Raw genomic sequence first — 71628 nt, forward strand, 5'->3', positions numbered from 1 at the left:
CTTCTTAAATATAGAATTGGTGTGCTTCATTCCACTTCTCAAGAGGGAGTTCCCAAATCTGTTACGATTTGCAATGTCTTGCTCATATGGTGTGCTTCTGATTCTTTCTTGTTGTAGAACTTCTACATATGCCTCAATATTTTGCTCGAGGGTTTGCATATCAACTGAACTAAGATTGGGGACATTGCGTCCAGTAGGTTGTATTGGCTAGAAAAATTACTTATCGGTGGTGTCTTCCTCCTCATGACCTATACAATTCTAATATTAGTACAAAGCAAATATGTAATCTGTAGTTGATCTATCAAGTGACAAAATATACTAAGATCAAAGATAATAGCACAGCCGGCTGCTGGCTATATAGCAATGCCACGTCATCATAAAGCCTTCTCTCATATAGTAGTCTGGCGTTTTGACTGGCTATTAGCATGGCTCCATTTAATATGAAGTATTTATTGCTTGCAGGTGCATATGATCTGCTGTGATCTACAGTAAACAACATCTTTGTGGCATCATATACATGCCATCCATGCAACCAGGAAATAGGAAGACTGACTGGCATTTAGGCAACAAACATATGTCATACAGCATCATAGTACTCCAAACATGTCACACAGCATCATACTACTCCATAGCATCATGAGTAATTACTTAAGATTACATAAGTCTTTAAGAAAGCATTCAGCAAACATAATAGATAACATCTCCGGCAAACAAGCCGTTCACGACCACAAGCAACAATCATAGTTTTGATCTGGACGATGACAAAAGTCACAAAGCATGGAGGGTACTATAAGTAACAGCTGCCGCAATCACCACATCACAGCTCACTCCTGAAATAAAAATGCATGTAAGATATCAAGGTTACAGTAAAAAAAAGGAATATGAACATGCAGATATCAATATCCCACCATGATTAATTATGATGTCTGTTTTGAAACTTATGCCAGATATGCTCGACTAAATCACTTTTAAGTTGGGCATGCTGTGGACGAGCACGAATAGTAGCTTTTCTACGCAACACATCTGCGAAACATAGATTACCACCAACATTCACTTCGGGAGGTAGAGCAAATGAAGCCCCCGGAATCTCATTCAAGTCAATATGAATTTTTGCCTGCTCTCTCTCATCTTCGATTATCATATTGTGGAGAATCACACAAGCCCTCATGATCCTTCCAACACTCTTTCTCTTCCATAGACGTGCAGGCCGACGGACAATGGTAAAACGGGACTGTAATACCCCAAAAGCGCGCTCGACATCTTTCCTTGCCCCTTCTTGCTTCTGGGCAAACAACTTGTGCTTCTCTATTTGGGGAAGTGGTATAGTCTTTATGAAGGCAGCCCATTCTGGGTATATACCATCAGCAAGGTAGTAACCTGCGGTATACTCATTCCCATTGACAAAAAATTGGACTTGAGGGGCTTCTCCTTTCAGTGCATCAAAAACAGTGGGGATTGATTGAGCACATTCAGATCATTATTTGACCCAGCAACTCCAAAAAAAGCATGCCAAATACGAAGGTCCTGGGAAGCAACGGCTTCTAGGATCATCGTTGGTACTCCATAATCGCCGCGGGTGAATTGCCCCCTCCATGCAAGAGGACACTTCTCCCATCGCCAATGCATGCAATCAATGCCGTGTTCTGAAAGTAACTAAGGTAACCACCAGGTGGGTGAGAATCCACTCCCCTGCTCAACGACATAAAGAAGCGAAGAGCGATCAGCACCGAACTACATGCAAGTATATACTCAAATTTGTAAAATCTGAATACAATACATTTGAGATGCATACTAGTTGATCACAGCAACTATTTAAAGGAAAAATAATCTGAAATGATCACAACAACTATTTAAAGGAGAAATCTGAATTGATCACAGCAACTATTTAAAGGAAAAAAATCTGAATTGATCACAGCAACTATTTAAAGGAAAAATAGTTTATATATATATATATATATATATATATATATATATATATATATATATATATATATATATATATATATATATATATATATATATATATATATATATATATATATCATACACACTATCATGTGGAAACTGAAAAGTTACACTACACTGCAATCCAAGATTCAGCAAACGAGAAGTCACGTGCTCCTGTACATCAAAGAAAGATCATCTAGCAGAAGGAACTTTTCTTTTACTATCATTACTAAGCTACTAAAAATGAACTCTGAAAATAGACAGTAGAGTAGTAGATAGATTTCTGATGTTGTATCATCTAACTAGCATATCATACAAGTGTGTCAGCAGCTCTAAGAAATGACACCACGATTCAGAGTTGAGATAAGCAATGGAGAAAATTCATACCATACTTGTGGATCAGAGTAGTCCATATTGCCAGCCATGTACCAAGGTGATGTAGAGTCACCGATGCAAGCAGGCGGTGCCCAGCAAGGACCTTGAGCCGTAGGACCCGATTCACTTGGTTGCTGCAGACTAGCCGCCAGAGACTCTTGTGGTCTTGGGGGATCCAAGTGCTTGTTCTCTGCTTTGAAGGGAAGGCCGACGGGATCCCCGGCGGCGGGGCGGACTTAGGCGCCGTCGAGACCAGCAGATGCGCCGGCGGCGGGACCAGGAGATGCGCCGGCGGCGGGGTGAGCAGAGGCGCTGGTGGAGGGGCTTCACGAGGTGCCAGCGCGCGCGTCCGTTTGGACTGCTGACCCATCTCCTTGATGTGCGCCGGCGACAGTTCTAGGGTTCGGGAGAGGTGGCGATTTGGGGAAATTTGGAAGGCTTGATTTGGCGCGAGGAAGCTATTTGGGGCGACGGCACGGGCTGATTTTCGCGCGCGAAGGAGGAAGGAGAAGCGCGGGAGGCGGGAGAGGCGCAGGGGATCGAGAGCGCCGGCTCTAGCGCTCGCCACGGGCTGCAAGCGGGCGCAAAGCTCTCGTATCTTGTGCCGCAGCCCGGCGCTTGACGAAGCGCCCGTTCGCTTCTCTCTCCCTCTTTCTCTCCTTTCCAGATGTGATTTGGCTGACGTGGAAGGGCTTATAGCCAGCTGAGTCAGCCTTATTATACTTGCTCTAATGGAACGTATAAACACCGCTGCACTACCCGCCATTCTGGAGGCTTTGCGGGCGCTGAGCTTCGTCATCCGTTGGATTTTTTTACTTTCACTGATTTTTACCTGCTGGCGTTTGGTCAGCCGTTGGTCCTTCTGTACATCAGCAGCAGCTTCACAGGTCAATGCCAGGTGGGGCTCGTTACCTGTGGGGTCGAGAGAATCATGTGAGGTTGCTTTGGTTTTGCGTGAGTGAATTGGGGGATCGATTTCACCGCGGTGGTCCCCGTCCTCCTCGATCCCCACATCCCTCCTCCCCACCAATCCCCCGTCTCCTAAAGCCCCGCACCCCTCCTCCCCTGCTCTCGCACCCCGCGTCGGGCCGCCGCCGTTTCTCTCGGTCTGCTCGGAGGGACGGAGAGGGTGAGTCCATGGTCAGATGAGGGAGGAAGACAGATGACGGGGTGGATCGGGTACTCGAGGAGGACGCCAAGGCCCAGCAGTCTCCCCCAAATCTCGTCGCCTCGGGCGTGGAGGCGAGCTTCCCGGCGACGTAGGCGTAGCGCCGCCAAGAGGTCAGCAACGAGGAGGTTCACCAGTCCGTTTCGTCGTCCTCGTCCCTAGGCGTCTGTTGCTGGAGAGAAGGACGCCAAGGCCCAGCAGTTTGTGACGGCCCCACCGGACGACGGACCCGGCGGGACAGCGGGCTCTAGCTTTCTCTCCCTTCTTCTTCATCTGGACAGAGAATGGTGAGATCTTACGTACTACATCATGTTGATTTTGTCTTCTTGTTCATGGCTAGGATTTGCAGTGTAATTTGGTGGTTATTCTTTTGCTGGGACTCTCCTGCAAAGACTCTGCTCAGATGCATAGTCAGGCAACTCACCGGAGAGAGCTGGGATGGAGGCGACTCTGAGGAAGATGAAGGCCAAGAGCGGTGCCGCTGCCGGGGAGAGGAGGCCGGTGCTGTCGAGGACAATACTGCTCCTCTGCGCCTGCAGCTTCATCCTTGGCGTGCTCTTCACCGACCGGTGAGCCCTCTCCTCTCCCCCCAGATTCGTTTTCGCTTGACCCTCTTCCTAGCGGAGTCCTTGCTCTCCCCGCTTTCTTTTTCTTGGATTCGTTTGAAAGCTCGCCGATGGAGTGCTCTGCTCGCCGTAGGCCTGCAACTGATACGTGTTCTATGGCGATGGTTTGGTCAGGTTCAGAGCGATGCCGGATTTAAAGAGCCAGGTGGTGGCGCAGCTGCGGTGACAGGAAGAGGAGCTGCAGATCGTTTCTGAAGATTTTGTTGCGATCGACAGCATCCATTTTTTGGCTCCTGGTTTATTTCAGAAAAAGAACAAACGAGGTTTTTGAAGATAATATAAAATCATGTTATTTTTTAAAGAGCGAGTTATGGAGTGAAAATGGATATTTTAATAAGAAGATAATCCTGATGTTCTTCAGTTTCCTCTTTGGTTTGTAATTCTGTGAACATCCTTTCTTGATTTCAGAAACCATCCTACGACAGGGACGTGATGGGGAAGTGGCAAAGACTCATGAGGCCATACAGTACGTCGACTTGATTTTTTTTTTCGCGAATACGCTAAGGATACGTATCTTTCCATTGATAGAACGGGAGTGTTTACAGCATGGGATTAGGACGACACACTATGCCATGTACACAAAAGGGAGGCATGGAAGTGGACGTTGAGCAAACAGACGGGGTTCCTCATCCCCAAGAAAACCCTAGCCTAGCGCTCTGGGATGATGTTGGTGATCGCGCCGGCGCCGGCCTGGGCCCAAAGGCGCGCTTCGTCCTTGATGGTGGAGCACAGGTGGGAGACAGAGGGTCGGTCCCCGTCGAAGGTGCAGCTGTTTCTATGCTTCCAAATCCACCAAGCGGTGAGGATGATGAGGGAGGATAGGCCTTTACGCATGGCAGCGGGCGCGAGAGCACAAGAAGAGGCCCAACGATGCAACACCTGCTGGCTGGCTGCTCCTTCTCCCGCCAGGTGTGGTACGATGTTCTTGCTTGGGCTCGCTTCCCCACCGATCTGCCGACCGGAGACACCGACTAGAATATTGAAAAATGATCTGAATTGTTTGCACTTCTGCGTTATATATCTATTGGGGGACTAATTGGTATATATCATAATTGTATCTAGATATTTAGACAAGTTGATCGCCACGCTGCAGATGGAGTTGGCAGCGCGGTTCAGCAAGCATGAGCTGCTTGAGAGTGCGGATGGCAAGGCAGGAAAGGAAAAAGGCTTTTATGGTGATCAGGATCAATACCGCGTTCAGTAGCAAGAAGCGCCGTGATTCTGTCAGGGAGAGATGGATGCCTCAAGGTTCATTACTTTGCAATGTTGTCTCCCTTGTTTTGGCTGTTTTGGCCTAGCTGTTGCTTTCTGCATTTCTTGTTCTTAGTTAGATCGATGCAGAGGGATGTGTTTTTAATCAACTAGGATTATGACGTGCAAATAGCAAGGAAATAACAGAGAAATGTGCAAGTACGAAATCAAGGGATCAGATAGGATCATCTATCGTCCCAGCAAATAGAATCAACTAAATGTGATTTTTTATCATCATAACAACTAGAATAATCAGGTAGGTTTATTTAACATCATAGCTGCCTTGGGTCATACAGTTTGTTTGTTGCCTGCATACTTTCTTCTAAGAGTTGAGCTATTTAGATTGGGGTGGATCATTTAGTTGTCTGGCATTTATTTTTATTTCACCACATATATCTCATCGTTGTTTATCAGATGAGAAACTCAAGAAACTGGAAGAGGAAAAGGGAGTCGTCATTCGATTTATGATTGGGCATAGGTAAGGTTACTGGCACTAAGGTTCAATATATAATAACTTGTTTGCTGAAAAAAAATCATAAGATGAGGTCCCGTAAAAGACAAATCGTAACATAGAACACATATATTGTAAATATCTCCATGGAAAGCTTACATATTTTAGACAATAAAAGGAACCCGTAAAGCCTCAATGTTATAAACAGGTGCAGATGGGGTTTCCCTAATTCCCTATCTTTAAACAGGACACCACTTGTCTAATTGCTACAGAGTTAGAAGTAATGGAAGTAGATAAGGACATAAATCTGCTATTCGTTGTGCAGCTATGAGTCAACTGTGCATGAACTGAAAAGGGAAGATTGAACAAGTTCTGAGCTGCTATCTGGAACCATAAGTATGCAAGTTTTACAAAATAGTTTGGATGAAAAAGCAAAACAATACAAGGAGCCTGCGTAGATGCACATATTTTTGATGAATAACACTCATTTTAGTGTTATATCTCAGCTTGTATGTCAGTAAGTGTGTAAGTTTAGTCTAATACTCGCTTTTCTTTTTCCTCAGATCAAAAGCCAAGGATTTGTTGGGTGATAGCTTGATTCTAAGGCATTAATAGATTTACAACACTTCCAAAAATTTACTGGCATTTTGTATTATATTTATTCAAGTCGCTGATTGATTCTTGACCATCACTTGATCAACTATATTCATTTTCTAATACAAAGCCACTTCGCTAATTATCTTATGACTATTGAAGGGTTTAAAATATTCAGGTATTTCAAGTGACCAACAAGTGTTATTTCAGTAATTTGAAATCTCCTGTATTCAGAGTTTAGTCAACTCTTAGTCATGTTCTTTAATAATCATTAGGTCTAATAAAAGTTTAGAACGATGCACTATTTTCCTGAATTTTGACTAGGCAAGTGCATCTTTGGTTGCGCCGATCGGATCGGATTCAATGCGTACATCGTATTGATGGACTGCTGACCGCTTCATCTGGTGTTTCCTCTGTCGTGTGAGTTGCATGTTGTTTTGAGAGCTTGAAGCAAGCAGAAAGCCGATGGAGGGGCTTAGGGATGATGAAAGCATTAGTGACGACATCAGGCGAGAGAGTATCGAGACTGCAAATCGCTTTCCTGTTTCTGCATTTCTTACTGTATATGTAACTTTGGCAGTATTCAGATCGTATAGCCTACGGGGAGCAGTGGAAAACATAATTTGTTGATGCTTAAAATTTGGAGTGGTATGTTTGATACATCTGCACTGTTGACACGGTCTTCTTTAATGAATAACAAGGTAGTACAGTAGAATTGTAACTTTAGAGCCCTGCAAACTGTCTGTGCAAATTATGATGCTGGTTTATAGAACTAAATTTGTGGTGTGCCTGTATTTTATCTTTAGTTGTAGGTTTCTCGGAAGCTTTACTGTGGGCTGTGTTACTTGCCAAACAAGTTCTAAGCACAAGTCAGATCCTTTCATGGCTTCCCTTATAAGATGATATACAAGGAAGTTTATTGCTTAGTGTAATTAGACAAGTGCTTGGATTATTCTGTAGTGAAAATAATGTGATTTTCCATCTTCTTTCTGTTCTTAGATCAGCTCACCTTAGGCCTTAGCCATACAAAGTAATTTGTGAAGATATATGTTCCTTAGTTTGATCCCACCTTCCCTGATTAAACATATGTCGTTACTCGATTTGATTATTGTATTAGTGTCTCTTAAGTTCGCTGGAATCGCTTGATGTTTCCTTTGAATTTAGAAGAAGGGACTCCAGCCATAAGATTCTTAAGTTCGTTGGCTTTGCGGCCGCATCATGGCAAGACGGCCACAAGGCAGCTGTTGCTTCCAGGCACAGAAAGGCCACCGATCGGATCAGCACGCAGGAAACCCGTTCGGATCGCCGCCGCAAGCCTCACTTTAGCAACAGATCAACCTCTGCACCTACATCCACTTCGATAGGCCGTTAGTCAAAGTTTATTTCAAATTTCAATCTAGAGTAGTTACACTTTTTCGCCTCTGCCTGCCTGCTTCTTCTAGCAGAGTTGCATTTCTCCTATTTTCAAAGCTTCAAATAACTCGATTTGATTAAAAATCATTCCTAGGGGAACCCAGCCGGAAGTTTTGATGATCATTGCACATGGGGTAACAAAGTAAAGCTTTACAAAGATCAAGTCAGAAAATTGAAGCGTCTCATCTCTGCGAAAAAGTCACACATCAATTGTTACATTTGCCACATGAGCCTTCAAGTACCTATGGAAGTATACCATGCAAGCATTACGCGACAATGACACTCTCTTTATTCCTACGTTCACACCTTCTGAAAACCAGTCAGACTAAGATGACTAAATAAGCTCTACAACTGCCTATGTATGTGTTTCTGTAAAACGATCAACCTCACTCTACTATATGTGATAAATTCACATTGCATTATGTTTGTAGCTACATCCCCTACCTATTCACTACTAACATCGCTACTAACTGGCTTCTTGCGCCATTGGCGCAACCGGGTCATCTAGTAACTACTAACAATTAATTAATTGGTTTCTGTAATTAAATTGACAGCTGTAGCAGTATAAATCTGTTATCTGTAGACAATGATACCTTAATCTCTGATTCACGGGATCAAGTTAAGAATTTGTGGCGGTGTCGTTCGGCTGGCCATAGTCCATAGACTCGTAGAATTGTACTCCATTGATGTGCGGCAAGCAACAGCTTCGCTAATCACCGAGCGACGACTATGTCACGCCCGGCGGCCGGCGACAATGAAGCCCTAGCGTGTCGGGCACATCCTCACCACGGAAAGAGTCTAAGAAGTCGGCTCAACGTGTGAGTTTTTGTGTGTGCATTGATCGATTACGTGATGTATAGCCAATGGCGGATGGTGCAATTTGTTGTCTTTCTGCTTCATTCTATAATAGAATGAGGCGGGGGAAACCCCTTTCAAAGAAGAAAAAATGGTGGATGGTTTGGACAAGAGGTCAATGTTTTTCTCTCTAGGGCATCTCCAACCTCGACCTGCACACATCTCGTATCAGTCCGGACTGAGTTGTTCAGACCGCGAAAGCCACATCCAATACGGTCATGTGACAGTCCACGGCGCGGTTCGGACGCGTTTTTTCCCGCAAACCGAACACAACGTGGAGGAGGTTTGCGGGAGTTCAGACCGCTGTCACGCCCGCTTCTGACCGCGCTGGCCCACCAAAAATCACTCCCCTCGCCCCCGCGCGCTTCCCACCCGTCGCTCAGCTGCTTGCATTCATGCCGCTGTAGAGCGCGCTGCTCCACATTGAAGGCGGCTCGGGGCGGACGCGACCTCTCAGTGCCTCCGCCATTGAAGCGGCGCGCCGGTCGAGGGCGCCGCCCGCTGCATGCTCAGCTGAACACGCCTCCTCGCCGCATTCAAACGCCTCCATTAAACCCCGTGAAAGCCGAGAAACTTACTGCGGCTACACGTCCGTTCACGAGTGGACTGGCATTAAATGCAAGCCCGAGCAAGCTCCTCCCGTCCGTCTTCTATTTAAACAAGGTCAGACGCCGGGCAAGAATCGCATCACTCCACCGCTCCCCATCTCCTTCTTTCACCATTTTCTTTAATCTTTCGATGACATCGACGAGCTAGAAGAGCAGTTCTCCGGCATAAAAGCCGACTGGGTGGCCCGCCGAACCCGGCGAATACGAGCGAGGCAGCTCGCTGCTCCACCTTCCTCGCCTAACCCGACGGAGCAAGTTGTTGCCCCAAGCCGATGCGTGGTTCAGCAACTCGCCGCTCGAAGCTAGCTCGCAGAGGAGTGGCGAGTTGCTCCAGGCTGGCACAGCAGGGAGCATGGCGGCACGGGCGTCAACGATGCCGCGTCGTACTGGTCCTCCAGTGCCCACGACCGCACCGCATCGACAACGCAGAGAAAGACGCCGGTTGTGCGGATGTTGACGAGGTGGTGGCCCACACGTCCGCGCCCCCCGCCATTATCGAGAAGAAGTAGAACATGGAAGACCACCACCACTTGGGTCCTAGGAAAGCCACCGACGAGGCACCGCCGGTGTACACAGTCGGCGTCTTGCCCTCTCACCAGCCACTGTCGTCCCCTTACCCAAGAACCAACTATGGCTGCGTAGGGACCCTTCCCCTCCGGCTGAAGCATCTGGCGGCGGTTCCACTCTGATGGGCGATAGGGTAGCGAGCCGTCCTTGGCGTTGAAGCGTATACCTTCGGTGCTCACCGATGCCGGTCATGGGGGCGAGTTGGAAACCCGCCGAGCCTGCCGTAGACAAGTCCGGTTTCGGTTTTAATTGAAAATATGTCCAAAATATAACCGTTTTCGTTCGATTTATATGATATCCATCATGTTTATATGAAATCCGAATGAGTTTGCATGAATTTTATCCGATTTATTAAAAAAGAGTTTGCAATGTATGCGGTTAGTGTTGGATGACGGCCTCCCGCATCCGTATCCGCGGACTGGTCCCTCCTGTCCACGGACGGATGCGGATGCGGGAGGAAATTTGCGGGTCGCAAGATGCCCTTAGTCTTCTTGATGCCTATAGGATTCCTTTCGACACCCTGCTTGCGAGATTTATACACTAGAAAGATCTGGATTCTTGTTTGTTTCTACGTCGCCTGTAAACAAATTTCGCAGCATGGAACATGACACTTGGACAGATGGAGACGAAACCATCTGTGCAACGTGCTCACGGCGAGGGCACACGTCAGGACGGGGGCCAAGTCCATGTGTGCTGCAGTTCATGGCACACGTGTGGCCATGCACACCGCCGCACAAACATCCTCGTGTCCGCTCGGTCTGGCAGAAAGAAGCTTGCAATTCTTGGATCCGGTGACGGCTGTCGCACGGCCTATACCTGGCAAACCCTGCATGCACCTGGTGGCAGCAGAACATCAGAAAATAAGCAGGGAAATTGTCTCCATCTACATGGGACCTGGGACTTGGCCACAGCAAAGCCTGGTAACCTTGGTACTGTGCATTGCTCCGCTTCTAGTTCTAAGAAGAAAAGAGCAAGCCAAACAAGGGGGGTTCAGTTGATGATGGAACATTTCCGGAGCTGAAGACAGTGCATCTCTCCCCTGATCACACAATGATGATCTGAATTCTGAATCCAAGAGTTGCCCAACTGAAGAAACAGCATTTGATTCTCACCTAAAGAAAGAAGAATTCAGAAGGTGGGATCAGGACGTGTAGACGATTATCGCATTGCCAAATTGAGCTCGATCTGCAAAGGAGATTGAAGCCAGTGGCTTCAGAGAGATTTTCTTTGTTTCTTGAAGAGGGATGGCCTGGCATGGTGGATGAGAGCCACTCTGGCTAGCCAAGAAGACCCACCCATGCAGCCACACTCACTGCATCCATCACAGGGGCTTCCCAGCCGATGGTGAGATGGATCAGTTAGCAGAGGCATTGCATAGGCAAGTCATTCTTGGCTACCAGATGAAGGGAGGCTCTCCATCTCCATGCAAGGCTTCACCTCTTCCTTCTTTTTCTTCTTCACACTTGATATACAATTCCTTCTCTGATGTATGTATGATGATGGGTCTCCTTGGGGCTCTCTGTGGCATACATCCCTGCTGGCTCACACCAGATGGTATTTATAGTGTGGACATGGGAGGGGGTCAGGACAGGTGGTGCTAGTCACATTTAAGCTGAGTCACACAATTGACATCATTCCAAATTTTATTTGTAGCCAAGTGAGATTAATTTTATTTAAGTGATGATTTTGGATTACTGGAACTCCACGCGAGGCCTTTATTTTCACGCGAGTGATGGATGTCCATCATATATTATTATAAAAGTTCACCAGATGTTCAAAACATACCAAACATACATTGAGGTGTCTGGACCATCGAACGACCACTACCATCGCAAAAACGAGTCACCGACGCGCCTCTGCCGCTGCTCTCCTATTAGAGTAGGCTCTGACCTAATCGATGGCAGTCAAGAAATTTTCGTGCACATGCCCCTAAGGACCAACGTCCTTGAGCCGCCATTGTTGTTGTCGAACCCTTTAACCCATCAGAAATAATCCATCAGAAGCGCCTGACACCAGATCTCGTCGTCGCGTACATACAACGAGAAACCCTAATCTCGCTACCACAAGGAGACGACATGAATCTACATCGGAGCTTCAGCGTGCCCGTCCTCCCGAACAGACTCGAGGAGGATTAGATTTGGAAGACCAACACGAAGATGAAGCGTCCTCATCAGTTCAAATGTCATCCCTACGAGGATTAAAAAACCCTTACCTAATCTAATACCCGAAGCCGTGGAACCGGGATTTCCCTTGCCGCGAGGGGAGGCGAATGCACGAGCTGGCTGACGGAGCCTGGAGGGGATGAGGTCTTCAACCTAGTTGTTGTTGAGGGGAAGGAGTTCCGATGGTTAAGTTCCTTCATGTTTAGTTGTTTGCATTTTTCAAGATTTATTATAGGCAATGTTCGTTCGATGAAAAATGACGTTCTCATCGACTCTAATGTATTTGTGGTGACTTCATCAATCTCAATCTTTATCCGTCTCTTGGGTGTGCTCATATGGATAGGATGTGCATGGATGCGTCCATAGGTATGCTCGTAAAGAAACCATATATTTTACTGCACTTTTCAATATGTCCTGTATCGCAATACTATTCCATTGAAAAGTAGATTTTATTCTGTAGATCTTGAAAGTTGACCCCCAAAATTCTTTTTAGATCTCATCCTAAGGGATTGAGACGCCCAATGCTAAGATCGACCAAAGCATCTAAAAGGTACCTCTCGAACAGGAAAAGTCTAGCGAATGTCAATGAGCATCCAAGAGTAACAATCACAGCTAGCATATGCTTGACACTGCATGGTACCTACGATCGTTTCCCAACACAGGTGAAACGGTTAGATCACCTCAGCCATGATAAAGGAATATTGCAATTTTAGGCATCAACTTGTATGTATAGTGCAAATGTAAGGGCCATCAGATGCAACAATTCTACTTCTTTTAGCAAGTTGGAAGAATACATCACAAATTCAACGACAAATAAAACACGAAACATCCATCAAAAGCACAGACCACTCCAGACTCCACAAGCCTTTCCAAACGTCAAATATATGGCTACAAGAGATAGTAACGCACATCAATAATAAGTCTGATGTGAATGCAGGCAACAAGACAAAATAAAGTAGTTCAGCTGTTTATTTTACAGGTGGAAATTTCTACATTTCAAGTAGAGGAACTAATGCCTTGTTCTTAAGTGAAGCTACTTCTCATCAGGTCCTTACTGCCTACCCTGCACGACACCAAAATGAAGAATCATCAGTGATTAGCCACAGATTAACGGTATAAGCAAAACTGCAGACACAATTTATCATAGGCATATTCCTCAGGGTTGATGTATGCGCCAGGATTTCCTAATACAAAATTTAATAGTACCCCGTATATGCTTGCATTTACATTTAAGGACCTAGCAGGTTCATTGCTCTAGTGTTTTACCAAACAGATGGGCATGAGAATTTAAGGCCAAAAATTTAGTCCACTTCCGAGACATGTTGAAACTACAAATCTACTCCCTCCGTTCCAAAATAGATGACCCAACTTTGAACAAACTTTGTACTAAAGTTAATACAAAGTTGAGTCATCTATTTTGGAACAGGGGGAGTAACAGTCAACATACAAACTTCAAACCATCAGTAGGCAAGCGCTACAGGCATGATAAAGTAATATTCATAGGTTGCTTCAATGTACAGCTTTATGGACAAATTGTGCAAATTTAAGCTTTATGGACAGAAGAAATCAATATTGGTCATCTTCAATCAAATATTCCCTCCGTAAAGAAATATAAGAGTGTTTGAATTGCTACTTTAATGATCTAAACGCTCTTATATTTCTTTACAGAGGGAGTACTTGTCTATAGTGCCAGTAAAAGCCATATGACAAAGGCTTTCATACCTGCCAGTTCCCTTGTTGTCCTTCACCTGGGCTAGGATACTGACCAGAAACCCCTTGCAAGTTATCCCCTCCATATGCAGGCGCTGCACCCTGTCTGTTGTCTCCACCATAACCAGGACCCCCTTGGTTACCTCCAGGATATCTCGACCCAGACGGTTGTCCATAAGCTGGAGGTCCAGATGGCTTCCCATAGGATCCAGGAGCAGGTGGTTGACCATAATTTCCAGGTGCAGGCGGTTGACCGTAATTTCCAGGTGCAGGTGGTTGACCATAATTTCCAGGTGCAGGCGGTTGACCATAATTTCCAGGTGCTGAAGGGCCACCAGGCCTGAGATCTCCTTCCTGTCCTTGCGAGAAACTCCTGCGCTCTTGTGGATCTTGGAAACCTTGACCGGCTTCATTTACACGCCCTTGGTACCCACCAGGCGCATTGTAACCTGGATGGTCGGCAGAATCATTCCTCCCATAACCTCTACCATCTTGCCCAGCTTGTGCGTAATTCTGCTGTGGAGCGTAGCCTCTTACGTCTTGCTGTGGGCGGGACCCTTGGAAGTTTCCTTGTGGTGGCGACCTGTTCTGGTAATTACCTTGCGGTGGAGGACTGTTTTCGTAATTTCCACGACAGTTGCGGTTTCTATCATTCCTTGACGGTTTGCTATACTGAACAGGTGGTGGTCTTGGAGTTATGACACCATTCTCGTATTTGTCTCCTGATGAAACCAATTCACACATACAGATAAGATCGGGGGCATATGAACTTACTAAACAGTAATTGATGAACAAGAATACAACAAACCTCCATACTCCTTTGTCTCTGGGTATAAATATGAATCAGGCAAGATAAAAACAACTCCAGGCAATCCTGATCAAAATGCAAAAAAAGAAGGTACTTAAATTTATAGAATAACAAACATTTCAAACAGAATATAAGTCTAGATATCACATCATCTCACCGCGAAACTTTTCTGACATTTCCTCAGTCATTACAGCTTGAAACCCAACATATGTTGTTGTACTAAGAGCATACATCCTCTTCTTAGCCTCCTCATAACTACAAGAAGCTAAGAGCTCAGCTAAATGTTGCAAATGATATTACATTGCTTACACATCAGTCAGAAGAAACATTAGCATCATAAATAAGGGCATGCCTTCACTAGATAATTTCAGAGCCATCAATTTGATAAGCAACAGCTTTACAAATTCTAGGCAAGAGCAACGACTTAACCTTTTAAGAGCGGAAACAGAACCATCAAATATAGGGAACCATTCGCTAGCAGTATTCATTGGTGTAGAAACAGACCATTCGCTAACAGTGACCATCAAATTCAATGAATAAGAACATACTGCAGTAACTATGACAGATAAGGGATCCTTGAACTGAAAAGTACATTCAAAATACTAGATGTAGATCTCATAATGACTTAAGTTATATATTACCATAACGTTATGAAAAATATTACCATTGCAATTCTCCAAAATCAAATTATTCTATATATCCCTTTATAACCAGTTAACTACTATTCTAATTTCATACAGAAGAAAGCAACAAAGCTGACAGCGCAAAACGACAAAGTACATATTAGTTTTGAGGTCAATCTCGAGATGCTACTTCTGATATTTCTGCCTAGTGGCACACGTCTAGTTTAGCGGAGAGCCCTAACTAAAAAAGGCAGGATTAAATGTATGGTTGGATTATGGAAAATGCATGTCTTTACGGTCAGGAAATAATAAATAGCAGTGGATTTAGAATATCTTGAATACTTCAAATCACCACACACACAAAAATGCTCCAAACAGAATAATGTTACTTGACATAAGTGTATCAAACTGCTCCCTCCGTTCCATAATTCTTGTTTATTCAAGTCAAAAAATGTTGATGAAACACAAAAAAATTGCATCATTCACGACTAAACCACTGGAGCTATCGAGCATAGAAAATTTTCAAACGTTATTAGTTGTCATAAGTAGAACAAGGCACATTATCGCAAGAATCAAACTTTGTTGACATAATTCAGATCCATAGCCACCAAAATAAACATGACAGCCACCCTCAAAGTTATCACCCACTCACTTGAAAAAGCAACAATCAGCTCAATGATTCCAGCAATTGCAACTACAGATTAGTATCATAAACCTTTGTTGATAAAAAATTAATATGGAACGACAATCAAACTAACAGCACGCCATATATCAGAACCACATGAATACCACACATACGCAGCCTTCAATCACTCCAACCATACACAAGACACAAGAAAGGAAAGCAATCAGACTCATCCTCTGAGACTACTTCGACACGAGATGAGTCCGATTCCTGACCGATTCACACATTTCTAAACAAGAAACGAAATAAGACTAATTCGACACGAAGACAAGTCCAATACCTGACCGATTCACAGATTTCTGACGAGAAACGAAATAAGGGGGATTTCGTTATACCTTCCGACGACCTTGGCGAGGGTCTGCAGGTAGGTCTCGATCATCTCCTCGCGGGAGGGCTTGGGGTCGGGGAACTCCATGGTGATGAGCCAGTGGTTGTAGTCGCACCCCTCGAAGAGGATCTCGTCGGGGTCGATTTTGGCGTCGTCCGCCCCACCGCCGTAGTTTCCCCGTGCCGCTGCCGCCGCCGTCGACCGGAAGCCGGCGGCGCCCCCGGGGAGGAACGGGCGCGGCAGCGGCGCGACGAAAGGGGCGAGGAGGGGAGCCCGATGGGGGGATGCCGCGGCGGAGGCAGTCGGACGGAGGAGGGATGCGGAGGTGGAGGCGGCGGCGAGGGCCCGACGGAGGCGGAGCGCGAGGGCCATGGCGGGCTAGGGTTTTCGTTGGGGGCGCCGCGGATGGAGGCTTCTGGGGTTTAAGGGGGTTGTGTGAGATGGGAGCGGTATACGGAAAGAGCGCTGCTATAGGTACGATCAAACTTCATACGATTTTGCGCACGAGCAGACTGTTCTGGTGTAGTGGGCTCAAACATTGAGAACGATCTGTGTCTTATAGTACAAAATCGTATAGAGAAAACATCGTACACAAAGCAGTTTCGATACGGAAATGAGCAGCAGGGAAGCGGCATACGGGTGAACACGATCAACAAGGCCGCGTAGAAGGGCCTAGACGAATAAGAGAGAGCATCACAAAGTTGGGCCAAACAAATGTCTAACCAGTTTCGTTAAACGCTATGAATTTTATAGTGACCCGTATAATCAGCTCAACTTCCCCTCTCACCGTGGGAAAGCTGGTCTCTTTTCGTAAACCTTTCTATAGAAATGTCACATCAGTATTGCCATCAGCGGAGTCTTCCGCCACAAATGAAGACGACGACGACGACCATCATCGTCACGTCGCCCACCTACCCGCTTGTCGTCGTCGCCAATTGTTCGCCGTCGTCGCGCCACTGCTAAAAAAACACTTTCAAAGAAATTTTTTACGGGACTTGCTAAAGCACCTCACGGAAACCTCCCATGAATTATATAGACACCTAGTAAAAGCAATTTTAGGAGAAGTTTTTTATTGAGCTTGTTTTTTTACCCCCGAAACTAAACTATAGTTCTACGGTAATTTTCATTAATAAAAGTGAATGTGTACAATCAAAGAAAAGGTAAAAAAACATGTTCTCAAAGATCTATCCAACACTAGTTTTCTCTAACATGAGGATTATGTTAACTGGAAAGGTCTAAGGCGGGTTGGAATTCATCCATTGCTCCAGGCAGGCAATGTTCTTCCTTTTGGTTCGATGCTTGACAAGCGATAGATCGTGATGTAAGCCTTGCTTCCAAGAATCTAGACTTGGAGAAATATTATTGAAGATCTTTCCATTTCTCTGCATTCATATGTTCCAGCATCCCATTATAATAATATCCATGGCAATCTGTGAGGGGAAGGCTTGCTCAAGGAAGTTAATTCCATCAAAAACAGGCATTCCTCTATGTCTATTTGGGGCAATGAGATCCCAACATGAGAGTGCAAACTAGCAGCCCCAAAGGAGGTGGAGTGTTGTTTCTTCAACATGCTCATGACAAAGAGCACACTCATAGCTCTAAAGCAACAAGTTTTTCCTTTTGAGTAGGCTTCTAGTGCTGATTCTGTCATAGAGTAGCAGCCAAAAGAATATTTTATGCCCGAGTCTGCTTGCTGCTTTCCACAATTCTCTGAACAACTGATTTTCCTAAGGAAGACCCATCATTTGTTTATACATTCTATTAACTGAGAATTTATCAGATCTCCACACATAGGTCCATCTATTAGCAGAGCTCCCAAGTTGTTGTAATACTGGAATTAGCTCATTCAGTTGATGGAAGGCAATGGCAGAAATGGGAGTGTGGAACTGCTCCATCAGATCAATAGATTGCTTCACATGGGCCACGGGGCATTGATCATTGATTGCAAAAGAGTGTAATTCAGGGTATTGCTCAGCAAGGATTCTATCTTGCCATTTGTCTGTCCAAAATAGTGTGGTGTCTCTAGTGCCAAGTGCACAACGCGTTGATTCTTTGAACAGTGGTATCAGCTTCAGATGGGCTTTCCACCAAAAGGATCCCTCCAATATATCCTTTGGTGGAGCATTAGAATAATATGTTTCCCATAGCAATTTGACCCAAGGCAGATCCTATTTGTTGAAAAACTTGTGCAAGTTCTTTGTTAACAGAGCTTTATTGTGCATTTGGATGTCCATCACTCTCAGTCCTCCATGGGATTTTGGCCTGCAGACTGTCTCCCAAGAGATCATGGCTTTACCAGCCTCTTCAGATCCATATTTTCTCCAAAAATAGTGCCTAAGGTATTTGTTGATCCTTATTTTATTGAACTTGTTGAAGAGGCTCTAAGTGCTTACTCCCTTCGGTTTACTGGACCCCTCATGTTTGGGATCAAATTCGGATGATCCATACAACAAACAAAATATAAAATACATGCTACAAAAAGATACTACTAGATTTGTATTCGAAACAGGCTCCCTGCAGTATATTTTTGTGATATATATTTCTTATTTTATTAATTAAATTTATGGTCAAAGTTTTGCCTAAAATAAGAGGGCTAATACAGGCGTACGGAGGGACTATTTCTCATGGTGTGTATAGTAGTGTGCATCATCTCACATATTTCTTTTTCAACCCTTGTTCAGTTGTTTGGTAGGGTGGATGTGCTCCCTCATCCCTCTTGCTAAGTCCTTGGTGGTTTCCTCCGGAAAACCGTCATGGTACCCGGATCCGGGCAACCGGCAGATGACAGCACCCCAGCAATCTGACAATATGTCGCCCCTTGAACCCAATTGAATGCAGAAGTATCTACGCCACACGCCGAAGTGCAGCGAGCATCCGAGGAAGGCCTCATATAGAGTGATGAAATACGCTGTGTGAAGGATTGAATTGGGGATAAATGACGCAATTGGAGGCTGCAAAAATGCAAGAGTCCCCGCAAGAAGGGACGAATTGGAGATCCCAAACCCCTAATAAGAAAGGGGACAATGCATACCCGCTCCTTCTCCTGGGGGTTGGGGTGGGTTCTGCTACTTGTAAGCTGCGTTGGGATTTCCCCCAAAGAGGAGGGGTGAAGCAGTATAGTAGAGATAAGTATTTCCCTCAGTGAGAACCAAGGTTATCAAACCAATAGGAGAACCACGCAAATTCTCGTCTTCAGCATCTACACACACAAAAGCAAATACTTTCACCCAGCGCAGGCAAGAGGGTTTAACTAAAGAACTAAACACTCTTAATCATGCTAATCAAGATAAAATGAATGATGATGATAAGAAGGAGATTGAGCGTCTAACTAAAGAACTAAACACTCTTAAGTTAGCTCATGAAACTACCTTGGAAGATCATCGAAAACTTTTAAAGACTAATGAGAAGCTACACTTTAAAAAGCTCAACCTTGAGCAAGAGCATGGGTTCTTAAAAGCAATCAATGATGAACTTCGCAAGAAAAGTTCTTCGTACATTGCCAAGCGTTTACTCTTGTCTACTTACATGCCACAAGTAAAATCTAGCAACAAGAGTAAGAAAGATTCTTCTTCTAGCAATAAAAATAATCATGCTAAATCCAATATTGTTGCTTCTAGTAGTTCTCTTGATTCCACTAATGATTCTCTTAGCCAAGTTACACTTGAGCAAGAAAATAGCTTATTGAAGGGAATCATAGAGAAAGGTGTTTACAAGAGCCTTGCCGGAAGTAAACAATTTGAGGAAATTGTACGCAAGCAAGGAAGGCACCGGAAGAATCAAGGTATTGGTTTTGAACAAAAGTTCAATGCCAATGGAGTTGAGTGGGAAGAAGATCAATACCCCAAGACGAAGTTTGTTCCTCAACAAGAGAAGTATGATCCTACTTCTTTCCAAGGGACACAAGCTCAAGATGATCTTCCACCACAAGACCACAAGCAAAAAGGCAAGGACAAGCTTCAAGAAGAGATTGATGCATTTGAAGAAGCTCCCAAGGCCTTGGTCAAGTGGGTTCCCAAGACTACATCAAGTTCTACTTCATCAAGTACGACTACAACTCCAAGGATTCCCATCAAGTTGATGTGGATCCCGAAGAAGAAGAACTAGAGAGTTCTTGAGGGTGACTTCGCCAACATACTTCGCTCATATCATCTTGGCAAGGACAAGTGCAAACAACTTCCACATCTTGCACTAGTTCAAGGAGTCATAAACCCTCTGAAAGATCGTGGATGTCGCCTAGAGGGGGGTGAATAGGCGCTTTAAAATAATTACGGTTTAGGCTTGAACAAATGCGGAATAAACCTAGCGGTTAATTTGACAAGCACAAAACCTACAACAACTAGGCTCACCTATGTGCACCAACAACTTATGCTAAGCAAGATAAACAACTAAGTGATAGCAAGATATATGACAAGAAACAATATGGCTATCACAAAGTAAAGTGCATAAGTAAAGGGTTCGGGTAAGAGATAACCGAGACACGCGGAGACGACGATGTATCCCGAAGTTCACACCCTTGCGGATGCTAATCTCCGTTTGGAGCGGTGTGGAGGCACAATGCTCCCCAAGAAGCCACTAGGGCCACCGTAATCTCCTCACGCCCTCGCACAATGCAAGATGCCGTGATTCCACTAAGGGGCCCTTGAGGGCGGTCACCGAACCCGTACAAATGGCAACCCTTGGGGGCGGTCACCGAACCCGTACACTTTGGCAACCCTTGGGGGCGGTCACCGGAACTCGTCAAATTGCTCGGGGCGATCTCCACAACCTAATTGGAGACCCCGACGCTTGCCCGGAGCTTTACACCACAATGATTAAGCTCCGAACACCACCAACCGTCTAGGGTGCCCAAGCACCCAAGAGGAACAAGCTCAAGGGCACCAAGCACCCAAGAGTAATAAGCTTCTCAACTTGTAACTTCCACGTATCACCGTGGAGAACTCAAACCGATGCACCAAATGCAATGGCAAGGGCACACGGAGTGCCCAAGTCCTTCTCTCTCAAATCCCACCGAAGCAACTAATGCTAGGGAGGAAAATGAGAGGAAGAACAAGAAGGAGAGCACCAAGAACTCCAAGATCTGGATCCAATGGGTTCCCCTCACATAGAGGAGAAAGTGATTGGTGGAAATGTGGATCTAGATCTCCTCTCTCTTTTCCCTCAAAAACTAGCAAGAATCCATGGAGGGATTGAGAGTTAGCAAGCTCGAAGAAAGTCAACAATGGGGGAAGAACACGAGCTCAAGAGTTAAAGTAGAATGGGGAAGAAGACCCCCTTATATAGTGGGGGGAACAATCCAACCGTTACCCCCACTTCAGCCCCGCAGAGAGCGGTACTACCGCTTGGCCAGCGGTACTACCGCTTGCCCCTATAAGCGGTACTACCGCTCCCCCTCGCGGTACTGCCGCTGGGCCCAGAGCGGTACTACCGCGGTGGCAGGGCGGTACTACCGCATACGAGCGGTACAACGGCCCCCACTGCCGTGGCCAGTACCGTAAAACCCGACATGAAAAAAGACCCATCGAATCGAGGCGGTACTAGCACGAGACTGCAGCGGTACTACGGCTGGGGGCTACCAGCGGTACTACTGCTCTAGAGCGGTACTACCGCTTGTAGCACCCAAGCGGTACTACCGCTCCGGCCCGCGGTACTACCGCTAGGAAACCAAAACTGCCATAACTTCTGCATATGAGCTCCGAATTGAGCAAACTCAAGCTTGTTGGTAGAGGAAGACGAGTAGCATCAAAACAACGACTGGTTATAGTAAGAAGAGGCAGGGGAGGTATGCCAACAAATAGAGGAGTGTAACCTCCAACCGAGAAGGATCAGCATAACCTCCAACATCGAAAACATCATAGAAGATGCGAGTGAACTCCGTTTTCGATGAACTCGAGACCATAAGCTCCAAAACATCACAAAGAGAAGAACCAAACAAGAACCAATAAAGATGATGCAAGGATGCAATGGTTTGAGCTCTCTATGAACGATACGATCAAGCTACTCATCGAGAGCCCCCCCTTGATAGTACGGCAATCGATCCTATAACCCGGTCTCCCAACTACCATCATGAGACCGGTAAAATGGAAAACCTATCAAGAGCAAACCTTTGCCTTGCACATGGTCCACTTGAGCTAGATGATGACGATCTTGACTCCCTCAAGTTGGACCACCTTTCTTGGTTGCGTTGGCTCGATGAAGACTAGTTGATTGCTCCCCCATGCTCCACTATGGGTGAGCCACTCTTCCGCACATCTTCACAAGTCCATTGTCACCACAATGGACGGCAAGCTTCAAGCATTTGATCTCTTCATGATGCTTCACTTGAACTTGCACACCGCAACCTAACCCCACAAAGAACTCTCACGAAGATCATGGGTTAGTACACAAAGAGTAATTGACAATGCTTACCACACCATGGGATCGCTTGATCCCTCTCGGTGCATCTTCTACGCTTTGTGAGTTGATCAAGTTGATTCACTCTTGACTTAGTCTTGATCAACCATGAATCTTTTCAACTCTCTTCATTTGGATGATGTCTTGAAGATATACATGAATGATCACACAATCTTCTTCTCCAAGAAATGCTTGCAATAAGCTCAACTCTCACATGACCAATCTTTGGATAATTCCTTAATAACACCTTGGTCACCACATAAACTCCTTGAAACCAACACATGAACTTCAAGAAATGCCTATGGACAAATCCTTCAAATATAACTCAAGGCAACCATTAGTCCATAAAGATTGTCATCAATTACCAAAACCAAACATGGGGGCACCGCATGTTCTTTCACCCTCTTGTTGGTAATACAAGGGATAAGGTAACCCAATGCTTCCATGGACATCATCATGTATGAACTTCATTCTATGTCCATGGATATCTTTGTGTTGTTCCTTGTGGGACTAACCCATGTGGGTACTGAAAGTGTAACTCACTCCAATGGATTGCTCCGAATGATCTACATCAACATTGAGCGTCCACATCTTCAACATCTACATGAAGTCATCATCGACAAAACCCAAGGTTAGATCATCCCTCTTAGGGGGGATATCACATCTAGGGGGAAATTTACTCTAAGAATTGAGCTAAAGCAACTCTAATGGTGTGAACTGAAGGAAATATGCCCTAGAGGCAATAATAAATTTGTTATTTATATTTCCTTATATCATGATAAATGTTTATTATTCATGCTAGAATTGTATTAACCGGAAACTTAGTACATGTGTGAATACATAGACAAACAAAGTGTCACTAGTATGCCTCTACTTGACTAGCTCGTTGAATCAAAGATGGTTAAGTTTCCTAGCCATAGACATGAGTTGTCATTTGATTAACGGGATCACATCATTAGAGAATGATGTTGACCCATTCCGTTAGCTTAGCATTTGATCGTTTAGTATATTGCTATTGCTTTCTTCATGACTTATACATGTTCCTATGACTATGAGATTATGCAACTCCCGAATACCGGAGGAACACTTTGTGTGCTACCAAACGTCACAACGTAACAAGGTCATTATAAAGGTGCTCTACAGGTGTCTCCAATGGTACTTGTTGAGTTGGCATAGATCAAGATTGGGATTTGTCACTCCGATTGTCGGAGAGGTATCTCTGGGCCCTCTCGGTAATGCACGTCACTATAAGCCTTGCAAGCAATGTGACTAATGAGTTAGTGACGAGATGATGCACTACAGAACGAGTAAAGAGACTTGCCGGTAACGAGATTGAGCTAGGTATTGAGATACCGACGATCGAATCTCGGGCAAGTAACATACCGATGACAAAGGGAACAACGTATGTTGTTATGCGGTTTGACCAATAAAGATCTTCGTAGAATATGTAGGAACCAATATGAGCATCCAGGTTCTGCTATTGGTTATTGACGGGAGACGTGTCTCGGTCATGTCTACATAGTTCTCGAACCCGTAGGGTCCGCACGCTTAAAGTTCTGTGACGATCGGTATTATGAGTTTTGTGTTTTGATGTACCGAAGGTAGTTCGGAGTCCCGGATATGATCACGGACATGACGAGGAGTCTCGAAATGGTTGAGACGTAAAGACCGATATATTGGACGACTATGTTCGGACATCGGAAATGTTTCGGGAGGTTTCGGACATATACCGGAGTACCGGGGGGTTACCGGAACCCCCCCGGGGAGTTTATTGGGCCTATTGCGCCTTAGTGGGAGAAGAGGAGGGGCGGCCAGGGCAGCCGCGCGCCTCCTCCCCCTCTAGTCCAAATTGGACAAGGAGGGGGGGGGGGCAGCGCACCCCTTTCCTTGTCTTCCTCTCTCCCTTCCTTCTCCTCTCCTACTCCTACTTGGAAGGGGGGAGTCCTACTCCCGGTGGGAGTAGGACTCCTCATGGGGCGCGTCATAGGGGGGCGGCCCCTCCCCCTCGTCCACTCCTTTATATACGGGGAGGGAGGCACCCCTTGAGAGACAACAATTGATCATTGATCTCTTAGCCGTGTACGGTGCCTCCCTCCACCATAATCCACCTCGGTCATATCGTAGTGGTGCTTAGGCGAAGCCCTGCGTCGGTAACTTCATCAACACCGTCACCACGCCGTCGTGCTGACAAAGCTCTTCCCGGAAGCTCTACTGGATCGTGAGTTCGTGGGACGTCACCGAGCTGAACGTGTGCTGAACGCGGAGGTGTCGTACGTTCGGTACTGAGGATCGGTCGATCGTGAAGACGTACGACTACTTCAACCGCGTTGTCATAACGCTTCCGCTAAACGGTCTACGAGGGTACGTGGATGACACTCTCCCCTCTCGTTGCTATGCATCACCATGATCTTGCGTGTGCGTAGGATTTTTTTTGAAATTACTACGTTTCCCAACAGTGGCATCAGAGCCAGGTTTATGCGTAGATGTTATATGCACGAGTAGAACACAAGTGAGTTGTGGACGATACAAGTCATACTGCTTACCAGCATGTCATACTTTGGTTCGGCGGTATTGTTGGATGAAGCGGTCCGGACCGACATTACGCGTACGCTTACGCGAGACTGGTTCTACCGACATGCTTCGCACACAGGTGGCTAGCGGGTGTCAGTTTCTCCAACTTTAGTTGAACCGAGTGTCACTACGCCCGGTCCTTGTTGAAGGTTAAAACATCACTAACTTGACGAAATATCGTTGTGGTTTTGATGCGTAGGTAAGAACGGTTCTTGCTCAGCCCGTAGCAGCCACGTAAAACTTGCAACAACAAAGTAGATGACGTCTAACTTGTTTTTGCAGGGCATGTTGTGATGTGATATGGTCAAGGCATGATGCTATATTTTATTGTATGAGATGATCATGTTTTGTAACGGAGTTATCGGCAACTGGCAGGAGGCATATGGTTGTCGCTTTATTGTATGCAATGCAATCGCCCTGTAATTGCTTTACTTTATCACTAAGCGGTAGCGATAGTCGTAGAAGCAATAGTTGGCGAAACGACAACGATGCTATGATGGAGATCAAGGTGTCGCGCCGGTGACGATGGTGATCATGACAGTGCTTTGGAGATGAAGATCAAAGGCACAAGATGATGATGGCCATATCATATCACTTATATTGATTGCATGTGATGTTTATCCTTTATGCATCTTATTCTGCTTGATTGACGGTAGCATTATAAGATGATCTCTCACTAAATTTCAAGGTACAAGTGTTCTCCCTGAGTATGCACCGTTGCCAAAGTTCGTCGTGCCGAGACACCACGTGATGATCGGGTGTGATAAGCTCGACGTTCACATACAACGGGTGCAGGCCAGTTTTGCACACGCAGAAATACTCGGGTTAAACTTGACGAGCCTAGCATATGCAGATATGGCCTCGGAACACTGAGACCGAAAGGTCGAGTGTGAATCATATAGTAGATATGATCAACATAGTGATGTTCATCATTGAAAACTACTCCATCTCACGTGATGATCGGACATGGTTTAGTTGATATGGATCACGTGATCACTTGATGATTAGAGGGATGTCTATCTAAGTGGGAGTTCTTAAGTAATATGATTAATTGAACTTTAATTTATCATGAACTTAGTCCTGGTAGTATTAGCATATCTATGTTGTAGATCAATAGCTCGTGTTTAGCTTCCCTGTTTAATTTTTTGATATGATCCTAGAGAAAACTAAGTCGAAAGATGTTAGTAGCAATGATGCGGATGGATCCGTGATCTGAGGATTATCCTCATTGCTGCACGGAAGAATTATGTCCTTGATGCACCGCTAGGTGATAGATCGATTGCAGGAGCAAATGCAGACGTTATGAACGTTTGGCAAGCTCGATATGATGACTACTTGATATTTAGTGCACCATACTTTACGGCTTAGAATCGGGGCTTCAAAGACGTTTTTGAAACACCACAGAGCATATGAGATGTTCTAAGAGTTGAAATTAGTATTTCAGACTCATGCCCATGTCGAAAGGTATGAGACCTTTGACAAGTACTTTGCCTACAAGATGGAGGAGAATAGCTCAGCTAGTGAGCATGTGCTCAGAATGTCTGAGTACTACAATCACTTGAATCAAGTGGGATTTAATCTTCCAGATAAGATAGTGATTGACAGAGTTCTCTAGTCACTATCACCAAGTTACTAGAACTTTGTGATGAACTATAATATGCAAGGGATAACGGAAACGATTCCCAAGCTCTTCGTGATGCTGAAATCGGCGAAGGTAGAAATCAAGAAAAGCATCAAGTGTTTGTCACGACCGGTTTTTCAATAAAATAATTATTGAGAGACCAATCCCTTTTACGGACCAGTAAGGAAGAATTCCTTCTCACTGATAGACAATTTCTTGGTCACAGAAGAAAAATACCAGGAGTACTGAATATAATACAAGGTTGAGCGGAGACTGCCCAACAATTTATTACATGCACGCCGATAAAACAAGACGGCGGATAGGGTGGCATACTACTAACTCACGATAATGACGGTGGTGGAAATATCACCGCGAAGCGAGTGATATGACTCCTGAAGACTACAGCTCTTCGAGCGTCGGAGTGAAGCTCGAGGAGACTTATTGCGGGTGGCGGAAGCGTATATAAAACAAGTGACCAATATCCGGGATCGCGCAGGACTGACTGGGACTCCTCTAGGCGTCGGACGCGCTATCAAACTCTTCATCCAAGAGATCGCCTTCGTCAACATCTGGCCAAATCAACAAGCCAGGTGAGTACTATGAAAGTACTCGCAAGACAGTCCGGACATAAGATATAACAAATGTAAACATGAAGCATATGAACAAATAACCAGTGCGTTCAGACATAGAGATAATAAATACGGGGTGCCAAACGAGGGTCTGAATGACGCCTCGAGCGGAAACTGCAGAATAGCAATACTGGTACCAAACGAGTGTCTGAAAGACTCCTCGAGCGGAAACTGCAAGAATAATAATACTGGTGCCAAACAAGTGTCTGAAAGACTCCTCGAGAGGAAAATGCAGAATAGTAATACTGGTGCCAAACGAGGGTCTGAATGACTCCTCGAGCGGAAACTGCAGAATAATAATGCCACAGTCGGGCGTCGGGGCGACACCACATAAAGGGCTTATAACAGAAAATAAAGGCAGTGCGTGCCATAGTCGGACGTCGGAGCGACATCACATAAAGGGCTTATATTTAAAGTAAGAAACAAGAACACGCCACAGTCGGACGTCTGCGCGACGTCGCATAAAGGGCTGATATTGTAGTTTAGTAATTCAATAGTTCGGGAACATAAATTATCACAAGCACGAGACAAAAATAAAGTTAGTCCATCCACAGGAATAAAAATCAAACTGGATTTACCACTTGAGCTTGTTCACCGGGGACAAGTCCTCCACGCGGATAGACATGGATATACTGATTACACTACTTGATCATGGATACGATGACTTGGAAGGAATTGACTCTGCAGAGTTTGTACTTAACCACAGCCAACGGATTTCAGTAGTCACGGGGACTAGTTCCGTCTACGGTGTTTTGGAAGAAACACGTCTAACCAGTACACACCCAATTCAACCTTCCGAAGCCAGGGATCACCCTCGGCAACGTTCAAGAAAAACCTTGAGACGGGGAGGCTACAACCTCGCGTAGCATGGGATCAAATTTCTATACGCGCGCTCTAAGGGGGTGCCCCCCCTCTCGGTCCCAACCGGAAACACCCATGCCCCCTGACCGGATGACTGGCTTTAATCCTGGGCCAAGGTACCATCATCCCGGCCTCTCTGTTTGGTGTGTACACGGAAAGAGGTTACCAACTTACTAAACCGCATCCTGGCAAATGAAACATGTGGTAGCACGGAAGGGGGAAAGAACGATAACGTGACTCCGTCCACGTTAACGTCGGAGAAAGTCGGATGACGCAAGGCTGGTATGCTACAACAGTACCACCTTGCTGCCCTTCATGTCACCACATGATTAGGCCATCTCTCATCAGAGATCATCGCAACTTTGGAACAAGCGGGTAGTTGCCTTACAAGCAACGAGGTATTTACCGACTCTCATATGCCACGCACAAACTTTCAAGCAAACATGCAAAACACTTATCATATCAAATGTTCAAACATGCTTGCCTGGTTCGGAGAAGTCGGAGTCTAGCTCGGCGAAGTTCGCGGCTCCGTCACCTCTTCCGGAACCTACGGCAATAACGAAAACGGGCACTAACGTGAAAACCAACGCGTGCACAGAAACTTCTCCAAAAAATTTCCAAATAAATCTCATAAAAAACTAGACAAAATTTTAAGACTGTCAGAAAAAGAATCACTCAAAAATTCCTTTTTATTAAAAAGTTATAAAGGTTTCTGTCCAGGGACTTATCTGTAATGAAACAGAAAAGTTCCAGGGTTTAAACTGAGAAACCAGAAAACGCTTCGGTAAGAAATGCGCTAGCTAAAGAGAGAAAACGTATTTTGCCCGAAGGCGCCAACAGAAAACGGTTCGCGAAGAATAGAACAGAGGCTGACATGCGGGGTCCACATGTCAGGTTTGAAAAGCTCGCCGGCACCCGAAGACTGCGGTGGACGCCGGCGTCGAACCACGGCGAGTCAGGAGGATCGGAGGGTACCAAGAGCTTCAGCTTGTTCTTCCGCGTCGGTGGGTGGTGGACTCGACCAACGGGGAGCACCACGTCGACGGCGACACTTTCTCCGGCGGACGGCGGCTCGGGTGAGGTGGAGAACTCCGGTGGAGGGCTGCAAACTTCGAATTGAAGCGCGGGTCAGAAGGAGGGATGCATAGTGAAGCTACTGGCAAGAGAAGGGAGGCGGAGGTGCACGCACGGGGGCGAATCGAGCTGGATCCCGTGGCGGGTCGCGGCGGCCGGAGTCGAGGAAGGAGACCTCCTCGGGGCTCTTCCAGTGGCTAGGCGTGCTCTAGGTGGAGTGCAGGGATGGTGTGTGCTCGAGTTGAAGCTCGGGGCCTCTATTTATAGGCGGATCGACGGGGTGGCCGTGAACGGAGAATCTCCGGCGAGCGATTACGGCGATGCAGTGGATTGGCAGGAGGTTTGAGTGGCCAGGCAGCATCAGTGGAGGTTACTGGTGTCATTCCACAGCTAAACGGAGTTGGTCTTGGCGTAATGGCGTCGGTCCACGGTGAGATGACCGCACGGGCTCGACGGCGGCAGAGAGCGCGCTCCGCGCCCTGCGGTTCACGACGAGGGTGGCAGCGCGTTCGGGGGAGTGGAAGGCCACGCGGCGAGCTCCGGTGGTTTGGGCGGCGCTGGGTGGCGCCGTCAGCGCCGTGCCTCCCGCTGGCGGCCGCAAAGCCGCCGCTGGCGTCGGTCACGGGGCGGCGCACCTTCTGCTGCTCGTCGCCGACGTCCGCAAGGTGCCAGGCGTTCGTGCGGTGCAGGAACAAGAGGGAGGGGACGGGGAGCAAGGCGACACAGTGGCACTGGTGAGATCGACGTCGGGTTCTGAAGAAAACGACAGTGCACTGCAATGTTCTCTGAACTTAACTGAAACTTGACATTGACAATGCACTGCAGGTGTTCGACAGAAAGATTTGGCTATGAGATAAATTTTTCTGGGGCTGTAACTTGGTGAGGTGACCACTCAATGCACCCAGAGGCTGCCTGATTTTACTTGGAATTTTTGGAGAAAGGATTTGAATGAATTTCACCAAATTTGACAAATCTGGTCCAAACTTGCAGCAAGTGTAGTTTGAAAAATTTGAACTGAAGACCAGTGGATCTTCATGGATCTTGGTTGAGGGTTCAAAGGACTAGGAGGGGAAAAAGGTTTGGGGGCAAAAATCAAAACAGAAAATGGAGTTCCTTTGTAAAACACCAATGGCTAGAATAGGAGACAGAAATTTGTTTGAATAAGATTTAAATGGAAAATAAACATAGGGGAGGTTCAACTTGCTGGATTAGATGCCAAACATGATCCAAAGGATGAGGGGAGGTTTAGGAGAGAGTATTTGCACTAAGGCCATGGCAAGAGAGAAAAGTTGAAAGTGGCAAAGGATTATTCCAAAAGCCATAGTGCAAATTTCAAAGAGATTTTCAAAAGGCATTTTCCCAAGTGAAAAGCATTTTGTCTTGAGTCCAAATAAAAAGCAAGAACCTCCAAGACCAAAGACAGATCTTGGGTGAATCCAAATAAAACTTTGCCATAAAAAAATATTTGAAAGGGAGAGTTCTTTTGAAGAAAAAATTTAAATCACCTCCCTCAAGTCAAATAAAATCTTTTGAAAAAAATCCAAATAAAAATTTGGGTGTCACAACACCTACCCCCTTAGGAAAAATCTCGTCCTCGAGATTTCTGCTGATCCTCAAATAGATATGGGTACTCTGCCTGGAGAAAATCTTCCCTTTCCCATGTAGCTTCATCCTCAGTGTGGTTGCTCCACTGAACCCTGAAAAATCTTGTCGTTTTCTGACGGGTCCTCCTTTCAGACTCTTCCAATATCTTTACTGGCCTCTCTCTGTAGGTGAGATCTGGTTGCATATCAATGTTCTCATGAGGTACATGCTTCTCCGGGTTACTCACACATTTCCTCAACTGTGAGACGTGGAATACGTCATGGACGTCTGACAGCTCCTTGGGTAGGTCTAGTTGGTAGGCTACCGTGCCTCTTCGTGCCTTTACACAAAATGGTCCAATAAATCTTGGGGCTAGCTTCCCCTTAATTTTGAACCGTTGCAGACCCCTCATAGGAGATACTCGGAGGTATACGGAATCACCGGGTTCAAAGCTGACCTCACGATGCTTCTGATCATAGTAGCTCTTTTGTCGGCTCTGTGCTGTCTTGAGTCTGTCCCTGATCTGTTTAACTTTCTCCTCGGCCTCTTTAAGCATGTCTGGGCCGAAGATACGGCTGTCACCTGTTTCTGACCAATTCAGTGGGGTACGACACCTTCGTCCGTACAATGCTTCAAAGGGTGCCATTTGCAAGCTGGCTTGGTAACTGTTGTTGTAAGCAAATTCGGCATACGGCAAACTCTCTTCCCAACTGGATCCATAGGTGAGCACACAGGCTCTTAGCATATCCTCTAGGATTTGGTTTACACGTTCCGTTTGTCCATCAGTCTGAGGGTGGTACGCTGTACTGAAAGCTAGTTGCGTGCCCAGAGCTTGTTGTAGGTGATCCCAAAATTTGGAGACGAATTGTGTGCCTCGGTCTGATATTATAGTCTTTGGGACTCCATGCAAGCAAACTATACGGGAGAGATAAAGTTTGGCCAGTCTTTGTGTGGAGTAGGTAGTCTTCACGGGAATGAAATGAGCAACCTTGGTTAGTCGGTCTGTGATGACCCATATGGCGTCATTCCCGCGTTGTGATCGGGGTAATCCGACAATGAAGTCCATTCCTATTTCATCCCATTTCCACTCCGGTATCCTGTTTGGCTGGAGTAGCCCTGCTGGCTTTTGATGCTCGGCCTTGATGCGCTGACATGAATCGCAACAAGCAATGAATGTGGCTATATCTCTTTTCATACCGTGCCACCAAAATCTTTCCTGAATGTCCTTGTACATTTTGGTTCCTCCAGGATGGATCGAGTATGGAGCGGTGTGGCTTTCCGTTAAGATTTGTTGCTTGAGTTCCTCAATGTTAGGTACGCAAAGTCTGTCTCCGTACCATAATGTTCCTTCACTGTCTGTGACGAACTCTGAAGCCTTACCAAGGTTCATTTTCTTCTTTATACCTTCGATGCTGGGATGTCCCTGTTGAGCCTTCTTAATTTGTTCCACCAGGGTGGGTTGTATCTCCAGATTTGATACGGTGCCCTCAGAGACTAACATCATGTTGAGCCTAGCGAACTCTTGCTGAAACTCAGGCCTCAAGTTTTGCGGACCGTCATTGTCCGGGCTGGGGTTTCGACTAAGGGCATCGGCCACTACATTTGCTTTCCCTGGATGGTAGTGAATACCGACATCATAGTCCTTGACCAGTTCCAACCAGCGTCGTTGGCGTAAATTTAGCTCTGGCTGTGTGAAAATATATTTGAGGCTCTTATGGTCCGTATATATTTCACAGCGATTTCCCAACAGAAAGTGCCTCCACTCCTTGAGTGCATGTATAACTGCTGCTAGCTCCAAGTCATGTGTTGGGTAATTTTCCTCATGTTTTCGCAGCTGCCTGGAGGCATATGCGACAACTTTGCCATCCTGCATTAGTACACATCCGAGACCTTTTCGGGACGCGTCACAATAAACTTCAAAACTCTTGTGTATGTCTGGCACAGTTAAGACCGGTGCGGTTGTCAGCTTCTTCTTGAGTTCTTGGAAGCTTTTCTCGCATGCTTCCGTCCATACAAATTTCTTGTCCTTCTTGAGCAACTGTGTTATAGGTTTTGCCACAGTGGAGAATCCTTCAATAAATCTTCTGTAATATCCGGCCATTCCTAGGAAACTCCGCACATCAGTAACGTTGGCGGGTGGCTTCCAGTCAAGTATGGCCTTGACTTTTTCTGGGTCTACGGCCACGCCTTCTTGGTTCAATATATGGCCTAAGAAACCAACTTGTCTTAGCCAAAATTCGCACTTGCTAAATTTGGCGTACAACTGATGTTTCCTCAATTCTCCCAAAACAATTCTGAGGTGCTCAGCATGCTCTTCTGGTGTCCTTGAGTAAACCAGAATATCGTCAATGAATACCACAACAAATTTGTCCATGAATTTCATGAACACTTTGTTCATGAGGTGGACGAAATATGCGGGGGCGTTCGTTAGTCCAAAAGGCATCACTGTAAACTCGTATAACCCATATCTGGAAGTGAATGCTGTCTTGGGGATATCTTCTGTCCGTACTTTCAATTGGTGATATCCCGATCTCAAATCAATCTTTGAGAATACCTTGGCTTGTGCGAGCTGGTCAAACAAATCATTTATCCGTGGCATCGGATATTTGTTTTTGATGGTGACCATATTGAGGGCTCGATAGTCTATACACAGTCTCAGTGTCCCATCCTTTTTCTTGGCGAACAACACAGGCGAACCCCATGGTGAGGAGCTGGCTCGAATAAATCCTTTGTCCAATAATTCCTTTATCTGCTTCTTCAACTCCACCAATTCTGAGGGTGCCATTCTATAAGGCTTCTTATAGATGGGAGCGGTGCCAGGTGCTAGTTCGATGCTGAATTCTATCTCTCGGTCTGGTGGCATGCCTGGTAGTTCTTCAGGGAACACATCAGGAAACTCGCATACCACTGGAACTTTTCTCAGTTCTGCAATGTCCATTTTGTTCAGTTTTGGTTGCTGTGATCGTGGCCTTTCTTGAGCGGAAACCCTTATTGTCTTGCCGTGATGGTGAGTGAGAATCACTGTCCGATTGAAACAGTCAATGAATCCTTTGTTGGTGGTCAACCAGTCCATCCCTAAAATGACATCCAGTCCTTTACTCTCCAACACGATGAGATTCGCGTGGAATTGTAGTCCTTCGAACTCAATGACCACTCCTTGGCAGTAACCCTGAGCGATTTGCTTATTTCCGGGGGACTTGATGATCATAGATTTTTCCAAGGGAAGTATCGGAAAACCATGTTGCAAAACAAAACTCTTCGAAACGAACGAATGGGAAGCTCCAGAATCAAACAAAACCGTGGCAGGTACTGTGTTGACAGGGAACGTACCGAGCACGATGTCTGGGGCATTCTGCGCTTCTTCCCTGGTCACATGGTTCAGGTGACCCTTCCTGTGGTTGTTGTTGGGGTTGAAATTGTTGCGCTTGGGGGCTGGATTGTTTCCACCATTGTTTGGCTTGGGTGCCGAGTTCCTTGGCTTTGGGCACTGTTTAGCATAGTGCCCTTCTTGACCACAAGCATAGCAGGTGACCCCTGGACGGTATGTGTACTCCTTGTCCCTGGCATGAAACTGTCCGACGGGCCTTGGATCAGTAGTCGTGGATCTCCTTGCGTCTGTCCTTGGGACCTCAGTCTTGCCTCGGTTGTTGCGAGCAAGAGTCGTCTTGTCCCTCTTTCGCTTACAGATATCTTCCAGACTACGGCGCTCATTCTCCAAGGTAATGGCCTTGTCCACCAGAGTCTTAAAATCCGGAAAGGTGTGTACAATCAGTTGGCATCTTAGTGCTGGTGCCAGGCCGTCCAGGAATTTTTCCATCTTCTTGCTTTCTGTCATGTGCTCGTCGTAGGCATAACGAGACAGCTGGGTAAACTGACCATTGTATTCTGTTACTGACATGCCTCTCTGCTTCAGGTCATCAAACTCTCTCTTCTTGATTTTTATGATGCTCCTGGGGATGTGTGCCCCACGGAAGCCTTCCTTGAACTCTTCCCAGGTGATGTTGTGTTCACTGGGATGCATGTGTAGGAAGTTTTCCCACCATGCTGCAGCTGCTCCAGTAAGGTAGTGTGGTGCATAAAGCACCTTCTCATGATCTGAACACTGAGCAATAATCAGTTTCCTTTCAATGTCACGAAGCCAATCATCGGCTTCCAGCGGCCTATCGGTGTGAGCAAAAGTTGAGGGGCGAGTCTTCTGTAACTCAGATAACTTGGAATGTGGTTGATAGGGCTCACGGTGGTTTCCCATATTGATGACATGATTCATCATCTCTTGGTGCTGTTGCTGGCTTTGCTCGAAGAGACGGCATACTTGAGACAGGGCTGCTTCGCTGTCTTGTTGACTGGACTGACCCTGAGTGAAATTGTTGCTAGTCTGCGTCCCATAAACCTCTTCTGGCTGATTGGGCATGGAGCGAGTCCACGGGCGAGACATTTTTCCAGTCTGGGGTATTATTTTGCAAAACCCATGAGAAAAACTGTGTAGCACAAGGAAAATCTTGCAAAGGCAACAATTTAAAAGGCTTCAAGGTTTTTCAAGAAAACATAAACGATTTTGCACGGAGAAGAACTGCTTAGCATATATCTTACACGCGAAAAGCAAACACACGATACAGCACTCAGGATGCGCGTACACATTCCTGACATGTTATTTAGACTAGCGTACTACTCCGGAAGGCAGCAGACACACCAATACAAACTAGCGTACAGATAAAGCAACACATCATACAAGCAGACATAACGCGCGGCTACTCGGTGCTCTCAGTCGGAGATGGTGAAGATTTCCTTTCCCTTGCCGATGGCAAGACTCAGCGGTCCAGGAGAATCAACCTCCACCTCCTCTCTAGCTGGCTCCTGGCGCGTAACGCTGCGCTGCGGTGATGGTGCGGGGGCGACTGGTGGTAGAGCGGGTGCGGCAGGCGGTGCGGCTCTGACTGGAGTAGGAGCGATGACTCGGTCGAACTCCTCAGTGGTAGGCAGACGGCGAGCAGTGGCCAAAACGGCCGGTGCATAAGAGGCTGAAGACGAGACGAATGTCAGAGGCGGCGCCGTGTTGAGAAGCTCCTTCCTGCTGGCAGGACCGCCCCGGACTAAGTCCATGCGGGCAGCCACAAGATCGTCCACGAGGTTGTCGAAAGACTCCTCCAGAGCCTTGAGATACTCCACAACCATCTCGATGGCTTCATCTCGTTCTCCCCGATGGCAGGCGAATGCATAGTGGCTGGTGTATGGCACATGGCATGGGAGGTAGCGGTAGCGACGAGTCTTCATCGTAGGAAGGATGTCCCGAAGACGAGCTATCGCCTCACGGGCAGCCATCTGCATGGCATGCCTCTCCGTAGGCATGGCCCTTCCCACAAAACGGAAGTGGCGAGCTGCAGAACGTCCTCCCTTGAATTGCACCACAGCTTGGTGCATAGACACGTCGTCGCTGAGCTTGTGCTGGTAGAGCGTGAACTCCGGGCGAGCTGCTGGCCCGATCGCGAGCTTGGTGATGGAGACGAGGAGCTTGACAAACCCCTCGGGCACGTTCGTGAACACTCGATTCTCACAGCTGCTGCCAGCCATCTACAAAAGTAGGCAAAAATTCTGAGTAGTCATGTCATAAATTTATGATGACCAACAGAAAATAGCTACAATTGCAAAATGCTGAAAAAGCACAAAAGACGCTAATAACCGATTAGCGATCGCACCTAGTGGCTTCCTACAGTCAGCCTGGCTCTGATACCAAGCTTGTCACGACCGGTTTTTCAATAAAATAATTATTGAGAGACCAATCCCTTTTACGGACCAGTAAGGAAGAATTCCTTCTCACTGGTAGACAATATCTTGGTCACAGAAGAAAAATACCAGGAGTACTGAATATAATACAAGGTTGAGCGGAGACTGCCCAACAATTTATTACATGCACGCCGATAAAACAAGACGGCGGATAGGGTGGCATACTACTAACTCACGATAATAACGGTGGTGGAAATATCACCGCGAAGCGAGTGATATGACTCCTGAAGACTACAGCTCTTCGAGCGTCGGAGTGAGGCTCGAGGAGACTTATTGCGGGTGGCGGAAGCGTATATAATACAAGTGACCAATATCCGGGATCGCGCAGGACTGACTGGGACTCCTCTAGGCGTCGGACGCGCTATCAAACTCTTCATCCAAGAGATCGCCTTCGTCAACATCTGGCCAAATCAACAAGCCAGGTGAGTACTATGAAAGTACTCGCAAGACAGTTCGGACATAAGATATAACAAATGTAAACATGAAGCATATGAACAATTAACCAGTGCGTTCAGACATAGAGATAATAAATACTGGGTGCCAAACGAGGGTCTGAATGACGCCTCGAGCGGAAACTGCAGAATAGTAATACTGGTGCCAAACGAGTGTCTGAATGACTCCTCGAGCGGAAACTGCAAGAATAATAATACTGGTGCCAAACGAGTGTCTGAAAGACTCCTCGAGAGGAAAATGCAGAATAGTAATACTGGTGCCAAACGAGGGTCTGAATGACTCCTCGAGAGGAAACTGCAGAATAATAATGCCACAGTCGGGCGTCGGGGCGACACCACATAAAGGGCTTATAACAGAAAATAAAGGCAGTGCGTGCCACAGTCGGACGTCTGAGCGACATCACATAAAGGGCTTATATTTAAAGTAAGAAACAAGAACACGCCACAGTCGGACGTCTGCGCGACGTCGCATAAAGGGCTTATATTGTAGCTTAATAATTCAATAGTTCGGGAACATAAATTATCACAAGTACGAGACAAATATAAAGTTAGTCCATCCACAGGAATAATAATAAAACTGGATTTACCACTTGAGCTTGTTCACCGGGGACAAGTTTTCCACGCGGATAGATATAGATATACTGATTACACTACTTGATCATGGATACGATGACTTGGAAGGAATTGACTCTGCAGAGTTTGTACTTAACCACAGCCAACGGATTTCAGTAGTCACGGGGACTAGTTCCGTTTACGGTGTTTTGGAAGAAACACGTCTAACCAGTACACACCCAATTCAACATTCCGAAGCCAGGGATCACCCTCGGCAACGTTCAAGAAAAACCTTGAGACGGGGAGGCTACAACCTCGCGTAGCATGGGATCAAATTTGTATACGCGCGCTCTAAGGGGGTGCCCCCCCTCTCGGTCCCAACCGGAAACACCCATGCCCCCTGACCGGATGACTGGCTTTAATCCTGGGCCAAGGTACCATCATCCCGGCCTCTCTGTTTGGTGTGTACACGGAAAGAGGTTACCAACTTACTAAACCGCATCCTGGCAAATGAAACATGTGGTAGCACGGAAGGGGGAAAGAACGATAACGTGACTCCGTCCACGTTAACGTCGGAGAAAGTCGGATGACGCAAGGCTGGTATGCTACAACAGTACCACCTTGCTGCCCTTCATGTCACCACATGATTAGGCCATCTCTCATCAGAGATCATCGCAACTTTGGAACATGCGGGTAGTTGCCTTACAAGCAACGAGGTATTTACCGACACTCATATGCCACGCACAAACTTTCAAGCAAACATGCAAAACACTTATCATATCAAATGTTCAAACATGCTTGCCTGGTTCGGAGAAGTCGGAGTCTAGCTCGGCGAAGTTCGCGGCTCCGTCACCTCTTCCGGAACCTACGGCAATAACGAAAACGGGTACTAACGTGAAAACCAATGGGTGCACAGAAACTTCTCCAAAAATTTTCCAAATAAATCTCATAAAAAACTAGACAAAATTTTAAGACTGTCAGAAAAAGAATCACTCAAAAATCCCTTTTTATTAAAAAGTTATAAAGGTTTCTGTCCAGGGACTTATCTGTAATGAAACAGAAAAGTTCCAGGGTTTAAACTGAGAAACCAGAAAACGCTTCGGAAAGAAATGCGCTAGCTAAAGAGGAAAACGTATTTTGCCCGAAGGCGCCAACAGAAAACGGTTCGCGAAGAATAGAACAGAGGCTGACATGCGGGGTCCACATGTCAGGTTTGAAAAGCTCGCCGGCGCCCGAAGACTGCGGTGGACGCCGGCGTCGAACCACGGCGAGTCAGGAGGATCGGAGGGTACCAAGAGCTTCAGCTTGTTCTTCCGCGTCGGTGGGTGGTGGACTCGACCAACGGGGAGCACCACGTCGACGGCGACACTTTCTCCGGCGGACGGCGGCTCGGGTGAGGGTGGAGAACTCCGGTGGAGGGCTGCAAACTTCGAATTGAAGCGCGGGTCAGAAGGAGGGATGCATAGTGAAGCTACTGGCAAGAGAAGGGAGGCGGAGGTGCACACACGGGGGCGAATCGAGCTGGATCCCGTGGCGGGTCGCGGCGGCCGGAGTCGAGGAAGGAGACCTCCTCGGGGCTCTTCCAGTGGCTAGGCGTGCTCTAGGTGGAGTGCAGGGGTGGTGGGTGCTCGAGTTGAAGCTCGGGGCCTCTATTTATAGGCGGATCGACGGGGTGGCCGTGAACGGAGAATCTCCGGCGAACGATTACGGCGATGCAGTGGATTGGCAGGAGGTTTGAGTGGCCAGGCAGCATCAGAGGAGGTTACTGGTGTCATTCCACAGCTAAACGGAGTTGGTCTTGGCGTAATGGTGTCGGTCCACGGTGAGATGACCGCACGGGCTCGACGGCGGCAGAGAGCGTGCTCCGCGCCCTGCGGTTCACGACGAGGGTGGCAGCGCGTTCGGGGGAGTGGAAGGCCACGCGGCGAGCTCCGGTGGTTTGGGCGGCGCTGGGTGGCGCCGTCAGCGTTGTGCCTCCCGCTGGCGGCCGCAAAGCCGTCGTTGGCGTCGGTCACGGGGCGGTGCACCTTCTGCTGCTCGTCGCCGACGTCCGCAAGGTGCCAGGCATTCGTGCGGTGCAGGAACAAGAGGGAAGGGACGGGGAGCAAGGCGACACAGTGGCACTGGTGAGATCGACGTCGGGTTCTGAAGAAAACGAGAGTGCACTGCAATGTTCTCTGAACTTAACTGAAACTTGACATTGACAATGCACTGCAGGTGTTCGACAGAAAGATTTGGCTATGAGATAAATTTTTCTGGGGCTGTAACTTGGTGAGGTGACCACTCAATGCATCCAGAGGCTGCCTGATTTTACCTGGAATTTTTGGAGAAAGTTTTGAATGAATTTCACCAAATTTGACAAATCTGGTCCAAACTTGCAGCAAGTGTAGTTTGAAAAATTTGAACTGAAGACCAGTGGATCTTCATGGGTCTTGGTTGAGGTTTCAAAGGACTAGGAGGGGAAAAAGGTTTGGGGGCAAAAATCAAAACAGAAAATGGAGTTCCTTTGTAAATCACCAATGGCTAGAATAGAAGGCAGAAATTTGTTTGAATAAGATTTAAATAGAAAATAAACATAGGGGAGGTTCAACTTGCTGGATTAGATGCCAAATATGATCCAAGGATGAGGGGAGGTTTAGGAGAGAGTATTTGCACTAAGGCCATGGCAAGAGAGAAATGTTGACAGTGGTAAAGGATTATTCCAAAAGCCATAGTGCAAATTTCAAAGAGATCTTCAAAAGGTATTTTCCCAAGTGAAAAGCATTTTGTCTTGAGTCCAAATAAAAAGCAAGAACCTCCAAGATCAAAGACAGATCTTGGGTGAATCCAAATAAAACCTTTGCCATAAAAAAATATTTGAAAGGGAGAGTCCTTTTAAAAAAAATTAAATCACCTCCCTCAAGTCAAATAAAATCTTTTAAAAGAAAAACAAATCCAAATAAAAATTTGGGTGTCACAGTGTTGATGGTTGACAAGACCACTAGTTTCAAGAAAAGGGCAAAGGAAAGAAGGAGAACTTCAAGAAGAATGGCAAGCAAGTTGCTGCTCAAGTGAAGAAGCCCAAGTTTGGACCTAAGCCTGAGACTGAGTGCTTCTACCCCAAATAATTGGCGGATAAGAAGGATGGCAAAGTGAACAAAAGTATATTTGATATACATGTTATTGATGTGTACTTAACTAGTGTTTATAGCAACCCCTCGGTATTTGATATTGGTTCAGTTGCTAAGAGCAGTAACTTGAAACGGGAGTTGCAGAATGAACAGAAACTAGTTAAGGATGAGGTGATGATGTGTGTTGGAAGTGGTTCCAAGATTGATAAGATCACCATCACACACTCCCTTTACCTTCGGGATTAATGTTGAACCTAAATGTTATTTGGTATTTGCGTTGAGCATGAATATGATTGGATCATGTTTATTGCAATACAGTTATTCATTTAAATGAAAGAATAATTGTTGTTCTATTTACATGAATAAAACCTTCTACGGTCATACACTCAATATAAGCGGTTTATTGAATCTCGATCGTAGTAATACACATATTCATAATATTGAAGCCAAAAGATGCAAAGTTAATAGTGATAGTGCAACTTATTTGTGGCACTGCCATTTAGGTCATATTGGTGTAAAGTGCATGAAGAAACTCCATGTTGATGGGGTTTTGGAATCACTTGATTATGAATCACTTGGTACTTGCGAACCATGCCTCATGGGCAAGATGACTAAAACGCCGTTCTCCGGAACAATGGAGCGAGTAACAGATTTGTTGGAAATCATACATACAGATGTATGTGGTTCGATGAATATTGAGGCTCGAAGCGGGTATCGTTATTTTCTCACCTTCACATATGATTTGAGAATATATGGGTATATCTACTTAATGAAACATAAGTCTGAAACATTTGAAAAGTTCAAAGAATTTCAGAGTGAAGTGGAAAATCATCGTAACAAGAAAATAAAGTTTCTACGATCTGATCATGGAGGAGAATATTTGAGTTACGAGTTTGGTCTTCATTTGAAACAATGTGGAATAGTTTTGCAACTCACGCCACCCGGAACACCACAGCGTAATGGTGTGTCCGAACGTCCTAATCGTACTTTACTAGATATGGTGCGATCTATGATGTCTCTTACTGATTTACCGCTATCGTTTTGGGGTTATGCTTTAGAGACGTCTGCATTCACGTTAAATAGGGCACCATCGAAATCCGTTGAGACGACGCCTTATGAACTGTGGTTTGGCAAGAAACCAAAGTTGTCGTTTCTTAAAATTTGGGGCTGCGATGCTTATGTGAAAAAACTTCAACTTGATAAGTTCGAACCCAAATCGGAGAAATGTGTCTTCATAGGATACCCAAAGGAAGTTGTTGGGTACACCTTCTATCACAGATCCGAAGGCGAAACATTCGTTGCTAAGAATGGATCCTTTCTAGAGAAGGAGTTTCTCTCGAAAGAAGTGAGTGGGAGGAAAGTAGAACTTGATGAGGTAACTGTACCTGCTCCCTTATTGGAAAGTAGTTCATCACAGAAATCTGTTCCTGTGATTCCTACACCAATTAGTGAGGAAGCTAATGATGATGATCATGTAACTTCAGATCAAGTTACTACCAAACCTCGTAGGTCAACCAGAATGAAATCCGCACCAGAGTGGTACGGTAATCCAGTTCTGGAGGTCATGTTACTTGACCATGACGAACCTACGAACTATGAGGAAGCGATGATGAGCCCAGATTCCGCGAAATGGCTTGAGGCCATGAAATTTGAGAGGGATCCATGTATGAGAACAAAGTGTGGACTTTGGTTGACTTGCCCGATGATCGGCAAGCCATACAAAATAAATGGATCTTCAAGAGGAAGACGGACTCTGATAGTAGTGTTACTATCTACAAAGCTAGACTTGTCGGAAAAGGTTTTGACAAAGTTCAAGGTGTTGACTACAATGAGATTTTCTCACTCGTAGCGATGCTTAAGTCTGTCCGAATCATGCTAGCAAATTGCCACATTTTATGAAATCTGGCAAATGGATGTCAAAACTACATTCCTTAATGGATTTCTTAAATAAGAGTTGTATATGATGCAACCAGAAGGTTTTTGTCGATCCTAAAGGTGCTAACAAAATGTGCAAGCTCCAGCGATCCATCTATGGACTAGTGCAAGCATCTCGGAGTTGGAATATACGCTTTGATGAGTTGATCAAAGCATATAGTTTTATACAGACTTGCGGTGAAGCCTGTATTTACAAGAAAGTGAGTGGGAGCACTACAACATTTCTGATAAATATATGTGAATGACATATTGTTGATCAGAAATAATGTAGAATTTTCTGGAAAGATTAAAGGAGTATTTTAAAGGAGTTTTTCAAAGAAAGACCTCGGTGAAGCTGCTTACATATCGAGTATCAAGATCTATAGAGATAGATCAAGACGCTTGATAAGTTTTTTCAATTAGTACATACCTTGACAAGATTTTGAAGTAGTTCAAAATGGAATAGTCAAAGAAAGAGTTCTTGCCTGTGTTACAAGGTGTGTAATTGAGTAAGACTCAAAGCCCGACCACGGCAGAAGATAGAAAGAGAATGGAAGTCATTCCCTATGCCTCAGCCATAGGTTCTATAAAGTATGCCATGCTGTGTACCAGATCTATTGTATACCCTACACTAAGTTTGTCAAGGGAGTACAATAGTGATCTAGGTGTAGATCACTGAACAGCGGTCAAAATTATCCTTAGAGGAATAAGGATATGTTTCTCGATTATGGAGGTGACAAAAGGTTCCTCGTAAAGGGTTACGTCGATGCAAGTTTTGACACTGATCCAGATGACTCTAAGTCTCAATCTGGATACATATTGAAAGTGGAGCAATTAGCTAAAGTAGCTCCGTGCAGAGCATTGTAGACATAGAAATTTGCAAAATACATATGGATCTGAATTTGGCAGACCCATTGACTAAACTTCTCTCACAAGCAAAACATGATCACACCTTAGTACTCTTTGGGTGTTAATCACATGGCGATGTGAACTAGATTACTGACTCTAGTAAACCCTTTGAGTGTTGGCCACATGGCGATGGATATTAATCACATGGTTATGTGAACTATTGGTGTTAAATCACATGGCGATGTGAACTAGATTATTGACTCTAGTGCAAGTGGGAGACTGAAGGAAATATGCCCTAGAGGCAATAATAAAGTTGGTATTTATATTTCCTTATACCATGATAAATGTTTATTATTCATGCTAGAATTGTATTAACCGGAAACTTAGTACATGTGTGAATACATAGACAAACAAAGTGTCACTATTATGCCTCTACTTGACTAGCTCGTTGAATCAAAGATGGTTAAGTTTCCTAGCCATAGACATGAGTTGTCATTTGATTAACGGGATCACATCATTAGAGAATGATGTTGACCCATTCCGTTAGCTTAGCATTTGATCGTTTAGTATATTGCTATTGCTTTCTTCATGACTTATACATGTTCCTATGACTATGAGATTATGCAACTCCCGAATACCGGAGGAACACTTTGTGTGCTACCAAACGTCACAACGTAACAAGGTGATTATAAAGGTGCTCTACAGGTGTCTCCAATGGTACTTGTTGAGTTGGCATAGATCAAGATTGGGATTTGTCACTCCGATTGTCGGAGAGGTATTTCTGGGCCCTCTCGGTAATGCACGTCACTATAAGCCTTGCAAGCAATGTGACTAATGAGTTAGTCACGAGATGATGCACTACAGAACGAGTAAAGAGACTTGCCAGTAACGAGATTGAGCTAGGTATTGAGATACCGATGATCGAATCTCGGGCAAGTAACATACCGATGACAAAGGGAACAACGTATGTTGTTATGCGGTTTGACCGATAAAGATCTTGGTAGAATATGTAGGAACCAATATGAGCATCCAGGTTCCACTATTGGTTATTGACCGGAGACGTGTCTCGGTCATGTCTACATAGTTCTCGAACCCGTAGGGTCCGCACGCTTAAAGTTCTGTGACGATCGGTATTATGAGTTTTGTGTTTTGATGTACCAAAGCTAGTTCGGAGTCTCGGATATGATCACGGACATGACGAGGAGTCTCGAAATGGTTGAGACGTAAAGACCGATATATTGGACGACTATGTTCGGACATCGGAAATGTTTCGGGAGGTTTCGGACATATACCGGAGTACCGGGGGGTTACCGGAACCCCCCCGGGGAGTTTATTGGGCCTATTGCGCCTTAGTGGGAGAAGAGGAGGGGCGGCCAGGGCAGTCGCGCGCCCCCTCCCCCTCTAGTCCGAATTGGACAAGGAGGGGGAGCGGCGCCCCCTTTTCCTTCTCTTCCTCTCTCCCTTCCTTCTCCTCTCCTACTCCTACTTGGAAGGGGGGAGTCCTACTCCCGGTGGGAGTAGGACTCCTCATGGGGCGCGCCATAGGGGGCCGGCCCCTCCCCCTCCTCCACTACTTTATATATGGGGAGGGAGGCACCCCTTGGAGAGACAACAATTGAGCATTGATCTCTCAGCCGTGTGCGGTGCCCCCCTCCACCATAATCCACCTCGGTCATGTCGTAGCGGTGCTTAGGCGAAGCCCTGCGTCGGTAACTTCATCAACACCGTCACCATGCCGTCGTGCTGACGAAGCTCTTCCCGGAAGCTCTACTGGATCGTGAGTTCACAGGACGTCACCGAGCTGAACGTGTGCTGAACACGGAGGTGCCGTATGTTCGGTACTGAGGATCGGTCGATCGTGAAGACGTACGACTACTTCAACCGCATTGTCATAACGCTTGCGCTAAACGGTCTAAGAGGGTACGTGGACGACACTCTCCCCTCTCGTTGCGATGCATCACCATGATCTTGCGTGTGCGTAGGATTTTTTTTGAAATTACTACGTTTCCCAACATGAACACAACAATGCTTTATGTAAAAGTGGTAACCCCACTTGCGCTTAAACGATGAGTATGACCTATGATCAAATGTTCTCATTTGACTCTTAAGTCAATATACTCATATATAGATGACCTAGTCATCGCCAATTGCTTGATAGATGCTAGAGTGTTTGTGCATGCTTTATCACATATTTCATTTGCCATTTTATTGTGTGAGCATGTTGATTGCATATTTTACTCATTCGAGGACATCCATTTGTTGATTTGATTGTTTGGATCTTTTTCTTTTGCCAAATGGATGGACAAGAATGCCTAAGAACCTCCTCTAACTATCTATGCTTTTCTCGTCTCAAACTCTTTTCATGCTACATCACAAAGTTTGATCAAGTCAGATTCAAACACTCTATGTGAGGAGCACTCGGAGTCCCCGATTCGTCATAGACTTAAACTTCCAAAACCTCTCTGTGCATTTTGGTTCGACCGATTCATCCTTTTTGGTCTAACCGAGTTCACCGAGTTGATCTAGGTTTTCAATCTCGGTGCAACCGATTAGAACATTTCGGTCACATCGAGTTGCAGTAACCGCTTGCGATTCTGCATCTTGGTGCCACCGAGTTGTTCCACTCGGTCACACCGACAGGGTCAGGATATATATACCGACGGGTCAAATTTTGGAAATTTCGCCAAAACCTCTCAGCTCGCGTGTGTCCTGCTCTGCCGCCTCGGGTCTCCGGATCATCCTCTTGTCGCCTGCGACCTCCCGCCGCTGGTCTCCATCGCCATCAACAGAAATCAACCCCACTGTTGCCGCCATAGCGAACTCACCGCCGAACTAGGGTATGAGTTCGAAACTTTGTGCTGTTCCATACTCCGATTCTTAGCACAAAGCAAATGCCATGTTCTTTACCACGTTTGAGACCATCCTGTCCAGCAAGAACATTCCTTACATTAGATTTGATTCAAAAATTTAGGGTTAGGTTTCCGCCAAACTCATCTCGGACCGACCGAGTTGTGGAAATCGGTCTCACCGATTTGGCTTAGGCCATTGCACTTGCACTTTTCGGTCTGACCGAAAGTTGCAAATCGGTGTGACCGAGTTCAACTCTTAGTGAAACCCTAGCAATCTCGGAGTCACCGAACTGTGTCTCGGTCTGACCGATTTCACTAGTTTAGACTCCAAAAGTTGCTTCGGTGTCACCGAGTTTAACAAATCAGTAGCTCTGAAATGCTTTCTGTGGAAAACTAAAACTAAGTTTTTGACTCATTTGTTTTGCAAAAACTCTGCACTTTGTGATGCTCATCCACTCTATCTCATCTATAACTATGCACAAGGTCAACTGTCAGTTTGCTTTGCCAGAATGTTTGATCAGAGTGATAGCCAGAACAAGTCAAAAGAGCAGGTGAACATGAGTGGGGGCACTAGTCCCTCTAGCAGCTATGATGAGGGTAGCAGGAGTACCCCAAGCAATTTGCCCAAGGCAGCTACAAGGACAAGGAAGAAGAGAAACTCAGACTCAAGAGGATGAGGATTATGTTGCTGCTGAGGAAGAGGTCAGCTCCAAGAAGAAGGTGCTGAAAAAGGAATATGCTGCTGCTGCAGCAACAAAACCTGGTATGCACAAGAAGGCACGTGCCAAGAGAGTTCCTATGTCAAAGGCCAGAGCCTCCACTCTTGAAACTTCCAAATCCACTGGAGGAGAGGCTGCTGGTGAGGGCAAGAAGAAGAAGGAAAGGAAGAGAGGAAGATGGTGCAAGAGAGTGGATCCCATGGCAGAATTTGAGAAGCACTCATCTGATGAGGAAGAAGAAGAGGAAGAAGATACTGCACCAGCATCAAAACCTCAAAAGCTGATGGGAGATGCCATCAAGTCTGGGGCTGCCCCTTCTAAGCCTAAGACAACTCCCAAAGTTTCTGCTCCAGCTCCAAAGACTGCACCCAAGAGGAGCACAAGGAACATTTCTGCTCCTGAGAAGAACAAGGCCCCAGTGCCTGAGATTGATGAAGAAGATGCTGAAGCCCAAGTGCTGAGGAGGCATCTCAAGTGTTTCTCAAATCTAAGCAAGATCAACTTGGATATCTGATTCAAGCAACCTTGAGGACTGAGAAAGGATTGGCCACCCTGACTCAGAACCAAGAGAGCCTGGAAAGGATCATTGAGACAAAGTTCTATGATCTTGATCTAAAAGTGACAGAGATGCAGACAGCAGTTGAGCAGCTCCAGGAAGAAGCTGAGGAGAGGAAAGGGCAGGCTACCACAGATGCGTTTCAAAGAGTGCCAAGAGGTTAGAGACCTGCTGCAGTGCCCATGGTTGACACTAGAGCAACTACATCAGCACCTGCAGGCACAGCTTCAGTGCCACCTCCAGTTACCACTCCACCAGCTCCAACAACTTCAACAGATGCATTCGTCCTTGGAGTCCTCTCAACACCACCTCCCGAAGATCAACCCTAGAGAGACGCATAGCACTGTGCATTTTCAAACTTTTTGGTAACTTATTTCCAAAGGGGGAGAAATGTATAGATCATAGGCTTCGAGAGAGAGTGTTTTTGCTTCTTTTGTCTCTTTTGCTATTTGGTTGATACTTTTGTGTGCTTGCTTGATACTTTATGTCTATGTGTGTGAGATACTTGTATGATCATGTGTTTGATCATATCCTACATTAATGCTTGCATTTGATTGATGTTATATTTTATATCTCTTGTATGATCATTCACTTTGCCTTGGTGATGAGTGCATGTTTTTACTTTCTATCATTTTGAGCGCTCCACCAAGATGTATGTGACATGGAAGAGTAACCCATGATCCTAATCGATTGTGCATTTACATTCAAAAGCAAATCTTAAATAATGCACAAATTTAGGGGGAGCTCTTACTTATCACATACTTCTCAAAGCGATGATGCATTTCAATCTTATTATCATTTGTCGAAGCTTTGATCTATATGTTGTCATCAATTACCAAAAAGGGGGAGATTGAAAGTGCAACTATCCCTGGGTGGTTTTGGTAATTCCTAAGAACATATAGCTCATTGAACTAATGCACTTTCAAGATGATTATTTCAGAAAGTTCAATGATTGGCATGGCATGGACTAGGAATGTGTACCCCTCAAAATGCTAAGGACACATATTGGCTCAAGCTCAAGACTCTACATTTTCATTTTAGTGATCCAAGATCACATTGAGTCCATAGGAAAAGCCAATACTATTAAAAGGGGATGAGGTGTTGCTTAATGGCTTGCTTGCTCAAAATGCTTAGTGATATGCTCCAAAAGCCCTCAACCACTTTCTCATATCCACATTTGTCCCAAACCAAAAGTCAAACTCGGCCCCACCGATTTGATCTATCCGGCGCCACCGAGTTCATTTGACATAGCCACTGCCAGAAACCCTAGTCAGTTCGGTCTCACCGATAGGGATCTCGGTCTCACCGTGATGGGATTGTAAACTCTCTGTTTCCCTTTCGTAACGTTTCGGTCTCACCGAAATGAGCGATTCGGTCCCACCGAGTTTGCCTGACCAACTCTCTGTTTGCCTATTACAGAAATCAGTCCTACCGAGTTTATGTGATTGGTCTCACCGAGATTACGTTATGCCCTAACCCTAATGAAATCGATCCCACTGAGTTGACATGTCGGTCCCACCGAAAAGCCTAACGTTCACATTTTGAACTAAATTGGTCTGACCGAGTTTCATGATTCGGTCTCACCGAGTTTGGTAAATTGTGTGTAACGGTTAGATTTTGTGTGGAGGCTATATATACCCCTCCACCCACTCTTCATTCATGGAGAGAGACATCAGAACGTGCCTACACTTCCAGCATACATTTTCTGAGAGAGAACCACCTACTCATGTGTTGAGACCAAGATATTCCATTCCAACCACAAGAATCTTGATCTCTAGCCTTCCCCAAGTTGCTTTCCACTCAAATCATCTTTCCACCAAATGCAAATCTGTGTGAGAGAGAGTTTAGTATTGGGGAGACTATCATTTGAAGCACAAGAGCAAGGAGTTCATCATCAACACACCATCTATTACCTTTTGGAGAGTGGTGTCTCCTAGATTGGTTAGGTGTCACTTGGGAGCCTCCGTTAAGATTGTGGAGTTGAACCAAGGAGTTTGTACGGGCAAGGAGATCGCCTACTTCATGAAGATCTCCCCTAGTGAGGTAAGTCCTTCGTGGGCGATGGCCATGGTGGGATAGACAAGGTTTCTTCTTCGTGGACCCTTCGTGGGTGGAGCCCTCCGTGGACTCGCGCAGCCGTTACCCTTCGTGGGTTGAAGTCTCCATCAACGTGGATGTACGATAGCACCACCTATCGGAACCACAGAAAAAATCTCCGCGTCTACATTGCGTTTGCTCCCTCCAATCTCCTCCCTTTACCTTCATGTGCAATGTTTCTACATTCCGCTGCTATACTCTTAGACTTGCATGTGTAGGTTGATTGCTTGACTTGTGCTAAGTTGCTAAAATTTGCCAAGACTTAAAATTTGGAAAAGGATAGATTTTTATTTGGTCAAGTAGTCTAATCCCTCCTTCTAGACATACTTTCGATCCTACAATCTATGGTATTAAGTTCATGAAAGAAAGAGTAACGCCTTCAACAAGATGACATGATGTAGACAAAGTAAACTCAAGCAATATGATTAAAGTAGCCACCCCATACCCTTACCCGTCCCATCTGAGCTTACCCATCACCCGTACCCATACCCGCTAGTGGGTACATTTTTTCCCATACCCGTCACCTGACAGGGTAAATGGATACCCGTGGGTAAAAATACCCACGTTTGAATAACATTCATTTGAGCATCACATAATTATAAACAACAACATATAATAATAATTTATAAACAACAACACATAATAACATCAATTCATACTTATAAAGAACAACACATGTTAAACAACAACACATTCTAAAGATCAACACTTTCTTGTAAACAACAACACATCAAAACATCAACACATAGTCATAAATAGTAGCACATATTCATAAATTTTAAGTTGTCAAACTCACAACAAAGTGTAGAGGTAATTTCTCAATATTTATTAGATTTATAAGGGTACATGGGTACATGGGTATGGGTTATGTGATTCCATACCCATACCCGCTCTACCCAATGGGTTTAACATTTGCCTATTTATATACCCATGGGTAACATTTTGTTCCATACCCTTACCCTAATAAGGTTTTTACCCGCAGGGTACGTCGGTAATGGGTACCCATTGCCATCCCTAGGAAAGTTCTAGCAAACTGAAGGCAATCCCAGATCGCCGTATTCAAAATGTTGCAACTAACGCACTAATTGATGCAAGTGCTCCTCTGTAGCAGACACCACCGTCCCCTCCTCACGAGGATGAACCCGTACATCAAGCTGAACCTGCGGTGGTTATCATTCCTACCTCTGCTGCTCAAGAGACTGATGTTATTGACATCTTTCTGAACAACCCGGATGAAGGAAATGTCCAGCCCGAGCAACAAGCCCCAGAGGAGAAAATCGATGAAGAGATAGAGGTTGAGAAGGCTATTCCATAGCCACCGAAGGATATGTAAGTTGAGCCCTCCGGATCCAATAAGGAGGATGACGAGATTGAGGGGGAGAAAAATGCTTCCCGAGGAAATACCACACCGGTCACCTCGTCTGATGCCCCTACCCAGATGGAGGTTGATCCTGCTCCTGCTTCTGTTGCTTCACAGCCAAAACAGGAAGAAAAGAAATCAGAAGAGCCCATGGATCACGAACAAGTTGTACCACCTGTTGTACCCCAGGAGACCGCAAAGAAGTGTAACACCCACTACAAAAAAAGACACATCCGTGACATTTTGGGCCGAACAAATTTTTTTCTGTCATACTTATGACACTTCTATGACGATAATTGTGACAAAGCCCGGTATCATCATAGATGTGGTGGGCTCCTACTTCAATGACAAAAAATCATGACAGAAAATGGGCTTTTCATCCTGGGCAGGCCGGAGACGCAGCTGCATGACATTCTTTAGGCCGTCCATGACGGAAAAAACCGTGGTAGAAGCGAGGGCGAGGAAAATATCGGGGTGTTCCCGGTTACGGTGGGTGGTCGGGGCCGAGCGATGCACGGAGGTTTGCATGTTTCTCTCGTACACGCACGCGCGTGGGTGCGAGGCGTTGGGCTCTAACTGAACCCGAGCGAGGCGTTCGCCTACTGAACCCGAGCGATTGCACTGCAGGCTACGCGTTACTGAACCCGAGCGATCGATCGATGGCTGTTAACTGAACCCGATCGAGCGATTCCTTTGCTACTGCTGCTAACTGAAGCCGATCGATGCTGCCTCTGGATGAATAGTGAGCATTGCTGGGGGGGGGTTTGGATGAACAGTTCCCGGTGGGGGTGGATGAACAGGACCCCGTGGTGTTGCCTCTGGATGAACAGGACCCCGATCGATCGAGCCGGTTGGTGCTGGATGAATAGGACCCCGTGGAGGGCTGGATGAACAGGACAACCCCGTGGAGGGCTGGATGAATAGTAGACGGTGGAGGGCTGGATGAACAGTAGCCGTGGAGGGGTGGTTGAACAGGAGCCCGTGGAGAGGGCTGGTTGAACAGTAGCCGGTGGAGTAGCGCGCGGTGGAGGCTGGATGAACAGGAGCCCGTGGATGAACAGTCGCAGGTGGAGGCTGGAGGAGGTCGACGGTGGATGAACAGTAGCCCGTGGAGGCTGGAGGGGGTCGACAGTGGAGATGAGCAGTATCCCGTGGAGTCCCGTTTTGCAGTACGCCACACCCCTCCCAATGAACATGACCCCTGTTTCGACCATAGCACTCCAACACAAGTCCGTTTCCTCCGTTGCGGTATGCCACACCCCTCCCGATCAACAGGACCCCGTTTCGACCGTAGGAGGTCCGTTTCCTCCGTTTTGCGGTACGCCAGACCCCTCCCGATGAACAGGATCCCGTTTCGAACATGGCCGGTCGAACACAAGGCCGTTTCCTCCATTCTGCGGTACGCGAGGCCTCATTTCCATCGTCTGTTCCGTCCAAGCCTTCCCGATGAACATGACGACGCATTCCATTCGGACCCAGCCGGTTGGCTCCCCATGAACACGACGACGACGCAGTTTCTCCGTTCCGACCCAGCCTTGTACACGAGCCATGGCCGTACGTATGCGCGAGTAGGCGTTCGAGACCCCGCCCGTATGTACGTATGTGGCCGTATTTTCTTTCTTGCACACTGCCGTTGTATGTACGTGTACATGCTACGTGTGCGCCTCTACTACCACACGTGCGCGCCTCTACATCGACCAGTATGCACGTAGACGTTCGCGACCAGAATGACAACGCTACGTACGCTTCGACCAGGTGGGTCCCGACTGTCAGACACTTCCTTGCGTGCGAAGATATAGCTGGTGGGTCCCAGCAGTCAGGGGGCGAATCGTTTTTTTTGCCCGGACGCACTTCCTTGCGTGCGAAGATGTAGCTGGTGGGTCCCAGCAGTCAGGGGGAAACATTTTTTCGTGAAATACGGTGGCCCGTCCGGTGGGTCCCTGCTGTCAGGTGCAGGAATAATTATTTTGCGCGTAATAAGGAGGCACTTCCTTGTGGCCGCCGTGGACCCAGCTGTCAGCCTCTCCACGTACAGTACTCTTCTGATGGAAGTCGTTCCTTGACCATGTTGACCATGCTGCGCTGAGAGCACCAGGGCAGTGGACGACGGCGAGGCCTAGGAAGGGGACGACGCGGAGCCGGGGAAGACGCGGCAGTGGAAGCCCACGCGGAGAGGAGTACGAGGGTTCACTGGTTCGGCTGTGGTGTGAGGCTGCCGTCGCCGCAGAATAACAGGGGGTGTGGGTGAGTGGAGGGATGGCCTGGCCAGCGGTGGGAGTAGTAGGTGGCGGTGAGGCCTCCACGACAGCACAGCCGGCCACGGGAGGCAGGAGCAGGCGGCACGACCGGCGCTGCTTTGGGCGGCTGGAGCAAGAAGACCAGAGGTTGAAGAAGCACGACGGCCGTTGGATGGACATCGTACGGTCACTGCAGCTAGAACCGTTTATATTGACTAAGTTGACAAAGCCCTTGGTACGCGTCAACTTAGTAGGCCCACAGGTCAGCTTCCGAAATGGTGCGCCCCAGATGTCAGGGGGAGGAATCATTTTTTGGGCGGGTGAAGCTAGAATATCTGAGATTGAAGAAGAAGCACGGCATCCGTTGGATGGACATCCAACGGCCACTGCTGCTAGAACCGTGTGTTGACTATAAGTTGACAAAGCCTTGCAGACGCGTCAACTCTTTTTTTGAGGGGACGCGTCAACTTAGTAAGGCCACAAGTGTGTGGCAGAGAACTTATAGACCATTTGAGATTTGTAAGAATGTGCAGCCAATTTTTGAATTCTAATGGAATTTACTACAGCCCATTTACAGTTTGTTAAAAGTACAACCCATTTCAACCAACCGTTCAAAACAGAATTCAATAAAATTTCCCACATTTTGATGGGATCCGAAATATTTTTATCCTGAAATTTCTAGTCAGATTAAATACAATTTCAATATAAATTTATATTACGTAAAAATCCAACGAAACATTGCGCTCGCAACAATTAATGAAATTAAAATTTTCAATATCCAAAAATAATATTTTATAAAGTAATTACGTGTTTGGTGCATTTTTTATAGTTACTGCCCAGTTTTTATAATTACATCCCATTTATTATTTCTTAAAGCCCATTTTCTTGTTAAGCCTAATGCATCCCTCCTAGGAAAGATTTGCAGCCCAGCGGGGCGGAGAATAACAACTTGACCTTGCCTGGGTATTCCTAAAAAAAGTATAGCTGGGCTAGCCATTTTCAGCTTGAAAAAAATTAATATCTGGGTTGGATATCTGGCCTGGGCTAGACGGGCCAAAGCCCGCCCAGTTAATACCCGCAGCGATGTTTTCGTTGTTGTTCGGAGGAGAAAAATTAATATCTGGGCTAAACATCGCTCAAGAAAAACTCTACAGTGCTCACACCTCAAAAACACAAATACTGCTCGAGCTGCTTGGTCCCAGCTGTCGGCCGCTTCTTGTGCAATTCTCTCGTTTATTGACTACGTAGGTTGACAATGGTGTGGGACCGTGATGTCAGGAAACCAGGAGGAAGCAAATATTTTTACAGTTTTATATACTAATAAGGAGGCACTTGCGTACGTGCGGCTATGGTCCTGGTGGGTCCCCACTGTCATCCTCTCCAAGTAAAGTCATCTCCTCATCCTCATGTCCGTTGACCATGTTGACAACGCGAGACGGCGGCGCCACGGCGAGCGCAACAACTCGAAGGACGACGGAGAGGGCCTCGCGGGCCCTATAGATGGTCTGATACAGCGCCCGCTGCTCATTCGGGGAGCCAGGATCATAGGGCCACATGTCCGCGACGGCATTGTCGTTCGCTTGTTCACCGATGCTCGTTGAGGAGACAAAGCTTGCAGCACAGGTCCTCCTGCGCTGGTAGCTCTTCCGCCATTAGGGTGTCGAAGTGCGGCCGCACCTGCTCTATGGTGAACACGACATGAACTAGCTTGGACAGTGGCGCCGGCTCCTGGTCGGAAGCTACGTCCATCGTCTGATTGTCCTCGCTCAGCTCGGTGAGCTAGCTGGCGAGCCAGCATGTCCGGTTGCTGGACCGACCTGCTGCCAAGCACGAGTCTGACTGCCTTGGCCCACCCAGACCGCCTCCCTCGCCCGCGCGCGCTTTCCGCCCGAAACGGTCAGCGCCGCCCGCCCCGCTTCCCGGTGCAGGCGATTGCTTCGCCTTCAAACAACACAACTGTCGTCCGTCCGTCCTTCTGCCGCCCACATTAATGATACGCGGTTGCCGAGGCGGCTACTCCGGCGCCACACGTCCGTCCCTCCGCCGCCCACCATTGCTATATAAACGGATGCGCCGGCCATAGCCACAGTCATCCGCATCCGTTCCCTTTCTCCTGTCCACACCACTACTGCCCACCATGGCTTCCTCGTGCTCCAGCGCTCTTCGGGACGGGCGGACGACGGGCCACAAGGAGATGGCAGCCATTGCTGCCGACTGGCTGGCCGGCAGGCAGCCGGAGGACGACGACGTCCCAATGGAGAACATGGTAGTCGATGATCCGGCGCCAACCCCCTCCTCCGCGCCATCCTCGCCGGTGCATTGCACCATGACCATCGGCGAGGCCCGTGCCCAATATATGGACACGGTGAGGTAGAAGCGTGAGGAGCAGTTCTGGGAGGCGCAGGCCGACACCGCCTACAACCACCATCTCCTCCAGGAGCACCTGCAGGCGGAGGAGCAGATCGCCGCGGAGCAGGAGGCGCTGCTCGACTCATACCGCTCCGCCCGCGAGGGCCGCCTCGAGCGCTGGTGGTACCGCATGCGGGTGGCGGAGGCTGCGGCCGCCTACAAAGAGGGCAATGAAGCGGGCGAGGCGCTGTTTGGCGAGACCGAGGACGAGGCAGAGTGCAATGCCGGCTCCGACGAGTCCCCGCTCCGCTTGCGTCGACGAGGCCCTGCTCCGCCGAGGCCCCGCGGCACCAACAATGAGGCAAAGGACACCGCCGGCTCCACCGAGGCCCCACCCTACCGGCAACGAGGGGGAGGATTTCCCCCGCTCCGCCGAGGCGCCGCCCACCGGAAACGAGATAGAGGACATCGCCGGCTCCGCCGAGGCCCCGCCCCGCTGCCAACGAGGCCGCGCCACACAGAAAATGAGGAAGAGTAGAACACGGTAGGTCGTTGCCGCTCGGATCCAAGTAAGGCCACCGCTGCTACCCTCCGGTTGAAGCCAAGCTAGGCGGGTTGACCACTGACGGCCGGTTAGCTTCTTGGCAGCGACGTGGAGTCAGAGAGCTATGTTGGAGAAGGACGCTGCTTCTACTTAACTGCTGGTGCAGTTGGCTGACTGACACGTGGGCCCAACAGGCATCTGGGCCACATGTCAGTTACGCAACTGCACCTGCAGTTAAGTCACTGAAGCTTCTGTTCGGCTTAGCCGGACACAGGTGGGTAGCTTCGGCTAATTAATTATACCTCCAGCGCACCTCTTTTTAGTTGAAGAATGTATGAAATGTAATGAAATCCGGCATGTTTATATGAAATCCGACCGTGTATGAATGAATTTATTTCGATTAGTTCGAATTCTTGTATCACTGGCATTGGATGAACATGCAAAACAATACGTACTGGCATTATTCCCAGGGTGATCACCTCGTTTGCAGCAGTTTCACATGTACTCCCTCCAGCCTTTCTAGTCTGCATACAAGTTTTGTCCGCAGTCAAAGTATCTCTACTTTGACAAATCTTATAGAAAAAAGTATGCACTTTCACAATGTGTGAAGTAAAAAGGAACAAAATGAGTACAAAGAGTTTGTGCAACTTTTTAGCCAATATTTACTTCATAACTAAAGAATAAAGAAAAAATGGATCGACGCTGCTGACAGCGAAGGGCGTCCCATTCGAAAATATCAAACGCATGTCTTCTTGCTAAAATCAATGAGCAAAATTTGACAAGGTTGTCCCATTCCAAAATATCAAATGCCTACGATTGTGGAATGGGTAGGGTTTGCCATCAGTTCGGACATTGACATGGCACCTCGTGCTAAATAAACCAGATGTTCTTTTTGTGCAGTTCCACCAAAATCAACCAAATTCGCGCGTAGCTTGTATGCTTTCGCCCTTATATGTTGTAATGCCTTGAACTTATCGGCACCTCCTTTCTTGTGGTGGAAATGAATGATTCGATGTATTCATGAACATTTTGTGCAGTTCCCATTGAAATCAAGCTGAGCACCCCTGTTTGCACAAATACAAAAAAGTGATTAGTATAAAGCAAACTGTACTATGAATTGACAGTTTAAACAGGCACCTACATGGTCCATGTAGAGCACACTTTTGGAAAAATGGAACTCACCGGAAATGATCCTAGAACAACATTGTACTCGCGCATCACAGCAAGAAAACGGAGATTTGTCAGTCCTTCTGAGCTGAAGTTAGTTTGGTCTTGTGGGGAGTAATGTAACCATCCTTCAACTGCTCCTTCTGATGAGAAGATAGACATGGATTCTTCATCCTGGCATAATCGGAACTAGTCACTTCACGTACTCCATATTCTTCTTCAGAGGAGGATGGTCCTGTTGTGCAAAGACAAGAGGACAACTAAATGCTAGCATCCCTGTTTGCTCGAAAAAAAAGGAAAGGAAATATTTAAAACAACACAGATGAAGCACTTCTCAAGGACAATACCACTTTTTCATGATAGTAAACAGTAGCACAACACCAATAGAGATGACAAACCTCAATCATATGGATCAAATCAGTGGCGAGTACCAACCTTTGTCAGGAGGCTTATTGTGTAGAGCATACAGATGAAGCACTTCTCCGGAACCATCTGTTGCTATCTACTGTGGTGGCCATGCTTACTATATACTCCTCGATTAGTTTAATGTTTCCAACATCTTCTTGTGCAGTTCCCCTAAAATATATGCTATCTTCAAAGAAGATCCCTGTTTGGACAAGTAGAGATAATTACGTATTACATTAAGAGTGGCATCAAATCAGTGGCAAAACAATTGCTCATTCCAGCCATAGCAATAAATTAAGATGCAAAACTATATCATTACTTGTGTCATCACAGTTCCAGTGCTTCATTACAGCACCGGGAGTTGATTTTTGTTTTTCTTCCGCTTGTTCTTCCCCTTCATCACTTGGTTCAATAATAGACAAGCTTCGCCTTCAATGTAAGATTTGGCATGTCAATTAGGTTGCACAAGTATAGCAGTAAACAATGACATTAATTTTCTGATGAAAGTGGCAAAATATAGGCCAACAGTTGTGAAATATGTCAGATCTCGGGTTCCGGCAAAACCCTTAAGGTTCGAACTCTGGGGTGCGCGCGAAGATCTCTCCCTCACAAGTTACGCCCTCACACACTTCGCAATCTCTAGGTTAGCTCGACGAACTCGCAACACAAGGGACACAAGATTTATACTGGTTTGGGCCACCGTTGTGGTGTAATACCCTACTCCAGTGTGGTGGTGGTGGATTGCCTCTCGGGCTGAGGATGAACAGTACAAGGGGAAGAACAGTCTCCTGAGGAGAGGTGTTCTTGTGCTTGGTGAACTTGAGGGTGTGTGAGGATTGCTCCCGCTCCGTCCTCTCCTCCTCCTACTGTGGTGGCTAGTCCTATTTATAGAGGCCCCGGTCCTCTTCCCAAATACTGAGCGGGAAGGGATCCCACAACGGCCAATTTGAAAGGGGACAGCTAGTATAGCTTATCCTGACAAAAGTAGTCTTCGCCTGCCAAGGCTGTGGTGGTGACGCTGCCTTGGGCTCCACGATGACCTCCGTCCTGCCGTCCTGCTGGTCTTGGTCTCGTTGCACCGATATGGAAACCTTTGCTTGATGCCTCGGTACTCCTCGCCTGCGCTTGCCTCCTTAGCACCAAAGAGGAAACAAGGACACTGCGCGTGCTGGCGCCCGCCTGGCACCCACCTGGTCTCGATCGTCATGGCTCACGTCACGAGAACCTCGCGAGGTTTGCCTTGCCTTGATCTCTCCGCCCCTCGCGAGCCAGCCTGGTGAGGCCGCTCCCGAGGAGGTCTTGTGTCGCCTGCCTCGCGAGGCTTGGCCCCTCGTGAGGGTCTTGAAAGCTTGTTGGTGAAGATGGGCCATATGGGCCCGCTCGCAGAGCCACGCCGTGGGCCACAGGCAGGCATGTCTGAGGACCCCCGTTCCCAGAACACCGACAGCAGCCCCCGGGCCCAAGGCGCGCTCAGACTTGGCTTCGAGGCGAAGCCAACGGGCAAGTGCGGAGCGCCGCGGGCCCCAATAGCCTGCGGCCTTGGTCGACGCATGGCAGTTGATTGGACGTGGGCATCTCCGCTTCCCCACGCTGCCTCGGCAACTGCCCGACTTGACAAGTCCCTGCGACATGCAAGGAAAAACCATCATTACCTGTGATCGTGGGGGGCGCTGGTTGGCCTTCTCCTGCTATAAATGGGGAGGGGGGCAGAGTCCCCGTCGCCCATCTCTTCCCATTCCGCTCGCTTCTTCCCCCTTGCTCCATTGCCAGCAGCGACACCAATGGCGCCCATCCGAAGGTTTTCTGCTGCGGAGAAAGGAAAGACCCCCCTCGACGGGCCGGGTCCGCTCCCGCCGAAGAAGAGGCCGGTCCACCGCAGCGACGCAGCGGCGATGCAGGTGGTGACGAGGCCTTGGTGCGAGCGACCTCCTGGGTACCCGTTGCCCTTGTACGCCCAAGCCGAAGGCTCAGGAGGAAGAAGCGGCGAGCGGCGGCGCGCGCCCCGCGGTCGTGGTCGTCGTACCACGGTGGCGCGCATTGCTGCCCTTGGAGTCCACGCAACGGAATCTTCGCGCGAGCTGGTGCTGTGGGCAGCGATGCCCCGAGCACCTGGATCCGCTTCCCTTCCTTCTTCTCTGCTGAGATGCCGCCGAGGGGGCCCCTCGAGCTTTGGCTGCAGCACTCCGACTGTGACGCGCCGGCGACTGGAGCAGAGGTTGAAGCCGTCTCCTCGGGCAAGACCTTCATGACCCGTGGCTGGGGCGAGGTCGCCCGAGTGTGCTGTGCGAAGGGCGCCCTCGCGATCCACTTCGAGTATGAAGGCGCTTCCGCGCTGCTCTTCAAGGTCTTTAACGCAGAAGGCCGCCGTCTGGAGTGCTGCTCCGGGAGGGGTCGGCAGGTTGACGCCGCAGCAGGGCCAGGGCCTGCTGTCCGCGTCTCCAGCGGCTCCTCTGGAAGCTGCATCGACGCTTGGGAGTCCAGCGATTGTCCCAAGCTCTATGAGACTTCAGAGACGAGCGATGATAGCTACGTGCCTCCAAGCTCTCGCCGAGCCCGGAGCAGGGCTGCAGCGTCCGGCCGCTGCCGCCGCTGATCTGGATCAGGTTGGCGCCGGCCTCTGGTGGCCCACTGTTGGTGATGGCATCAGCTGCAGGGGCGCGTGTAGATAGGACTCCTTGAAGCTTTTCCCTATTGTTTCCTGCGAAGAATTGAGAGGTACCCCGTGGGGGCGTGTAAAGGGTCTGTAATGTCTTTTGTCGATATCATCCTTATTATGAACTTGCGTGGGCGCGAGTCCTGCTTCAGCTTGGTCTCCCCTTTCTATCCTCGCGACGACTTGGTGCTCTACGCTGACAGGTCCCGGTCCCCAGGCAGGCTGCAGCCGTCGCTGGTATGCCAGGTCGCGTGGCGTGGTCAAGGCCAGGAGGTGAGCGGCCCGAGGTCCAGTAAGAGTTCCTGAGGCGCCATGCTCAGGAGGTCCCCTTTAGCGCTCAAGCAGCCGTCGGGAGGTAAGAAAGGGGGGGTGACGTTGCCGCGGCAAGGCTGCAGCTAGTGTGGTTCCTAGGCCTTAGCGGTTTTAGCCAACCCGGGCACGAGACTTATCTTGACGGTCCGGGGTCGATTCCTCGCGATGCGCCAGATTCGTGCGTAGGTGTCCGTAGCATAGCTAGCCTGGGCCCATACGAGCCTCCTCTTCTCCACGTTCTCCTCTGTGCTCTACGTCCTCAGGTCCCGGCCCTCGAGCAAGCTCAGCTGCCGCTGGTATGCCAGGTCGCGATGCCGTGGTCAAGGCCAGGGGGTGAGGGCTGGAGAGCCAGTAAGAGCTCCTGAGTCGCGATGCTTAGGAGCCCCCCTTTTAACACGCAAGCAGATTGCATGGGAGAAGAGGGAGCTCGCGGTGCCGCCTGCCGTCATCCTCAGGGGATTCCTGCAAGCCAGCACAAGGAGAAACACAGCTCGCCATTATGGTTGCCGGTCTGCCACCAGTTGCTCCACGAGGAGATGAAGGCACTGAGGGCCTGGTGAGGTGACATGCGCGGGGCGTGCCGCGAGCCAGAGCTCGACCGCTCAGGTTTGTCAACGTTGCAGGGACGGACCCGAGCACAAGCGCCGTGCCAGCGTGAGCAGCTCTCGTGGTGGGTGACAATCAAGTAGGTGATAATCATAGATAGATTAAGCATGGAAAGGAAATTGGCTTAAGTAAATGCAGGGAAGATACACGCCACTGGGTCAGGCCCGAGCGGCTTGGGGATGATGCAGCCCGAGGGGCGCCCCCAGCAAGGTAAGCTAAAGACGTAAAAAGGGATACATGCCAAAGGGACGTACCCACGCGGCCTGGGAATGATGCAACCCTGGGGGCGCTCCCAGCTGAATAAACTTGGAAAGTGTCACCTGGTTCTGCTGATGAAGGGATGTTGGGGCAACTGAAGGTACGCGGCAAAGGGGTTGCTCCTCACGAACCACCGGGGCCCTGAGCCTCGGGAGGCTCTGGGGGTCAAGGCGGTTCCTTGAGGACCGTCTCCATCTCCGTCAGGACGGCGTGGTGCCTGGCCTCCTGAGACGCCAGGACACGCCGCAGGTTGCGCTGATAGGCGGATGCCACGCTCGGCAGGCCAAAAGGCATGTGAACGTAGTTGTGCGGTGGGCCCTCGCAGCATCCCACGCGCGAAGGCCAGAAGAGCTCCTGAGACGCGGCCCGGTTGAGCCCAGGGACGTCGATGCAGACGCGCAGCCTGGCATCCTCGCCTGGATGGGGAGCTGCACCCGGTGATCGGCGGTCGCCGCGCATGGCTCTCGCATCCTGCAGTTCCTGAGTGGTCTTGGTAATGAACTCCTGAGCGGTGGGCGCTCCTCGCCTTGTGCCCTCCTGAGGGAGACGTGCCGCAAAGCACATCCAAGTGGTGCCCGAGCACCTCCCTCGTGACGTTGGCAAGGTCTGAGGCCCTCTAGAAGAGAGCCCCCGAGCCCTGCCCAAGGAGGGCGCCGGGCGCACCTTCCTATGCGAGGGAGGGAGGCGCCCCAGGCGCGGGCGCTGATCCTGACGAGGTAACTTTCACGACGCCACCCTCCTGAGGTCCTGCACGGAGTAGTTGCTTCTTCTTCTTGGGGACAACCTCAGGAGGGTATCAAGCTGCGCTGTTGTCGGGGTCTTCAATTGACGCTGCTTGGAAGGCACACTCGAGGGAGCACACCACATCTCTTTCTTCGCAGGGGACTGTGATGATCCCGCCGCTCCCTGGCATCTTGAGGACGTTGTAGCCGTGGTGCGTCACTGCCATGAACTTGGCCAGGGCTGGATACCCGAGGATGGCATTGTATGGTAGACGGATGTGCGTGACGTCGAAGTCGATGAGCTCGGTGCGGTAGTTGTTGCGTTATCCGAAGGTGATAGGGAGGCGGACCTGTCCTATCGGTGTGGTGGAACCGTCGGTTACTCCTGAGAAAGGCTTGGTTGGCTGAAGCTGGTCGTAGGGCACTTGCAGGTTGTCGAACATGTCGACGGACAAGACGTTGAGTCCTGCGCCGCCGTCGATTAGGGTCTTGGTGACTTGTACGTTGCTGATGACGAGCGAACAAAGCATCGGGAGAACGCGAGCAATGACCGCACACTTAAGCTGATCTGCTGAACTGAAAGTGACGGCGCACTTGGACCACCTGAGCGGGCGTGTGGCCTTGAGCTTGGGGAGGACTGCGTTCACCTCACGGGCAAACTGCTTGAAGATTCGCTGTGAGGCTGGGGCTTGAGCCCCGCCCAAGATGCAGGCGATAGCACGCGACTCCTGGAAGCCCCCAGCCCCCTCGTCTTGATGGTGGTCGTCGTTCCTTCTTGGTGGTGGGGGTAGCGGAGGAAGCCCAGCATTGCCCTGAGGACGATCCTCGCGAGGCTGATCCCTCCAGGCGCCCTCGCGAGGCTGATCCTGCCAGCGGTCCTCACGAGGCCGGTCGCGCCACTCCTGGCGTGGGCCACGGTCGTCCCAGCGTCCTCCGCCACGTCCTCCTCCTCGGTTGTAGCCCCGGTCGTTGCGCTCGGGGCGTCGACCGAAGCGTCCATCGCGAATGGCCCTGAGCTCCTGACAATCGTTGGTGTTGTGGCTGTGCACGTTGTGGAAGGCGCAGAACGGTCGACTGCTCTTGGATGACTCGGGCTGGTCCCTGCCGCGCTTCGAGTCCGGCTCTGCCGCGAGCACGGCTGCTCCCTTGCGCTTCACGTCCTTAGCCTTGGCTTTCTTCTCCTCCAGGTCACAACTAGGAGCTCGAGAAGGGAAAGGTGCCCTTCCTCAGCCCTTGCACACTTGGTCGCCAGGTTGAACAACTCCAGGGATGTGCACAGCTCCTCGTGGATGGCGAGTTCCTCCTTCATTTTGACGTCGCGGACGCCATCGGAGAACACCGAGATGATGGCCTCGTCCGTCACCTTGGGGATCTTGAGACGAACGTTGTTGAAGCACTGGATGTACTTCTGGAGGGTCTCTCCTGGTTGTTGCTTGACACGGCGCAGATCACCCGCGGCCGAGGGCGGCCGCAAGTGCCATGGAAGTTGGCGACGAAGCGGTCGCGCATCTCCTCCCAAGAGGAGATCGAGGCTGGAGGCAGGTTCAGGAGCCACGAACGAGCGCCGTCTTTGAGCGCCATGGGGAACCAGTTCACCATGACTTTCTCGTCGCCGTTGGCCACCTTGATGCTCAGCTCGTAGAGTTGCAGGAACTCCGCGGGGTCGGGGGTGCCGTCGTAGCGCGGAGGCAGGTCTGGCTTGAACTTGCCCGGCCAGGCGACGCTATGCAGCTCAGGGGTGAAGGCGCGGCAACCGGCCATGGTCACCGGGGCCCGTCTTGGAGGTGGAGCTTAGTCTTGGCGCCCGCGCGCCGCCACGGCAAGCGGCGCAGGGCCCTGCCGCAGCAAGCGATCCTGACGTGGCGGTGCGGGGAGCGGTGGAGCGTTCTCTTGCGGGCGAGGGACTTCCTGGCAGCTTCCTTCTTCGTGCACGGGCGCCGGACGCGGTGGGTCGCGCCGCGGAGCCGCGCGCCTTGGCGCCAGGGCGCCGTCTTGGTGCAGAGGTGGTGGAGGTGTGTAACGCCCACGATGCGGCTATATCTCCCACGTGTCGAGGCATGACTTAGAGGCATAACCGCATTGTGGTTTTGTCGCAAGAAGGGTCATCTTCACACAATCCCATGTAATGAACAAGAATGGGATAACGAGAGTCGGCTTACAATCGCCACTTCACACAATACATAAATATAATTCATACATCATCCAAAATCCACACATAGACCGACTACGGTCAAATCCAAATGAAAATAAGATAACCCCAAATGCTAGATCCCCGATCGTCTCAACTGGGCTCCACTACTGATCATCAGGAAAAGAAACATAATAACGACCACGTTCCTCGTCGAACTCCCACTTGAGCTCGGTTGCATCATCTGCACTGGCATCGTCGGCACCTGCAACTGTTTTGGTAGAATCTGTGAGTCACGAGGACTCAGCAATCTCACAACCGCGAGATCAAGACTATTTAAGCTTATAGGAAAGGATGGTGTAATGAGGTGGAGCTGCAGCAGGCACTAAGCATATATGGTGGCTAACATACGCAAGTGAGAGCGAGAAGAGAAGCAACGCAACAGTCGCGAAGCTAGAGATGATCAAGAAGTGATCCTGAAACTACTTACGTTCATGCATAACTCAAACCGTGTTCACTTCCCGGACTCCGGCGAGAAGAGACCATCACGGCTACACACACGGTTGATGTATTTTAATTAAGGCAAGTGACAAGTTCTCTACAACCGGACATTAACAAATTCCCATCTGCCTCATAACCGCGGACACGACTTTCGAAAGATAATACCCTGCAGGGGTGTCCCAACTTAGCCCATTATAAGCTCTTACGGTCAACGAAGGATAAACCTTCTCCCAGGAAGATTCGATCAGTCTCGGAATCCCGGTTTACAAGACATCTCGACAATGGTAAAACAAGACCAGCAAAGCCGCCCGATGTGCCGACAAATCCCGATAGGAGCTGCACATATCTCATTCTCAGGGCAACACCGGATGAGACTAGCTACGAGTAAAACCAGTCCTCAAGTTTCCCCAAGGTGGCCCCACAGGCAGCTCGGTTCGAACCAACACTCGAAGGAGCACTGGCCCGTGGGGGTCTAAAATAAAGATGACCCTCGGGCTCGCGAAAACCCAAGGGAAGTGTAGGTGGTAGGTGGTCAAATGGGAAAACCAAGGTTGGGCCTTGCTGGAGGAGTTTTATTCAAAGCGAACTGTCAAGGGGGTCCCATAAATCACCCAACCGCGTAAGGAACGCAAACTCAAGGAACATAACACCGGTATGGCGGAAACTAGGGCGGCAAGAGTGGAACAAAACACCAGGCATAAGGCCGAGCCTTCCACCCTTTACCAAATGTATAGATGCATTAATTAAATAAGAGATATTGTGATATTCCAAAATATCCATGTTCCAACATGGAACCAACTTCAACTTCACCTGCAACTAGCAACGCTATAAGAAGGGCTGAGCAAAAGCGGTAACTTAGCCACACAACGGTTTGCTAGGAAAAAGGATGGTTAGAGGTTTGACATGGCAAATATGGGAGGCATGATATAGCAAGTGGTAGGTAGCGCAGCATAGCAATACAACGAATAATTAGCAAAGCAAAGATAGAAGTGATTTCGGGGGTATGGTCATCTTGCCTGCAAGATTCTCAGAGTTGTCGAAAGCTTGATCCTCGTAAGCGTACTCAACAGGTTCCTCATTCACGAACTCGTCTCCCGGCTCTACCTACAGCAAGAACACAAGCAATGGAACCACAATCAATCACGGAAAATGCACAAGCAACATGATGCAAAACATGTATGATATGCGAGATGTGGTATGCGATGCATATGCGTGCTCCGTTAGAAAAATGATGAACAAGGCAGTAACTTGGCAAACCAAGTATGCCACTGGAAAGATGAGATGATTTCGGTCAAAATCGATATAAAGATCACCGGAAACGGATGCACGGCTTGCAAATGACAAGCAAAACAAGAATGACACGAATATGTGATTAACAGCATGATAGCACTTAGAATACATCAAGTAACTATGCTACAGTACTCCAACATAGCAAAAAATCATATGGCAGTAATCTACAGGAGATGCTTGACAAAATATGAACACTGAGCTACGGCTAGATCACACCACAGCAGGTTCAAACAAGCATGGTAAAAGTGCAAAATATAACAGGTTCACAGACTTGGTGAAATTACTGGACATGGCTGAAACAGCATCAGGTAGCAATGTTCAGAGCAAGAAAAACACATGCTACAGGAACCTAACATAGCAAAACAAGGCATGGCATGAATATACTAAATGCATAGAACAACAGTCCCTTACTGACCATAAGCCAAAAAGGAACAGAAGATATGATGGCAACCATGTAAACATAGCAAGTTTCGTTAACAGGTTTCAGACTTAGCAGAAAACAGAGCATGGCAGAAACAGAATTATGAAGGCATCTTGGTGAGCTTGATTCACTCACCACAAAGCAATGCATGACAAAAAAGCATACCTACAGCAAGATGGCATGTTTATGAAGCTATCCATGGCAAGAGCAAGTACATAGAATTATGAAACAACTACAACAACCTTGGCAAAATTGAATATCATGTTAAGAATCTGCCAGAAATATTTTGTAGCAAAAGTAGAGCAAGATTAAGACATGCTATGGCACTCCATAATTGCAAACAGGGGCATGGGTGGATAGATCACAACTATATCTACAAAACATCCTTACTGAACATCTCCAAAATAAGCATGGATCTCTCTGTAGCCACATGGATACATAGCAACAAAATAACAGCAGTCAGAGACTTAGCAAAATTATTGTCCCTGAAATCAGAAACATCACGAAGCCTAGTTTGCATGCTTGTGCTAGTCACCACAGAGATCACAAAAATACATGGCATACACATATGTAAAGATGGCATGGCATACATCAGAACACATGTAGAGCTCATGCCCATAAGATGCACACATCAATAGCAACAAAAATAACAAATCCTCATGTTCTGATAAGTAACAACAGTTAACAACATATAGCACTCTTGCACCAGAGATTTTGGCATCAAGATGGACTCAAATGAACATGGCAAAATGGAACAAAATGAAGAGCATCTCGAGACGAACATTTCGACATATTACACGCATGAAACGGAGCTATGTGCAGAGAGTTACGATGCGATGAATAGGAGCATATAATGCAAATATTTCAAGACGGAATATTTCGGGAGAGTGGAGAAAAAGTCAACCCTAGTGGGATCCAGATCGGATCAGGCCGAGGCTCGCCGGGCTGCTCGCCGGAGCTCGGGGCGGAGCCGGCCGAAGGAGAGGGCGACGATGAGGGAGAGGAAGGAGGCGCCGGGCGAGGACGAGGGAGACGGCGGCGACAGGCGACGAGGGCGGCGGAGGCGACGGCGAGGCGCGCGGAGGCGGCGGCGATGGGCGGTGGCGAGGTCGCGCGGCGGCGGCGGCGAGGCGGCGGGGCATCGCGGGAGGAGGCGCGCGGGAGACGCGCGGCGGCGGCTCGGGCCGCGGGGGCCGGCTGCGGGCTCGCCGGGCCGCGGGCGGCACGGGGTACGGGGCGCTGACGTGGCGCGCAGCGGTTGGCCGGGCACGGCGGCGGGGATGCGTCCGCCCGGAGTGGACACGTCCGGTGGCGGCGGGGGTGATTTGATCTAGGGTTAGGGTGGTTTTTGCCTGAGATTTTGGAGGGGGGAGGTATTTTTATAGGTAGAGGGAGCTAGGAGACTCCAAATGGAGTGCGGTTTTCGCCCACACGATCGTGATCGAATGACCTAGAGCATGGAAGTGACTTAGATGGGTTTTGGGCTGTTTGGAGGGGGGTTTTGCTGCAACACACAAAAGGACTTTGCGGTTACCCGGTTAACCGTTGGAGCATCAAACGACCTCCAAATGGAACGAAACTTGACAGGTGGTCTACCGGTGGTATACCAAGGCCACTTGGCAAGCCTCGGTCCCTTCTGAGAATGTTCAACACCAGCTCACGAAAAGAAACAAGAGCGGTGCGCCGGTGCATGTGGGAGTGCCGGATTGCAAAACGGACAATGGGGAAAATGCTCGGATGCATGAGACGAACACGTATGCAAAAGAGATGCACTGATGACATGATATGAGATGCATGACATGAACAAAATGCAAAACGGAAAACAAAACCCGACCACGAAGGGAATATCATAACACATAGCCAAAAATGGCAATAGTTGGAGTTACAAATATGGAAAGTTACATCCGGGGTGTTACAAGGTGCTCTGCGAGCTACGTCGCCCGTAGCTGGTGGCGGACGAGGCGGACGGTGCAGGGGAGCCCCCTGCGGTGCTGACAAGCTTGGCGATGCGGTCCAGCCAGTCCTCATAGAGGTCGTCGATGGGGCGGTAGCGTAGGAGTTCACGTGCCATGCACAGCGCGGCCTGCGCGTCCACGGGAGTGCGACGGGCGTGAGACGACGAGCCGGCCGGGGTCAGCGATGGAGTGGCGGTGCGGCCGTCCCACCGCACCGAGGGGTGCAGCGAGGAGGCTTGCTACTGGTTCCCCGCCGGGCCAGTGGCGGCGTTGACGGTAGGCGACGAAGAACGACGAGGTGGCCCGCCGATGGGAGCCGTCTGGGCGATGCGGGTGGCGAGGGCGGCCCTGCGCTTAGCGCGGGCTCGGCGGGCGTCCGCCATCGATGCGACGAAGTGATGGGACGCGGATCACGGAAGGAAAACTCCGGCGCACGCCTACCTGGCGCGCCAAATGTCGGATCTCGGGTTCCGGCAAAACCTTTAAGGTTCGAACTCTGGGGTGTGCGCGAAGATCTCTCCCTCACAAGTTACGCCCTCACACACTTCGCAATCTCTAGGTTAGCTCGACGAACTCGCAACACAAGGGACACAAGATTTCTACTAGTTCGGGCCACCGTTGTGGTGTAATACCCTACTCTAGTGTGGTGGTGGTGGATTGCCTCTCGGGCTGAGGATGAACAGTATAAGGGGAAGAACAGCCTCCTGAGGAGAGGTTTCTTGTGCTTGGTGAACTAGAGGGTGTGTGAGGATTGCTCCCGCTTCGTCCTCTCCTCCTCCTACTGTGGTGGCTAGTCCTATTTATAGAGGCCCCGGTCCTCTTCCCAAATATTAGCGGGAAGGGATCCCACAACGACCAATTTGAAAGGGGACAACTAGTACAGCTTATCCTGACAAAAGTAGTCTTCGCCTGCCAAAGGCTCTGGTGGTGACGCCGCCTTGGGCCCCACGATGATCTCCGTCCTTCCATCCTGCTGGTCTTGGTCTCATTGCACCGATATGGAAACCTTTGCTTGACGCCTCGGTACTCCTCGCCTGCGCTTGCCTCCTTAGCACCAAAGAGGAAACAAGGACATTGCGCGTGCTGGCGCCCGCCTAGCGCCCAGCTGGTCTCGATCGTCATGGCTCACGTCACGAGAACCTCGTGAGGTTTGCCTTGTCTTGATCTCTCCGCCCCTCGCGAGCCAGCCTGGTGAGGCCGCTCCCGAGGAGGTCTTGTGTCGTCCACCTCGCGTGGCTTGGCCCCTCGGTCTTGAAAGCTTGTTGGTGAAGATGGGCCATACGGGCCCGCTCACAGAGCCACGTCATGGGCCGCAGGCAGGCAAGTCTGGGGACCCCCGTTCCCAGAACGCCTACAAAATATCCTTATCTTACCTCAATGGGACATTACGGTGCACATACAGATTGGAAGTCTTGTCTCCATTTGTGCAGTTCACTAAAATCAAGCAACATTACCGTACAAGTAGCACAACATATGAAAGCACACTGCAGAATCATGTGAAAGAAGGCTAGTACTGACCTCTCATGGCGCGGAATTCAAACAACTCACAAGAAGAAGATTTGAAATAAATTTGCCAACACGGATAGGAAGTAAGATCTCCTCTTGTGCAGTTCCACTAAGATCAAGCAATCAAGCAACGTTGTCGGTGTGACATTTTGGTTGAACTGCACAGTACACTCTTAAAACATAAGTGCTTTGTGCAGTGCAACAAATGGTCACAATGGCAACGAGGTGAAGTAGATAACCCTGGTTACACAGAGGTGCAAAGGAAACAACTAGTGGTCAGTAACGGTGGATGACACAAAAGCCAACAAAAAGAAGCATCTACCTTATCTAAATGGGAAAGAAAGCAAGACAGTAGCATTTCTCAAACGGTGGCATTGATTAATATTAACAGAGAGATTATATTAACAATAAAATTCGTTAAACATGTAATTTGCTTTAACTGTGGCATTACATCAATTTTCCAGCGGCATTATTAGAGGGTGTTTGTTTACAGGGACATTTTGGTGGAGGGACTAAAAAAACTCCGTGTCAGTCCCATCTAAACCGAACAGGAGGGACTTTTAGGGACTAAAAGTGGGCATTTGGGACTAAAGAAAGAAGACCCCGAGGGAGAGTCTTTTTGGGACTTTTTCCAACAGTTGCCCCTGCCACGCATCGCACCTTGTCTCTATTAGTTCATTACTAGGGGTAACATGGTCTTTTAGCATGTCATTTAATAACATCTAGTCCATGTTTAGTCACTGGAACCAAGCAGGTAGGGACTAGGGAGTTTTTAACCAAATAGGGCCTTAGATTAACAACAGCTAAAGAGTTGCACGGGACAGTGGACGCACGAGCACCATGTGCATCTACCAATGTACTGGGGTGATGCACAGTCTGTTGCAACAATGAACAAACAACCAAGGAGCATATTTGTGTTGGTCCCAGTTTTGTTATCTTTAGACACCTTTCCCTATGTGAGCGTAGCAAATCTAGTCCTGCCCAAACTCTACAGCCTTGTCCCCCAAAACAAAAGATCAGTTTGTTACAGATGTGCGTACTGCGTTTGTCATTGTTTTCCCTTTTCGACCAACGTAGGTGCTGGATAGCCAGTCTGTACTAGTACTTTCCCCCCTTCCTTTCCTCTTTGAACCACATCCTAGATTTATGCTATACAACTTTCCCCACAACTTTCCCCCATTCCTTTCCTCTTTGAACCACGTCTTAGATTCATGCGATACAACTTTCCCCACTACTTTCCCCCTTCCTTTCCTTTTTGAACCACGTCCTAGATTCATGCTATACAACTTTTCCCACTACTTTCCCCCATTCCTTTCCTCTTTGAACCATGTCCTAGACTCATGGTATACAACTTTCCCCACTACTTTCCTGTTTGATCCAACACCTAGATTCCAGTGCAGAAGCGGAAAAAGCCCACATGCAGCTAGAGCAATG

The 71628-nt window shown here is 48.0% G+C and overlaps 2 protein-coding genes and 1 long non-coding RNA gene across 11 annotated transcripts; 1 reads left to right on the forward strand and 2 right to left on the reverse strand.

Moving 5' to 3' along the window:
- Positions 1 to 540: 540 nt before the first annotated feature.
- On the reverse strand, positions 541 to 2958 carry LOC123099692 (uncharacterized). The gene is made up of 3 exons (XR_006448212.1): positions 2335 to 2958; positions 909 to 1689; positions 541 to 830 (listed from the first exon to the last, which is right to left on the reverse strand). It is a non-coding gene; the product is annotated as an uncharacterized lncRNA (long non-coding RNA).
- Positions 2959 to 3342: 384 nt separating this feature from the next.
- On the forward strand, positions 3343 to 7074 carry LOC123096363 (probable beta-1,3-galactosyltransferase 2). Of its 9 annotated transcripts, none has more exons than XR_006446575.1 (8): positions 3345 to 3777; positions 3883 to 4059; positions 4231 to 4379; positions 4525 to 4582; positions 4662 to 5030; positions 5179 to 5364; positions 5782 to 5845; positions 6382 to 7074. XR_006446575.1 is itself a non-coding variant. In XM_044518084.1 (6 exons), the coding sequence occupies exons 3-6, from the start codon at positions 4778 to 4780 to the stop codon at positions 6428 to 6430; spliced, it is 516 nt and encodes a 171-aa protein (XP_044374019.1). In that variant the 5' UTR covers positions 3344 to 3777; positions 3883 to 4059; positions 4231 to 4777; the 3' UTR covers positions 6431 to 7074. The 9 variants fall into 9 exon arrangements, 1 of the variants encoding a protein (XP_044374019.1); XR_006446577.1 differs by having other exon boundaries at positions 5210 to 5364; XR_006446572.1 differs by having other exon boundaries at positions 4662 to 5025.
- A 5757-nt stretch (positions 7075 to 12831) lies between these two features.
- On the reverse strand, positions 12832 to 16620 carry LOC123096365 (DAG protein, chloroplastic). Its single transcript, XM_044518085.1, has 5 exons — positions 16179 to 16620; positions 14693 to 14790; positions 14536 to 14601; positions 13740 to 14449; positions 12832 to 13080 (listed from the first exon to the last, which is right to left on the reverse strand). The coding sequence occupies exons 1-5, from the start codon at positions 16541 to 16543 to the stop codon at positions 13069 to 13071; spliced, it is 1251 nt and encodes a 416-aa protein (XP_044374020.1). The 5' UTR covers positions 16544 to 16620; the 3' UTR covers positions 12832 to 13068.
- Between the last annotated feature and the right edge of the window lie 55008 nt (positions 16621 to 71628).

The sequence above is a fragment of the Triticum aestivum genome, chromosome 4D (assembly GCF_018294505.1).
Source record: "Triticum aestivum cultivar Chinese Spring chromosome 4D, IWGSC CS RefSeq v2.1, whole genome shotgun sequence".
Taxonomy (NCBI): Eukaryota; Viridiplantae; Streptophyta; class Magnoliopsida; order Poales; family Poaceae; genus Triticum; species Triticum aestivum.

What these genes read in the sequence shown, in the direction of transcription:
- LOC123096363 (XM_044518084.1), top strand. Translation starts at nt 4,778, where the DNA reads ATGATGTTGGTGATCGCGCCGGCGCCGGCCTGGGCCCAAAGGCGCGCT. An exon ending in GGAGAGATGGATGCCTCAAG is followed by an intron (nt 5,365 to 5,781) that starts GTTCATTACTTT and finishes GTTGTTTATCAG; the next exon opens with ATGAGAAACTCAAGAAACTG. An exon ending in CGATTTATGATTGGGCATAG is followed by an intron (nt 5,846 to 6,381) that starts GTAAGGTTACTG and finishes CTTTTTCCTCAG; the next exon opens with ATCAAAAGCCAAGGATTTGT.
- LOC123096365 (XM_044518085.1), bottom strand. Translation starts at nt 16,543, where the DNA reads ATGGCCCTCGCGCTCCGCCTCCGTCGGGCCCTCGCCGCCGCCTCCACC. An exon ending in CTCGCCAAGGTCGTCGGAAG is followed by an intron (nt 14,791 to 16,178) that starts GTATAACGAAAT and finishes AGCTTCTTGTAG; the next exon opens with TTATGAGGAGGCTAAGAAGA. An exon ending in AGAGACAAAGGAGTATGGAG is followed by an intron (nt 14,450 to 14,535) that starts GTTTGTTGTATT and finishes TGGTTTCATCAG; the next exon opens with GAGACAAATACGAGAATGGT.